At 44.8% G+C, this 72,089-nt stretch overlaps 4 protein-coding genes across 6 annotated transcripts in view; 2 read left to right on the forward strand and 2 right to left on the reverse strand.

Moving 5' to 3' along the window:
* Nucleotides 1-7,500: 7,500 nt before the first annotated feature.
* Nucleotides 7,501-42,517, forward strand: LOC142657542 (uncharacterized). The gene is made up of 5 exons (XM_075832600.1): nucleotides 7,501-7,878; nucleotides 30,865-31,383; nucleotides 37,325-37,597; nucleotides 40,079-40,242; nucleotides 41,313-42,517. The coding sequence occupies exons 1-5, from the start codon at nucleotides 7,809-7,811 to the stop codon at nucleotides 41,355-41,357; spliced, it is 1,071 nt and encodes a 356-aa protein (XP_075688715.1). The 5' UTR covers nucleotides 7,501-7,808; the 3' UTR covers nucleotides 41,358-42,517.
* A 2,549-nt stretch (nucleotides 42,518-45,066) lies between these two features.
* MMACHC (metabolism of cobalamin associated C) lies at nucleotides 45,067-49,355 on the reverse strand. The gene is made up of 4 exons (XM_075832604.1): nucleotides 49,054-49,355; nucleotides 48,332-48,526; nucleotides 47,464-47,616; nucleotides 45,067-46,269 (listed from the first exon to the last, which is right to left on the reverse strand). The coding sequence occupies exons 1-4, from the start codon at nucleotides 49,129-49,131 to the stop codon at nucleotides 45,958-45,960; spliced, it is 738 nt and encodes a 245-aa protein (XP_075688719.1). The 5' UTR covers nucleotides 49,132-49,355; the 3' UTR covers nucleotides 45,067-45,957.
* Nucleotides 49,180-57,302, forward strand: CCDC159 (coiled-coil domain containing 159). 3 transcript variants are annotated; one of them, XM_075832602.1, is made up of 12 exons: nucleotides 49,180-49,425; nucleotides 49,834-49,937; nucleotides 51,089-51,122; nucleotides 51,955-52,118; nucleotides 52,203-52,284; nucleotides 53,222-53,417; nucleotides 53,778-53,845; nucleotides 53,943-54,019; nucleotides 54,090-54,190; nucleotides 54,704-54,786; nucleotides 56,360-56,503; nucleotides 56,781-57,302. In XM_075832602.1, exons 2-12 carry the CDS (start codon nucleotides 49,872-49,874, stop codon nucleotides 56,915-56,917), a joined length of 1,152 nt encoding a protein of 383 aa, XP_075688717.1. In that variant the 5' UTR covers nucleotides 49,180-49,425; nucleotides 49,834-49,871; the 3' UTR covers nucleotides 56,918-57,302. The 3 variants fall into 3 exon arrangements, with proteins under 3 accessions (XP_075688717.1, XP_075688716.1, XP_075688718.1); XM_075832601.1 differs by having other exon boundaries at nucleotides 49,181-49,374; XM_075832603.1 differs by lacking the exon at nucleotides 49,180-49,425 and adding an exon at nucleotides 49,429-49,489.
* A 4,977-nt stretch (nucleotides 57,303-62,279) lies between these two features.
* PRDX1 (peroxiredoxin 1) overlaps nucleotides 62,280-72,089 on the reverse strand; it is a 10,418-nt gene continuing 608 nt past the window's right edge. The window contains exons 2-6 of the mRNA XM_075832606.1: nucleotides 68,064-68,180; nucleotides 67,378-67,531; nucleotides 67,092-67,214; nucleotides 66,645-66,775; nucleotides 62,280-62,563 (exon numbers count right to left, since the gene is read on the reverse strand). Coding sequence (XP_075688721.1) covers nucleotides 62,478-62,563; nucleotides 66,645-66,775; nucleotides 67,092-67,214; nucleotides 67,378-67,531; nucleotides 68,064-68,169 — 600 coding nt within the window. The 5' untranslated portion in view covers nucleotides 68,170-68,180 and the 3' untranslated portion in view covers nucleotides 62,280-62,477. The remainder of the gene's footprint in view (nucleotides 62,564-66,644; nucleotides 66,776-67,091; nucleotides 67,215-67,377; nucleotides 67,532-68,063; nucleotides 68,181-72,089) is intronic.

Below are 72,089 nucleotides of genomic sequence, written 5' to 3' on the forward strand. Positions count from 1 at the left end.
GTATGAGACATGGAGGAGTGATTCTGCTGACATGTATTATGTATGTCATGTGGAGGAGTGATTCTGCTGACATGTATTATGTATGGGATGTGGAGGAGTGATTCTGCTGACATGTGTGGGGATCACTGGGTCATGATTTTGATGGGAACGGGGAAATCTCATTACTCAGACAGGACATTGAGGGAAATATTCCCCCTACATTGTGGGCGATGATGACTGGACATCGCACAGCGCTCTGGGCATTAAGTTCACCATTGCGCTTGCTCTGGGGTTGAAACGCTGCGACAAATACGTTGAATAAGTTACAGTAACAAACTGAGCATCATCACAGATCAAACAACAAATCTATATAAGAGCACCGGGGACTATATATATATAGAGTAGAACTGACAATCTATATCATATATCTCCTTATATACATACGTCTTACACATAGGGGGGGCCAATGCGATCGCTGATGGTTTGGGTGGTCTCACCTACATAGATCATAACACAGGGATGGGGTAGACCACAAATTCGGAGCTGCATGTGAAAAAGTCACGGATGGGGGGAGCCTTTCCTGGGTCTGGGTGCGATTGTGTCCCCTGATGGTATATTGGAACATTGGGCACAGTGAGGGCAGGAGAATGGGCCGTTCCTGGGGGTATTGAGGGACCACTCCCGTATCCTTTGTCGGCTTTGACTAATCTCTGGACCACCATTGATTTGCACCGTGCATCATCATCATTGTATACGCGACATATGATGTATATACCACAACTACCTATTACCTGGATGTGGCCCTCCCCTATGTGTAAGGCCTTATTCACACGAACGTGTCCATTTTGCAAGCGTAAATAAAGTGCAGCGTTTTTGTTGCGTTGCAGTTCCGTGTGACATCCGTGTCTGCGTATTTTATGCGCATACGTCATCCGTATGTCTCACGTTTTTTACGTCCGCAAAATGAACTGAAGGAGGTGTTTTTTTCCCTCATCATTTCATGAGCAACTGTTGCGTGAATCACGGATGTGCGTCCGTGTGCTATCCGTGATTTTCACGCACCCATTGACTTCAATGGGTGCGTGATGTGCAAAAAACGCACAAGTATAGGACATGCAGCGAGTTTCATGCAGCGGACACACGGACACACTTTGCATGTAAAACACTGAATTTCTGGATGGCCCCATTGAATTGCATAGGTCCGTGTGCCGTCCGTTTTTTTGACGGACCCATTGACTTCTATGGGCTCCACGGTCACGGAATCAATGACATGCTCTACTTTTGACGGGACGGAACAACGGATCAGTCAAAATAACGGAATTGTGCATGGGCCCATTGAAATGAATGGGTTCAGGGTGCGATCAGTGACAAAAATGGATCTCACCCTGAAGGAAAATTGTGCTCTTATATAGATTTGTTAATTGATCTGTGATGATGTTCAGTTTCTTAAGGGCCTTTTACACCGGCTGACACTCGGCCGGTGCAGCGAGCGCTGATCAACGAGACATAAATGATCGGCGCTCCGATCACCCGTCCCCCATCCATTATCATCATGTCGGCGGCGCGTCTCCCTGTTTACACCAAGATGCGCTGCCGACAACCAGAATTCTTTACTGTTTTAAAACGATCCGACCATCAGATGATCCGGCGTTTGCTCGTTCATCTGCTGATCGCTGCGCTGGTTACACAGGGGAATTATCAGGAACGAGCGTTCTATGAACTAATGATCTGCCCGATAATCACCGCGTGTAAATCTCCCTTTATTTACCGTATTTTCTTGCGTGTTGTCGCAGTGTTTGATAAAGGTCGAAACGTTACACAATATCTTTTTCCCCCACTCTGAATAAGGGAATACCGCAGTTCATTACTATGGAGAGCTCTAGTCTGTCCTTTAACCCTTCCAGCAAAATCACTTACAATTACGTGATGGGAGCCAGTGTGTTAGTGCATCTCCACGTAACTGTAAGTGATGGGGCTCGCTCAGAGGCTGAGCCAGCGCCATCACCGCCGGGTGTCGGCTGTATATTAAAGCCGATTTCCCGCTGTAACGGCCAGGACCAGAGCTAGCCTTTGATCCGGCCGATTAACCCCTTAGATTCAGTGATCAAAAGCGATCGCTGCATCTAGGTGGTTTTTAGCCTATAGCACCCCTGAGACGTAGTCTCGGGGATGCCGATGGTTGCATGGAAACCAGAGGCCTAACAATGGCTACCAGTATGCCAAGTACGGAAGCCTTTTAGGGCACGCCCGGAGGTGGGGCCTAAAAAGGCCCACTATCAGGGCCAAGAAAATAGCGCAGGCTCAGAAGCTGAGCCTGCCCGTTAGCTGTGGGTGTCAGCTGTTTTGTCACAGCTGACATCCTGCTGTAACGGCCAGGACTGAAGCTAGGCTCCGATCCGGCTGATTAACCCCCTAGATGCAGCAATCAAAAGCGATTGCTGCATCTAGGTGGTTAGATCTCACCCGATGGTTGCTAATGGCAATGATCGGCACCCGCGGGGATGCTGTTGGTTGCTATGGCAATCGGAGGCCTAACAATGGCCTCCTAGTACAGAAGCCTCAAATATAATGGTGGTTTCTCTTGGCTCAAATACCCACAAAATCTCTCTCAGACCGGAGCAGGCAAAACTAAATTGGGTATGATCCAACAAATACCCTAAATAACAAATATAAAGTACAGTGAAGTTTACCGCTCAGACGGCACTGGTAACAGTCCAATATCATTCAGTATGGGCTCTCTCTCCCAGAAAAATGCAGCGGACAGTCCGCAATCCAATGAGGGTGTGGATGGTAATTCTTATCCTTGTAGTTCCACCAAGCTCCTTATCGATGCATCGATGCCCCAGAGGAAGCCGGAAGGGCGAAACCCATGGTCGGGCGAGAGTGTTTGGCGTGCCGCCTAGAAATTTTAAAGATTTTACTTACCTTGATGCTTTTATTTCTTGTTACTTCTGTGAGTATGGATTAAACTTGCCGTGGAGCAATCTTTTTGCAGAGGGTGTTGCACTAGGTGTCTTCCTTTTTCCATCTATTAGAGACATAAGATCCTTTTCCTACCAGGAGTTCTTTGAATGTGGAGAGAGACGATAAGGAGCTTGGTGGAACTACAAGGATAAGAATTACCATCCACACCCTCATTGGATTGCGGACCGTCCACTGCATTTTTCTGGGAGAGAGCCCATACTGAATGATATTGGACTGTTACCAGTGCCGTCTGAGCGGTAAACTTCACTGTACTTTATAGTACAGAAGCCTATTAGGCTCTTCTGTCAGTGAATAGCTGACATCTCTAATACACTGCACTATGTAGGTAGTGCAGTGTATTAGAATAGCGATCAGGGCTTCATGCCCTCAAGTCCCATAGTGGGACAAAAAAAAAGTAAAAGAAAAGTTAATAAAAATGTTGTCAAAAAATAAGTTTCAAGTTAAAAAACAATTACCGCCTTTTTTCTCGTAATAAGTCTGTTATTATAGGAAAAAAACGGAAAACATTAAAAAAGTACACATATTTGGTTTCACTGCGTCCGTAACGACCCGAACTATAAAAATATCACGCTATTTTACCCGCACGGTGAACACCGTGAAAAACTTAAATAAAAAACCATTCCAGAATCGCTGTTTGTTAGTCACTACCCGTCGCAAAACAGAATAAATAAAGTGATCTAAAAGTTGCATGCACCCCAAAATTATACCGTTAAAAACTACAACTCGTCCCACAAAACACAAGCCCCCCCCCACAGCATTTTTGACGGAAAAATAAAAAAGTTATGGTTCTTAGAATATGGCGACACAAAAAACTCAATTATTTGAAACAAAAGTGATCTTATTGTGCAGACGCTGCAAAACATATAAAAAACGATATACATATGATATCGCCGTAATCGGACCGACCCGCAGAATAAAGTAAAATTGTCATTTATAGCGCATGGTGAACGCTGTAAAAAAAAAAGAACAAAAAACATTGTCAGAATTCCTGGTTTTTGGTCACCTTGCCTGCCAAAAAAATGAAATAAAAAGTGATCAAAAAATCGCATGTACCCCAAAATGGTACCAATAAAAAGTACAGATTGTCCCGCAACAAATAATCCCTCACACGGCTCCGGAGGAGAAAAAATAAAAAAGTTCTGGCTCTCAGAATGCAAAATGTGCAGATTTCCAAAAGCGGATAGGATCGGGCGCCATTTATAAGTGCGACACTGGCCACATATCTATGAATTATTATTTATATACCCCATTATTATACACTCTTATTATGCCCTGATGTTCTCCGCACAGATAACATGTACCCCCACATTATAAACTGAAACACCAGTAAAACCCCAAACAGAAAAACTACCAAGCAAAATCTGCGCTCCAATAGCAAAATGGCGCTCCCTCCCTTCTGAGCCCCGCAGCGTGCCCAAACAGCAGTTCACATCCACCGATATGGCATCGTCATAACCGGGGACAACCCGATTAACAGCATGAGGTATTTGTATTCTGTGGCACGAACTGGGCACAACATATTGTGCACTAAAATGGCATATCAGTGGAAAATTGCAATTTTCACTTTCCACCATCCACTGAGCGTTCATTTCTAATAAAAACAAACAAACCTGTGGGGTCAAAATGCTCACTACACCCCTTAAATGTGTTGAGGGGTGCAGTTTCCAAAATGGGGGTCCATACTTGGTGGTTTATTTTACTATTTGACCGCAGAGTCCTGCCATTGTGGGTCAATGCTGCGAAAATCCCCAAAATAGGCCTCACATGCGCCTTTCACTCCTAAACCCCGTCATATATCCAGCCAAATGATAAATGCCTTGAGGGGTGTAGTTTACAAAATGGGGTCACTTCTCAGGGTTTTCCCCTCTACTCTGGTACCTAAGGGAGTTCTGCAAATGCGACATGGCGCCCGTACACCAATCCAGCAAAATCTGCACTCTAAAAGCCAAGTGGCGCTCCTTCCATTGTGAGTTCTGCCATGTGCCCAAACAGCAGTTTAGGGCCACACATGGGGTATTGCCGTACTCAGGAGAAATTGGGTAACAAATTGTGTGGTTTTTCTCCTATTACCCCTTGTGAAAATAACAAAATTTCAACGTTTTAGTGGAAAGAATGTAGATTTTCATTTTCACAGCCTAATTCCAATAAATTCAGCAAACAAACAGTGGGGTCAAAATGCCAACTATACCGCTAGATAAATTGTGTAGTTTCCAAAATGCGGTCACTTTTGAGGGGTTTCTACTGTTTTGGCCCCACAAGATCTCTTCAAACCTGACATGGTGCCTAAAATATATTCTAAAACAAAAAAGGAGGCCCCAAAATCCTCTAGGGGCTCCTTTGCTTCTGAGGCCGGTGCTTCAGTCCATTACCGCACTAGGGCCACATGTGGGATATTTCTAAAAACTACAGAATCTGGGCAATAAATATTGAGTTGCGTTTCTCGGGTAAAACCTTCTTTGTTACAGAAAAAAATGGATTAAAATGGATTTTCCGACAATTTTTTTTTATTACAAATGAATTTTGGCAAAAAAAATGAAAATTCTAAATTTCTCCTCTATTTTGCTTTAATTCCTGTGAAACACCTAAGGGGTTAAGAAACTTTCTGAATGCTGCTTTGAATACTTTGAGAGGTGCAGTTTTTAAAATGGGGTGATTTATGGGGACTTTCTAATGCATAGGCCCTCAAAGCCACTTCAGAACTGAATTGGTCCCTGAAAAAATAGCCTTTTGAAATTTTCTTGAAAATATCAGAAATTGCTGCTAAAGTTCTAAGCCTCGTAATGTCCTAAAAAATAAAAGGATGTTCAAAAAACGATGTAGACATATGGGAAATGTTAACTAGTGACTATTTTGTGTGGTATTACTATCTGTCTTACAAGCAAATACGTTTACATTTAGAAAAATGTGAATTTTTGCACATTTTCTCAGAATTAAACACTGAATATATTGACCAAATTTTACCACTAACATAAAGTACAATGTCACGAGAAAATTTCCGAATCGCTTGGATACATAAAAGCATTCCAAAGTTATTACCACATAAATTGACACATGTCAGATTTGAAAAAATTGGCTGTGCTGTGTCCTTAAGGGGTTAAGGAAGGACTTGTATTTAGTCTGTTGATGCTTCCATGGTAACCCCAGAGCAAGCGCAAAGTCTTCACGCAGAAGGAGAGGAAAACAAGACAAGGAAAAGATTACAAAGTGTCTCTATTTATTTATTTTTTCTTAGAGCCCCTTTGGCGATGTTCACACAGGGTATTCCAGGCCGAAATAAGCGTGGAGAAAGCCTAAAAAATACAACCCATTGATTTTTATGTGAAACCGCCCCATTGTTCATACGGGTCCGAATTCAAAACTGCATTGCTGATCCGCGACAACGTAAACTGCGGCAGAAAGCCGAGGGTCAGTGTTGGATTTACGTTTTGCGGATTCTCGGACAAAAAACCTCTTTGTCAGACTTTAGTTTTTTCCCTTCAGCACAAGAATAAGCTGCAGTACCCGGCACGGCCGCACAGGGAAGACCATGAATCTTATATTCCTGGAAAACCCCTTTAAATCGAGAAATGAAGGAAAAAACGAACAAAAGGGAAACCGCCGCTGATCACTCGAATGAAGGGGCTACAACACTCTGGATCGCGCTGAGATCTGCTGATGGAGCGTTAGGGTATGTTCACACGGCGGGGGTCCGTAACGGCTGAAATTACGGGGATGTTTCAGCCTGAAAACATCCCCGTAATTTCAGCCGTACCGGCATGTGCAGGCGCTTGAACGCCGCGTCAATTACGGCCGTAATTAGCGCTGCTATTCATTGGAGTCAATGAATAGCGGCTCCAATTACGGCCAAAGAAGTGACAGGTCACTTCTTCTACGCGGGCGTCAATTTACGCGCCGTCATTTGACAGCGGCGCGTAAATATACGCCTCGTGTGAACAGACAAACGTCTGCCCATTGCTTTCAATGGGCAGATGTTTGTCAGCGCTATTGAGGCGCTATTTTCGGGCGTAATTCGGGGCAAAAACGCCCGATTTACGTCCGTAAATAGGCCGTGTGAACATACCCTTACATTGTTTAAGCGGATCACCTTCCCAAGGCGGACAGGATCCAGAGAGAGGCGGCGTCTTTGTTCTGGAGATCAGTGGTGGTCGCTGCTCACGACCCCCCATGGATGACTTCTTGTCTCTATATACGGTATGGACCTCATGTATGGAATCTAGTGCAAATAAAAATAGTGACATTGCCCATAGCAACCAATGAATTGCCATTTAGTCCCTGTGGACTGTGGCTTCAAGGGCTGCTCCTCCTGTTTACGCTCATGGACTAGGAGTCTGTACACAGTGATACACGTCTCCAGTAATCCCGGTTTTGGGATTTTTACTAGAATAATCCCTCTCCTGGGACATTTCTGAGTTTCCTCTTAATCCCTAGAATAAACCCTCCAATCATAAAGCCCGAGGAAGCAGGGGGCGGGGATTGACGTCGCGCCTTCGCCTATCAGCACGCAGTGGGCGTGGCCGCGAAGCGCAGTCTTTTGTTGGCCGCTGATACAGTAACAAAGTAACAATAGTGTCGGAGCAGAGAGTGGCCGTGACGTCACACACGGGGGTCCTGCTTTATCGTGACGTCACACTCCGCTCTTCAGGTCAGGGGGAGGCTGCAGCGGCTCTGGGTGTCACTTCCATATTGTAAGACTGCGCTATAAACTGCGGGGACGCGGCGTGACATCATAATATAGGAGATTCCGTGACGTCACAGGAGGCTCCTCTACCCCTCACACCCCAGAGGGAGGACCTCGGCATCAATCACACGTGGCAGCTCCACTCCAGGACTCGGCTGCGGCTGGTATGGGAGGACGGAGTGTGAGCTCCCTGCTACTGGGGCTCCTGTGCCTGCTCTCAGGGGCTCTCCTGCCAGGTATGTGGCTTTCTATGGGACACAGGGGGTTAACTATGACTGACAGCTCTGCACGGATCTGGCATGCAGGGGTTAACTTTATGACGAGTCGGCAGAGTCCTGGGGCACAATGGGTTAAGTGCGAATCACATCTCTGCACACGATTGGAGTGTATGGGGTTAATTGTGGATGAGGAGGTCTACATACAACTGGGATATAGAGGGTTAATCAGTCACCCCCCCCCCCCCCCAGTTATACTGTGTGTGAACTGTGCGGCAGCTCTGCAGACAAGGGGTTAATAAGAAATGACAGATCTACTGGGGGGCAGTTATATGACAGCTCTGTACTCGGGGGCAGTTACATGACAGCTCTGTACTGGGGGCAGTTATATGACAGCTCTGTACTGGGGGGCAGTTATATGACAGCTCTGTACTGGGGGCAGTTATATGACAGCTCTGTACTGGGGGGCAGTTATATGACAGCTCTGTACTGGGGGGCAGTTATATGACAGCTCTGTACTGGGGGGCAGTTATATGACAGCTCTGTACTGGGGGGCAGTTATATGACAGCTCTGTACTGGGGGGCAGTTATATGACAGCTCTGTACTGGGGGGCAGTTATATGACAGCTCTGTACTGGGGGGCAGTTATATGACAGCTCTGTACTGGGGGGCAGTTATATGACAGCTCTGTACTGGGGGGCAGTTATATGACAGCTCTGTACTGGGGGGCAGTTACATGACAGCTCTGTACTGGGGGGCAGTTACATGACAGCTCTGTACTGGGGGGCAGTTATATGACAGCTCTGTACTGGGGGGCAGTTATATGACAGCTCTGTACTGGGGGGCAGTTATATGACAGCTCTGTACTGGGGGGCAGTTATATGACAGCTCTGTACTGGGGGGCAGTTATATGACAGCTCTGTACTGGGGGGCAGTTATATGACAGCTCTGTACTGGGGGGCAGTTATATGACAGCTCTGTACTGGGGGGCAGTTATATGACAGCTCTGTACTGGGGGGCAGTTATATGACAGCTCTGTACTGGGGGGCAGTTATATGACAGCTCTGTACTGGGGGGCAGTTATATGACAGCTCTGTACTGGGGGGCAGTTATATGACAGCTCTGTACTGGGGGGGCAGTTATATGACAGCTCTGTACTGGGGGCAGTTATATGACAGCTCTGTACTGGGGGGCAGTTATATGACAGCTCTGTACTGGGGGCAGTTATATGACAGCTCTGTACTGGGGGGCAGTTATATGACAGCTCTGTACTGGGGGCAGTTATATGACAGCTCTGTACTGGGGGCAGTTATATGACAGCTCTGTACTGGGGGCAGTTATATGACAGCTCTGTACTGGGGGCAGTTATATGACAGCTCTGTACTGGGGGCAGTTACATGACAGCTCTGTACTGGGGGCAGTTACATGACAGCTCTGTACTGGGGGGCAGTTACATGACAGCTCTGTACTGGGGGGCAGTTACATGACAGCTTTGTACTGGGGGGCAGTTATATGACAGCTCTGTACTGGGGGGCAGTTACATGACAGCTTTGTACTGGGGGGCAGTTATATGACAGCTCTGTACTGGGGGGCAGTTACATGACAGCTCTGTACTGGGGGGCAGTTACATGACAGCTCTGTACTGGGGGGCAGTTACATGACAGCTCTGTACTGGGGGGCAGTTACATGACAGCTCTGTACTGGGGGGCAGTTATATGACAGCTCTGTACTGGGGGGCAGTTACATGACAGCTTTGTACTGGGGGGCAGTTATATGACAGCTCTGTACTGGGGGGCAGTTACATGACAGCTTTGTACTGGGGGGCAGTTATATGACAGCTCTGTACTGGGACGCAGATGGTTAATTATCTGACAATTCTGTGGTTATGATGGGGTTAATTACCATATGGCAGGAAGGGGGGGGGGCAGAACTCATCGGGCTCATCTTGCTGAGAGTTTTATATTATGTAACCAAGTAGCAGGAACTACAACTCTCAGCATGGCCCTTCTAGTCTTGTAGTCACAGGACGTATGTTTGCTGACACCGCTGGGAAACTACAACCTCCATTCATGCTGGGAATGTTGGGAGTGATAGTTTCCTTAGTGCTGGAGGACACAGGTTGTAGACGGCCGGGTCATCCCTGGAGCTAATGATATGTGATATCAGACGGGTCGTGCTGGGTCTTGTAGTTCCACATCAGTTGGGCCTTTTGTGGTGATGTTCGCCCGCCTCGCCCATCATCACCAGGGTGACATCACCGTGTTATGGGTGTCTGATGTGATTAACCTCTTCAGCGCTGGGCCGGAGGGAAGGACCAGTCACGTGGCTTGGACACCAGCTGAGAATGACCCCCTCCCTGTCATTACAAGGGGGGAGACGTGACCGAGCGCTTTACCAGAATGTTAGCACCACCGCGATATTGGAACGTCACAGTATTTAATATCGCACGGACCGTCCACCTTCCTGCGACTTTGTGCAGATTGTCCAGCGTGCGCAGGGACCTCGTATGCAGCGATTCACCCCCAACTACGGCACCGCTGCTCAGGAGTCCTGGAAAGCTGGATGATACACAGAGTTTTTTGACGCGGAAACCGCGCCAAAAAACTCCTCAAAAACCGCCCGAAAATGCCTCCCATTGACTTCAATGGGAGTTGGACGAGTTTTTTTACCGTGAGTAAAAAAAACGCGTCGTGGTAAAAAGAAGCGTCATGACCCATCTTGAGGCGGTTTCCGCCTCCAAAACCCCATTTCAGTCAGTCAGAAAGAGGGAAAAAAATGCCTCGACGAGTGTTTTGACGAGTTTTTGTCAAACCAGTGTGCAAAAACCGTCTGGAGCAGTTTTTGCAGGAGGAATTTTCCTCCTGCAAAAAACTCTTGTGTGAACACGTCACTACGGGCAGGAATTCTGTGTGGAAATTACGCGGCATTTACAGGCGCAGCAAAGTGCAAGTCTCCGCTCTGTTCACATCTGCGTTACAGGCTCCGCCGGGGGCTCCTGCCACAGATTCCATTATTTTTGCCGGACAAAATAGCGCAGCAAAATGACGGAAACCGTGAGGAAGACCCAGATGAACCCATCAAAGCCAATGGGCGCCGTTGGTCTCCATCATACAACGGATTCGGAGCCGCTGTTATTCTTAGGGTATGTTCACACGCCCTATTTACGGACATAATTCAGGCATTTTACGCCTCGAATAATGCCCGAAATAACGGCTCAAAACCGTCTGCAAACATTGAACATTGAATTCAATGGGTCTAAAGACGGCCGCCTCAAAGAAGTGCAGGACACTTCTTGGGACGTAATTAGAGCCGTTTTTCATTTACTCCAATGAAGAACAGCTCCGATTACGTCAGTAAAAGACGCCGCGAGAAACGCGTGCACTTGTCAAAACGTCTGAAATTCAGGAGGTGTTTTCGCCTGAAAACAGCTCCATAATTTCAGACGTAATTGGCGTTGCCGTGTGAACATACACTTATTGTTCTGCTCCTCTGACAGAGAAGAAGATCCCGGAACGCAGATGTGAACGCTGCAAAAAAACGCCGAAAAGTCGTGCGGAAAGTGTTCTGCGGCGCAGCTTTGTGATCCTCATCGTGTCAGTTGTTGCTGCGTACTCTAAACGGAGATGCTGCAGGTTTAGACTTGAATGGGGAGCAAAAATTCCGCACTAAAATACGCAAGTTACGTTTTGTGGCGGTTCGTACAGCGGAAATGATGTACAAACCGCTGGAAATCCGCAGATGAACACAATGTTTTCTACTTTTAATGAGTCACTAATCATCTCCGAGCCGCGTTGCGTAGCGCAATTTGCTGCAGATTTTCCGTCTGCGTCGTGTCCGGCCTGTGGGAACTGATATGATGGGAGGATCGGTTGTCACCCAGCTTTCCCAGAAACAGAATTCAGAAATGCCGGGGGATGATTTTGATTTTAGTCTCCAGGGCAGATCCACCTTCAGAATGTCTTTCTTGGTACTTGCCCTGTTAACCCTTTATTTACCCTCTTTCCCGTATTTTATACGGATACACGCGTATTAGGCCTTATTCACACGAGCGTATATTTCACGTCCGTGCTACGCGCGGTAAAACAACGGACGTCACACGGACCTATGCAAGTCAATGGGGTCATTCCGACATTGTGTTTTTCACGTAACGTGTGTCCGCCGCGTGAAACTCACTGCATGTCTTATACTTGTGCGTTTTTTGCGCATCACGCACCCATTGAAGTCAATGGGTGCGTGAAAATCACGGACAGCACGCGGACGCACATCCGTGATTCACGCAACAGTTGGTAAAGAAATGATGAGAAAAAGAAAAACACCTCCTTCAGTTTATTTTGCTGACGTGAAAAACGCATGACATACGCGCGTAAAAAACGCAGACACGGATCTGCAATGCACGCAAAACGGACACGCTCGTGTGAATAAGGCCTTATAGTAGAAGTTTCACGAGGCCATTTAAAGGGCAATACAAATAAAGTTGTCTGCAGGTGGACGTCATTTTATCGTGAACTCGTCGCGTCATCTACCGTTGTCGTCCGACCCTTTGTCTTTGTCGGATGATGCAACAGATGAGACATTCTCCGGGGATATAGAGACATGTGGTGTAACGAGAGCTTCGATGTGAGACGGGCGGGGGTCTCCTGGGCTCTGGAGTGGCGGCTCTACTGGGAATAGTGTGATTGCGACCTGTCAGTAGTGAGAGGGTTAATGTGGCAGGGATTAGTCAGCGCAGAGACCGCCGGGCACTTTCCAGGAAGCATCCGGCGTGTGTGAACCTGCAGCAACGCATCCCGACAGAACTGCTACAATGTATCCATGTGATACTAAGCGTCACCACTCAGGACTCCGGCTCAGCCGCATTGTCTGAGGTAGTCTGTAACCCACCTCCTGTCTGATCAGAGGCTCAGGCTGCTGCTCTGTCACTCCACCATGCTTTACACTACAGCTCTGCTTGTTCAGATTGGCTGCTGTGTATAACCACAAGTTTAGCTGGAACATCGGTACATGAAGAGCTGAGGACAGAAGATTATAAATGTCAAGAAACTGAACCCCCCAATAGGTAAAGATGATTATCAGAAAACTGCCGCACATATACGGGGGGAGGAGCCTCAACAAGGGGGAGGAACTTTTAGTATAAACCCTGTAGATCCGGACCGGCCTGGTGCTCCAGAAGTGGTGACTACAAGTACCAGTGTATTGTGTGAAATGATAGGAGTTGTAGTTGCACAGGGGCTGGAGTCAGACTGTTACACGTATTGAAGCGCAGCTCTGCAGTCAGCAGATAGAAACGCTGCGGCTTCTGTGTTATCGTCATTATCCTTTTTTTCTTATATTTTCAGTTTGTCTTTTTAAACTATTTTTGGGATGTTGAACCAGCGGGGATTCCGGACCATCAGCTGGCGGATTATGGGATTTCTAGTGTCTATGGGTTGTATATATAATAGGATTTGTACTCTATATAGGCGCTGGGTGTGCAGGCTGTGGTGACGTCGCACACAAGTGACATCATCGCGCTTTGAAGTTCCCGGTTTCACATCTGTGACGAGCTGGACAATAATTCCCAGTTGATTAGTTTATCTAATAATGACATGGCCCGCGGCGTCTTCACCATCCCCCAAAATCAATCCGTCCCTGTAAATATGAAGCATTTTTTGGAGCTGTTTTTGTATTGACACAATGGGCAGATGTTTGGAGGCGTTCTGCTTCCGATTTTTCAGCCGTTTTTCGGGACGTTTACACGTGTACGTCCCACATGGTAAATCTGCCAGGTTATGTAGCTGTTTGATGTATCCCTGCACAGCCAGGTAGTTTTGACTATCAGGGGTCTGGGAAAGCTGGGTGACAACTCCTGAGGAAGCTTCTGTTCACATCTGCGTTGCGGTCCCGTTCTGACGTTCGTCTGTGGTTTCCATCAGAACGGGATCCTGAACAGACACAAACTGACACCGACGGAAACCAGAGCATTGATTTAGATGGTGACGGATCCGGTGTCCGTGGTTTCCGTTTGTCTCTTGTGCACCGGACCCGTCGTCTTGGCCAGAAGCCATAGCGTAGTCAACTACGGAACGTCAGAACGGGACCCCAACGCAGATGTGAACAGAGTCGAAGCCGTATTTTTCCCAGAGCCTTTATTCATAATAACGACAATTCAGCTTAGATACATTGTTGCCAGTTCATATCCACACGCAGGGCACGTCGCGCTCCTCCAAGCCCCGACCTGCCAGGATATTTGTGTCTTCCCGGCCGCTGGGCGTGAAATCAGCGTGTTCACACAAGACTCTGATCTACCATCATGGCGGCCGCGGCCCTGACAGATCCAGGGGGGCCGGGTGTGAAGGTTCAGCTCACACCTCCCTGCCAAAGCTGCAAGAAGCGTCAGGTCTCCAAAGACAAACTATTTACAGTCTTCCTGAGACCCGCGGGGCTTTTATTTAGTCTATTTTGGTTATTAGGATGAAACTTCATAAATGTGACACCGACGTGCGGCCGCCGAATGCTGGAAATGTCAGCAAGTAGCCCCCAAGATGGTCACTTTGATCTGTAGGTCATCTCTGAGCCATTGTATCTAATCCTATCATGTGTGATACTGTCTGCTGAGCTGTGTATCTAATCCTATCATGTGTGATACAGTCTGCTGAGCTGCTGTATCTAATCCTATCATGTGTGATACTGTCTGCTGAGCCGTGTATCTAATCCTATCATGTGTGATACTGTCTGCTGAGCCATTGTATCTAATCCTATCATGTGTGATACTGTCTGCTGAGCTGCTGTATCTAATCCTATCATGTGTGATACTGTCTGCTGAGCCGTGTATCTAATCCTGTCATGTGTGATACTGTCTGCTGAGCTGTATATCTAATCCTATCATGTGTGATACTGTCTGCTGAGCCGTGTATCTAATCTTATCATGTGTGATACTGTCTGCTGAGCTGCTGTATCTAATCCTATCATGTGTGATACTGTCTGCTGAGCCGTGTATCTAATCCTGTCATGTGTGATACTGGCTGCTGAGCTGTGTATCTAATCCTATCATGTGTGATACTGTCTGCTGAGCCGTGTATCTAATCCTATCATGTGTGATACTGTCTGCTGAGCTGATGAATCTAATCCTATCATGTGTGATACTGTCTGCTGAGCTGCTGTATCTAATCCTATCATGTGTGATACTGTCTGCTGAGCTGATGAATCTAATCCTATCATGTGTGATACTGTCTGCTGAGCTGTGTATCTAATCCTATCATGTGTGATACTGTCTGCTGAGCTGTGTATCTAATCCTATCATGTGTGATACTGTCTGCTGAGCTGTGTATCTAATCCTATCATGCCAAAATGTCTGCTCTTGCCCCTGAACTGCAGCCATTTCTCCTTCTGGACAGGGAAAAAGGATCCCATAGATACAAATACAATTGCTCACTGCTGCCTGCAGTCACCGCTAGAGGGAGCTCACTACATACAGATATATACAGATCCCATAGAGTTACATAATAACATTCTGCTGCCTGCAGTCACCGCTAGAGGGAGCTCACTACATACAGATATATACAGATCCCATAGAGTTACATAATAACATTCTGCTGCCTGCAGTCACCGCTAGAGGGAGCTCACTACATACAGATATACAGTATACAGCTTCCATTGAGCTCAGTAATGAATCCACAGACAATAAGCGCCCTCTAGTGGTGACTGCAGGCCTCTAGAATGTAATCATGTAATTCTGGATGAGATCGTTGCGTATGCAGGAAATTTGGCGCTCTGACCACCGCCATTAAGGGAAAGATGAAATATATGTAATAAAACTTTCTTCTGGGTAAAACTTCGATTTCTTTGTTCTACATATTCGTCCTGTAAAATTACATAAAGTGTAATGAAGACTCCTCATCCGCTGTGTATTAATAGGAGTATTGAATGCTAGTTTTAGTATTATTTGACCACTAGATGGCGTCGCTTTATTTTTACATAGAATACAGGTAAAACGCACTCCCCATATAAATGACCTGGGAATGTAAGACCCTAAATCATTTCAATATTCTGTTACTGATGGCCACAACTGCAGTTTGTACCGGGCTTGTCATTCAGATTTTTACAGACCCAGAATGGCCTCTAAATCTGCATTATTATGTAGAGTTACATTCTCCGTACTCGCTCTATCCTTCTACTGTATGTCAGTCTTTACTGTAGTTTTGACATTTTATTCATGAGCCAGGAATCTCAGGATGAACAGAGTCCCACTTTTAGATGGGGGGATGACATGGAATTGTGGGAGGACGTAGTGACTATGATGATCTGTGGACGTCCTGGACATGCCTGTCCTTATATATCTTCTGTCCTCGGAATATTCCATGTTACGATGCACTCTTCCCCTTTAAGTGCGTTCTATGAGCAGCCGCTGCGGCTCTGCAGAGATTTGCGCGGTTTTTGGAGTGATCTATTATTTATTAGTTGATGTGAGACGGACATTGGAAGTGACAGTGTTTGTAGGAGGAGAGCAGCGTTCACTTCACGCGTGTCCCTGAGGACGGTGGCGTTCCGGTGACACGGTGCACCTACCAGCAATGACATCACTTTCCAGCCTGGAGACGCTGATCCCCGTCCATGGAGGTGAGATTTCTCACAATTGCCCTACTAGTCCGCAATGTGCCTCCCTGCCCCCGCCCTCAAGAACTGGGTCACGGCACAAAGGATCCGTGTAAAATCCAGGTCATCAGACTCTATCGGAAAGCGTCGCATATGAGACCTGGACTAATTCTCCGAGATTTTTCTCCAAAATAAACTCATTTAAAGGGCCAGCCTTCGTTTTTTGCTGGTTGATGTTCCCCAGGCCCCGCTCCGTTATTCTGCGGTCTGGACACTGCAGTATTTTATATTCGAGTCTGTGCTGGTCGGTGCGTCCAGTGCGACATGGTGTTCTTATTGCCTGTCCAGAGTGATTCGGACGGTGACCATAAACGCAATGTGCGTCGCAGCCCTGGCCATGATCTACTGACCACACTCTTAATATTATCCACAATATAGAGGATGACCCCAAATTGTAGAAACTCTGAAATAGCGGACCTGGAGGGTGACATTCGAGCGCTGCTGCAAACTCCACACATGACACTGAGAGGTTGTCACAGCCCCGCCCCCTGTTACTGACATCACTGATATATAATATAATTACATGTGATCAGACATGAGATCCACACATCTTATATACAGTAACAGCTATTCATCTATTACTACTGACAACCAGCCTGTATATCATGTGTGAGAGGTTGTCACAGCCCCGCCCCCTGTTACTGACATCACTGATATATAATATAATTACATTGTGATCAGACATGAGATCCACACATCTTATATACAGTAACAGCTATTCATCTATTACTACTGACAACCAGCCTGTATATCATGTGTGAGAGGTTGTCACAGCCCCGCCCCCTGTTACTGACATCACTGATATATAATATAATTACATTGTGATCAGACATGAGATCCACACACCTTATATACAGTAACAGCTATTCATCTATTACTACTGACAACCAGCCTGTATATCATGTGTGAGAGGTTGTCACAGCTCCGCCCCCTGTTACTGACATCACTGATATATAATATAATTACACTGTGATCAGACATGAGATCCACACATCTTATATACAGTAACAGCTATTCATCTATTACTACTGACAACCAGCCTGTATATCAAGTGTGAGAGGTTGTCACAGCCCCGCCCCCTGTTACTGACATCTCTGATATATAATATAATTACACTGTGATCAGACATGAGATCCAAACATCTTATATACAGTAACAGCTATTCATCTATTACTACTGACAACCAGCCTGTATACCATGTGTGAGAGGTTGTCACAGCTCCGCCCCCTGTTACTGACATCACTGATATATAATATAATTACATTGTGATCAGACATGAGATCCACACATCTTATATACAGTAACAGCTATTCATCTATTACTACTGACAACCAGCCTGTATATCATGTGTGAGAGGTTGTCACAGCCCCGCCCCCTGTTACTGACATCACTGATATATAATATAATTACATGTGATCAGACATGAGATCCACACATCTTATATACAGTAACAGCTATTCATCTATTACTACTGACAACCAGCCTGTATATCATGTGTGAGAGGTTGTCACAGCCCCGCCCCCTGTTACTGACATCACTGATATATAATATAATTACATTGTGATCAGACATGAGATCCACACATCTTATATACAGTAACAGCTATTCATCTATTACTACTGACAACCAGCCTGTATATCATGTGTGAGAGGTTGTCACAGCCCCACCCCCTGTTACTGACATCACTGATATATAATATAATTACATTGTGATCAGATATGAGATCCACACATCTTATATATAGTAACAGCTATTCATCTATTACTACTGACAACCAGCCTGCATATCATGTGTGAGAGGTTGTCACAGCCCCGCCCCCTGTTACTGACATCACTGATATATAATATAATTATATTGTGATCAGACATGAGACCACACATCTTATATACAGTAACAGCTATTCATCTATTATACTGACAACCTGCCTGTATATCATGTGTGAGACGTTGTCACAGCTCCGCCCCCTGTTACTGACATCACTGATATATAATATAATTACATTGTGATCAGACATGAGATCCACACATCTTATATTCAGTCACCGCTATTCATCTATTACTACTGACAACCAGCCTGTATATCATGTGTGAGAGGTTGTCACAGCCCCGCCCCCTGTTACTGACATCACTGATATATAATATAATTACATTGTGATCAGACATGAGATCCACACATCTTATATACAGTAACAGCTATTCATCTATTACTACTGACAACCAGCCTGTATATCATGTGTGAGAGGTTGTCACAGCCCCGCCTCCTGTTACTGACATCACTGATATATAATATAATTACATTGTGATCAGACATGAGATCCACACATCTTATATACAGTAACAGCTATTCATCTATTACTACTGACAACCAGCCTGTATATCATGTGTGAGAGGTTGTCACAGCTCCGCCCCCTGTTACTGACATCACTGATATATAATATAATTACATTGTGATCAGACATGAGATCCAAACATCTTATATACAGTAACAGCTATTCATCTATTACTACTGACAACCAGCCTGTATACCATGTGTGAGAGGTTGTCACAGCCCCGCCCCGTTACTGACATCACTGATACATAATATAATTACACTGTGATCAGACATGAGATCCACACATCTTATATACAGTCACAGCTATTCATCTATTACTACTGACAACCAGCCTGTATATCATGTGTGAGAGGTTGTCACAGCCCCGCCCCCTGTTACTGACATCACTGATATATAATATAATAACACTGTGATCAGACATGAGATCCACACATCTTATATACAGTCACAGCTATTCATCTATTACTACTGACAACCAGTCTGTATATCATGTGTGAGAGGTTGTCACAGCCCCGCCCCCTGTTACTGACATCACTGATATATAATATAATTACACTGTGATCAGACATGAGATCCACACATCTTATATACAGTCACAGCTATTCATCTATTACTACTGACAACCAGCCTGTATATCATGTGTGAGAGGTTGTCACAGCCCCGCCCCCTGTTACTGACATCACTGATATATAATATAATTACACTGTGATCAGACATGAGATCCACACATCTTATATACAGTAACAGCTATTCATCTATTACTACTGACAACCAGCCTGTATATCATGTGTGAGAGGTTGTCACAGCCCCGCCCCCTGTTACTGACATCACTGATATATAATATAATTACATGTGATCAGACATGAGATCCACACATCTTATATACAGTAACAGCTATTCATCTATTACTACTGACAACCAGCCTGTATACCATGTGTGAGAGGTTGTCACAGCCCCGCCCCTGACATCACTGATATATAATATAATTACATTGTGATCAGACATGAGATCCACACATCTTATATACAGTAACAGCTATTCATCTATTACTACTGACAACCAGCCTGTGTATCATGTGTGAGAGGTTGTCACAGCCCCGCCCCCTGTTACTGACATCACTGATATATAATATAATTACATTGTGATCAGACATGAGATCCACACATCTTATATACAGTAACAGCTATTCATCTATTACTACTGACAACCAGCCTGTATATCATGTGTGAGAGGTTGTCACAGCCCCGCCCCCTGCTACTGACATCAGTGATATATAATATAATTACATTGTGATCAGACATGAGATCCACACATCTTATATACAGTAACAGCTATTCATCTATTACTACTGACAACCAGCCTGTATATCATGTGTGAGAGGTTGTCACAGCCCCGCCCCCTGTTACTAGTATCACATATTTAAAAAATGTAACTCCACCCAAACATCCCTGTAATCGTTGCTAATTTCCTGGATAGCTGTAACAGATCACACGGAGGAGCTCCATGCACTGCGCTACTTTTAGTTCCCGGTTTGGGACTTTAGGTGCCATTTATAGGAAGTTACGGTTCGACTTTGTCGGGTGATTTGTTGCAGACGCCGCCTCATGCAGTTGACTGGAGATGAGTTTTAGTCGCATAAATTTCTGCAACAAATATGCCACATCTGAATATACCCCTAGGGCATCTCCTAATCTAAAAGGGCCCTGTCCCATTTGTAGATCATTGTCACTGTTCTGCAGCCGGATATTGCGGGGCGGGGGGGGGGGGGACGTTAGTCTCAGGATCGCTCTGTTTTGTCTGGATCCTGGGGGAGGGGTGAGATTTGAGATGTGACTCATCTCTCTGAAAATATTTATAATGTCCTGTCCCCGTGCGTCAGTGCAGAAGCGCCGAGCTCTTCCTAATAGGGTCTGGAGCAGCGTCTGCAGCCCGGCCCCGTCCTGGGTATCTGCTTCCGTCTATGACTCAGCGCTCGCCGGAGCTTCCTCGCCTCAGTCACACGGCAAACGAGGTGTAAATTATAGAACGATGAATGTGAAAATCGCGACTCCGGGCGTTTTATCCCACGTCAATTCTGCCGCTGAATCCTTTTCGCACTTCAGATTTTTATAGGCAACGATACATTTATGGCGCACACTCCACTCTGCTACATGAGCTCAGCTTCTTAACGTCACTGCAACCTAGCAGGACACTCCTCTCCTGAAATACTCTGTTCTGCTGAGGATCCTGCTCCTACCACTATGTAACTTCCAGTCTGTGATCTCTTTCCATTATGTAACATTTAGTCTGTGAGCTCCGACAAGATCATCACGCTCCTCTTCTGAAATACTCTGCGCTGCTAAAAACCCTTCTTTTACAAGTTTGCTTTGTCCTGGGAAAATAATGCTATAATTTAGACTTATGTATTCAGAAATGCTTCCAGCTGGTTATATTTTGAGTCCTCGATCCCCTGTCCAAGTGCGTGCCCCATTTTTTTAGGGGACAGTTTAGTAGGGTTCTGAGCTGGCGTGGATCCCGCACTTTCGCAGGGCAGGGCTGAAACGGTGCAGTGTCTTGTGGTCGGGGGCAGGATATTCCTGTGTGTTTACCCGGCCTCTTATGAATGGAGCAGTGTGTCTATTATTAACACGTTCCCATCGAGTGACCCCAGAGCAGAGCATCATGGGACTTTCCTGCAGCGACCGACCGCTCACAATCTGCTTTTCATAAAGAAGAGGGGGTGAAATTAGGGTACAATACCGTGAGTGTCCAGGATACATCCATACAACTCATCATATCTTATCCACACTATATTCCCCGCAGCAGAAATCCAGTCCACGAGGGCCGGCGATGGGCCAAATTTGGGGTCAAAGAGGGTGACAGCGTTCTATAGGGAGATTCAGACATCAGTTGTGACCCTCTCCTGTCCCAGGAACTGCTTTTTGTTACGAAGGTATGGTCCCTGATGATCCCGCCTGAACCAGACATATAGGAAAAGCCTTCTGTAATGGCGAATGTCGTGTCATTTATTTAAGCATATAACTACTATAGTACTGCCCCTATATACAGGAATATACTATAATACTGCCTCCTATATACAAGAATATAACTACTATAATACTGCTCCCTATATACAAGAATATAACTACTATAATACTGCTATATACAAGAATATAACTACTATAATACTGCCCCCTATATACAAGAATATAACTACTATAATACTGCTCCTATATACAAGAATATAACTACTATAATACTGTCCCTATATACAAGAATATAACTACTATAATACTGCTCCCTATATACAAGAATATAACTACTATAATACTGCCCCTATATACAAGAATATAACTACTATAATACTGCCCCCTATATACAAGAATATAACTACTATAATACTGCCCCCTATATACAAGAATATAACTACTATAATACTGCCCCTATATACAAGAATATAACTACTATAATACTGCCCCCTATATACAAGAATATAACTACTATAATACTGCCTCCTATATACAAGAATATAACTACTATAATACTGCTCCCTATATACAAGAATATAACTACTATAATACTGCCACTATATACAAGAATATAACAACTATAATACTGCCCCTATATACAAGAATATAACTACTATAATACTGCCCCTATATACAAGAATATAACTACTATAATACTGCCCCTACATACAAGAATATATCTACTATAATACTGCCCCCTATATACAAGAATATAACTACTATAATACTGCTCCTATATACAAGAATATAACTACTATAATACTGCCCCTATATACAAGAATATAACTACTATAATACTGCTCCTATATACAGGAATATACTATAAGGGCATGACCACACATGGCGGAATTCCTCCGCAACTGTCCGCATCAATGCCGCACAGAATCTGCGTTGCAGATTCTGCAGCGGATCTGCACAAAATGTGCAGAAAATTGATGCGGACTGGCCGCTGCGGACTGCAGGAAAAGTGCTTCTCTTCTCCCTATTCAGTGCAGGATAGAGAGAAGGGACAGCACTTTCCCTAGTGAAAGTCAAAGAATTTCATACTTACCGCCCGTTGTCTTGATGACGCGTCCCTCTTTCGGCATCCGGCCCGACCTCCCTGGATGACGCTCCAGTCCATGTGACCGCTGCAGCCTGTGCTTGGCCTGTGATTGGCTGCAGCCGTCACTTACACTGAAACGTCATCCTGGGAGGCCGGACTGGAGACAGACGCAGGGAGTTCTCGGTAAGTATGAACTTATATTTTTTTTTACAGATACATGTATATTGAGATCGGTAGTCACTGTCCCGGGTGCAGAAACAGTTACTGCCGATCGCGTAACTCTTTCAGCACCCTGGACAGTGACTATTTACAGACGTCTCCTAGCAACGCTCCCGTCATTACGGGAGCCCCATTGACTTCCTCAGTCTGGCTGTAGACCTAGAAATACATAGGTCCAGCCAGAATGAAGAAATGTCATGGTAGTAAAAACAATACGCTCCGCAGCACACATAAGATCTGCGGACTTCATTGCGGAATTTTGACTCTCCATTGAAGTCAATGGAGAAATTCCGCCATGAGTCCGCAACCAGTCCGCCACTGCTCCGCAACAGACAGAGCATGCTGCGGACACCAAATTCCGCTCCGCAGCCTATGCTCCGCAGCGGAATTGTACGCATCGTGTAAACGAACACTGCTAAATTAAAGTGAAAGTCAATGGAGAAACGGCTCCGCTGCGGATTAACGCTGCGGAGTGTCCGCAGCGGAATTTAAGTGAAATTCCGCTATGTGTGAACCCGCCCTAATACTGCCTCCTATATACAAGAATATAACTACTATAATACTGCTCCTATATACAAGAATATAACTACTATAATACTGCCCCCTATATACAAGAATATAACTACTATAATACTGCCCCCTATACACAAGAATATAACTACTATAATACTGCCCGAATATAACTACTATAATACTGCTATATACAAGAATATAACTACTATAATACTGCCCCCTATATACAAGAATATAACTACTATAATACTGCTCCTATATACAAGAATATAACTACTATAATACTGCCCCCTATATACAAGAATATAACCACTATAATACTGCTCCTATATACAAGACTATAACTACTATAATACTGCCTCTATATACAAGAATATAACTACTATAATACTGCCCCTATATACAAGAATATAACTACTATAATACTGCTCCTATATACAAGACTATAACTACTATAATACTGCTCCTATATACAAGACTATAACTACTATAATACTGCCCCTATATACAAGAATATAACTACTATAATACTGCCCCCTATATACAAGAATATAACTACTATTATACTGCCCCTATATACAAGAATATAACTATTATAATACTGCCCCTATATACAAGAATATAACTACTATAATACTGCCTCCTATATACAAGAATATAACTACTATAATACTGCACCTATATACAAGAATATAACTACTATAATACTGCCCCCTATATACAAGAATATAACTACTATTATACTGCCCCTATATACAAGAATATAACTACTATAATACTGCCCCTATATACAAGAATATAACTACTATAATACTGCCTCCTATATACAAGAATATAACTACTATAATACTGCACCTATATACAAGAATATAACTACTATAATACTGCCCCCTATATACAAGAATATAACTACTATAATACTGCCCCCTATATACAAGAATATAACTACTATTATACTGCCCCTATATACAAGAATATAACTACTATAATACTGCTTCCTATATACAAGAATATAACTACTATAATACTGCCCCTATATACAAGAATATAACTACTATAATACTGCCCCTATATACAAGAATATAACTACTATAATACTGCCCCTATATACAAGAATATAACTACTATAATACCGCTCCCTATATACAAGAATATAACTACTATAATACTGCTCCCTATATACAAGAATATAACTACTATAATACTGCCCCTATATACAAGAATATAACTACTATAATACTGCTCGTATATACGAGAATATAACTACTATAATACTGCTCCTATATACAAGAATATAACTACTATAATACTGCTCCTATATACAAGAATATAACTACTATAATACTGCCCCATATATACAAGAATATAACTACTATAATACTGCCCCCTATATACAAGAATATAACTACTATAATACTGCCCCTATATACAAGACTATAACTACTATAATACTGCCCCTATATACAAGAATATAATTACTATAATACTGCTCCTATATACAAGAATATAACTACTATAATACTGCTCCTATATACAAGACTATAACTACTATAATACTGCCCCTATATACAAGACTATAACTACTATAATACTGCCCCTATATACAAGAATATAATTACTATAATACTGCTCCTATATACAAGAATACAACTACTATAATACTGCTCCTATATACAAGAATATAACTACTATAATACTGCCCCTATATACAAGAATATAACTACTATAATACTGCTCCCTATATACAAGAATATAACTACTATAATACTGCCCCCCTATATACAAGAATATAACTACTATAATACTGCTCCTATATACAAGAATAGAACTACTATAATACTGCTTCCTATATACAAGAATATAACTACTATAATACTACCTCCTATATACAAGAATATAACTACTATAATACTGCTCCTATATACAAGAATATAACTACTATAATACTGCTCCCTATATACAAGAATATAACTACTATAATACTGCCCCCCTATATACAAGAATATAACTACTATAATACTGCTCCTATATACAAGAATATAACTACTATAATACTGCTCCTATATACAAGAATATAACTACTATAATACTACCTCCTATATACAAGAATATAACTACTATAATACTGCTCCTATATACAAGAATATAACTACTATAATACTGCTCCTATATACAAGAATATAACTACTATAATACTGCTCCTATATACAAGAATATAACTACTATAATGCTGCCCCCTATATACAAGAATATAACTACTATAATACTGCCCCTATATACAAGAATATAAACTACTATAATACTGCCCTATATACAAGAATATAACTACTATAATACTGCCCCCTATATACAAGAATATAACTACTATAATACTGCCTCCTATATACAAGAATATAACTACTATAATACTGCCTCCTATATACAAGAATATAACTACTATAATACTGCCCCCTATATACAAGAATATAAGTACTATAATACTTCCCCCTATATACAAGAATATAACTACTATAATACTGCCCCTATATACAAGACTATAACTACTATAATACTGCCCCTATATACAAGAATATAACTACTATAATACTGCTCCTATATACAAGAATATAACTACTATAATACTGCCCCTATATACAAGAATATAACTACTATAATACTGCCCCCTATATATAAGAATATAACTACTATAATACTGCCCCCTATATACAAGAATATAACTACTATAATACTGCCCCTATATACAAGAATATAACTACTATAATACTGCTCCCTATATACAAGAATATAACTACTATAATACTGCCCCCCTATATACAAGAATATAACTACTATAATACTGCTCCTATATACAAGAATATAACTACTATAATACTGCTTCCTATATACAAGAATATAACTACTATAATACTGCCGCTATATACAAGAATATAACTACTATAATACCGCCCCCTATATATAAGAATATAACTACTATAATACTGCTCCTATATACAAGAATATAACTACTATAATACTGCTTCCTATATACAAGAATATAACTACTATAATACTGCCCCTATATACAAGAATATAACTACTATAATACTGCCCCTATATACAAGAATATAACCACTATAATACTGCTCCCTATATACCAGAATATAATTACTATAATACTATTCCTATATACAAGAATATAACTACTATAATACTGCCCCAATATACAAGAATATAACTACTATAATACTGCCGCCTATATAGAAGAATATAACTACTATAATAGTGCCCCCTATATACAAGAATATAACTCCTATAATACTGCTCCTATATATAAGAATATAACTACTATAATACTGCCCCCTATATACAAGAATATAACTACTGTAATACTGCTCCTATATACAAGAATATAAATACTATAATACTGCCCCTATATACAAGAATATAACTACTATAATACTGCCCCTATATACAAGAATATAACTACTATAATACTACCTCCTATATACAAGAATATAACTACTATAATACTGCTCCTATATACAAGAATATAAATACTATAATACTACCTCCTATATACAAGAATATAACTACTATAATACTGCTCCTATATACAAGAATATAACTACTATAATACTGCTCCTATATACAAGAATATAACTACTATAATACTGCTCCTATATACAAGAATATAACTACTATAATACTACCTCCTATATACAAGAATATAACTACTATAATACTGCTCCTATATACAAGAATATAACTACTATAATACTGCTCCTATATACAAGAATATAACTACTATAATACTGCCCCTATATACAAGAATATAACTACTATAATACTGCCCCCTATATATAAGAATATAACTACTATAATACTGCCCCCTATATATAAGAATATAACTACTATAATACTGCTCCCTATATATAAGAATATAACTACTATAATACTGCCCCCTATATACAAGAATATAACTACTATAATACTGCACCCTATATACAAGAATATAACTACTATAATACTGCCCCCTATATACAAGAATATAACTACGATAATACTACCTCCTATATACAAGAATATAACTACTATAATACTGCTCCTATATACAAGAATATAACTACTGTAATACTGCTCCTATATACAAGAATATAACTACTATAATACTGCCCCCTATATACAAGAATATAACTACGATAATACTACCTCCTATATACAAGAATATAACTACTATAATACTGCTCCTATATACAAGAATATAACTACTATAATACTACCTCCTATATACAAGAATATAACTACTATAATACTGCTCCTATATACAAGAATATAACTACTATAATACTGCTCCTATATACAAGAATATAACTACTATAATACTGCTCCTATATACAAGAATATAACTACTATAATGCTGCCCCCTATATACAAGAATATAACTACTATAATACTGCCCCTATATACAAGAATATAAACTACTATAATACTGCCCTATATACAAGAATATAACTACTATAATACTGCCCCCTATATACAAGAATATAACTACTATAATACTGCCTCCTATATACAAGAATATAACTACTATAATACTGCCTCCTATATACAAGAATATAACTACTATAATACTGCCTCCTATGTACAAGAATATAACTACTATAATACTGCCCCCTATATACAAGAATATAACTACTATAATACTGCCTCCTATATACAAGAATATAAGTACTATAATACTGCCCCCTATATACAAGAATATAACTACTATAATACTGCCTCCTATATACAAGAATATAACTACTATAATACTGCCTCCTATATACAAGAATATAACTACTATAATACTGCCTCCTATATACAAGAATATAACTACTATAATACTGACCCCATATACAAGAATATAACTACTATAATACTGCCCCTATATACAAGAATATAACTACTATAATACTGCCGCCTTTATAGAAGAATATAACTACTATAATACTGCTCCCTATATACAAGAATATAACTACTATAATACTGCCTCCTATATACACGAATATAACTACTATAATACTGCCCTATATACAAGAATATAACTACTGTAATACTGCCCCCTATATACAAGAATATAACTACTATAATACTGCCGCCTTTATAGAAGAATATAACTACTATAATACTGCTCCCTATATACAAGAATATAACTACTATAATACTGCCCCCTATATACAAGAATATAACTACTATAATACTACACCTATATACAAGAATATAACTATTATAATACTGCCCCTATATACAAGAATATAACTACTATAATACTGCCCCCTATATACAAGAATATAACTACTATAATACTGCTCCTATATACAAGAATATAACTACTATAATACTGCCCCTATATACAAGAATATCACTACTATAATACTGCCCTATATACAAGAATATAACTACTATAATACTGCTCTTATATACAAGAATATAACTACTATAATACTGCCCCCTATATACAAGAATATAACTACTATAATACTGCTCCTATATACAAGAATATAACTACTATAATACTGCCCCTATATACAAGAATATCACTACTATAATACTGCCCTATATACAAGAATATAACTACTATAATACTGCTCCTATATACAAGAATATAACTACTATAATACTGCTCTTATATACAAGAATATAACTACTATAATACTGCTCCTATATACAAGAATATAACTACTATAATACTGCCCCCTATATACAAGAATATAACTACTATAATACTGCTCCTATATACAAGAATATAACTGCTATAATACTGCTCCCTATATACAAGAATATAACTACTATAATACTGCCCCTATATACAAGAATATAACTACTATAATACTGCCCCCTATATACAAGAATATAACTACTATAATACTGCTCCCTATATACAAGAATATAACTACTATAATATTGTCCCTATATACAAGAATATAACTACTATAATACTGCTCTCTATATACAAGAATATAACTACTATAATACTGCCCCCTATATACAAGAATATAACTACTATAATACTGCTCCTATATACAAGAATATAACTACTATAATACTGCTCCTATATACAAGAATATAACTACTATAATACTGCTCCTATATACAAGAATATAACTACTATAATACTGCTCCTATATACAAGAATATATCTACTATAATACTGCCCCTATATACAAGAATATAACTACTATAATACTGCCCCCTATATACAAGAATATAACTACTATAATACTGCTCCTATATACAAGAATATAACTACTATAATACTGCTCCTATATACAAGAATATAACTACTATAATACTGCTCCTATATACAAGAATATATCTACTATAATACTGCCCCTATATACAAGAATATAACTACTATAATACTGCCCCCTATATACAAGAATATAACTACTATAATACTGCTCCTATATACAAGAATATAACTACTATAATACTGCTCTCTATATACAAGAATATAACTACTATAATACTGCTCCTATATACAAGAATATAACTACTATAATACTGCCCCCTATGGATATATTTCTAGTTCTTATCAGGGTGGAGATACTTTATATCTGAGTGGCGTTGCTGTGGATTTCGGAGGTGACTGCTGCCTGTAGAGATGCCCGGTTCTGAGGTTGGCATCGTTGCTGGAGTGTTGTGGTATTGATTACGTTTTTTTGCTGTAATGTAGTGTCTGATAGTTTGGCGCTCAGTTCTCGCGTCTGTTCTCAAGACCGGTGATCTCGCTTCGTCAACCTCTTATAAGGTCCAGTAAAGGGGGGTGGGGGTTTCTGGGGGCCAGAATCATTGAATAATCACATTTTATGTTTGATTTTTCCAGACACACAGATATTATTATTATTATTGGTTTTTGCCTGTTGTGTGGATTTCTCTGTCTTGCACCCGGGGTCATTCATCGCCCTCTAGTGAGCATACAAGGAATGTCTTGGACCAGTAGATCACCGCTGACTGTGGGGTCTGTAGTTCGGCGGTTTCAGGGGAATTTATTATCTAAAAAATTTTGAATCCCTTAAAATTGAGATCCATATAAAGCCCTAAAACTGCCGGTATTTTCTGACAAGAATAGTAGTGATGATGGGGAGGGGAGTTTTCTGTGTTTCCTGTCAGACTCGCCTGAAATGGCTGATAACATCGAGCAGTAGATTGTAAATATTCATGACATAAGATGAGATGATAGATTTGGAGTTTATGTTCATCCCTTAGTTTCACCCTCCGCTCTTCTGTGTTTTCTTCTAGGAGACGCTCAGGAAGAGACGAGCCCCCTCCCCAGTGACAGTCGTGGGGTCACCACTCGCCCGCTCCCCCTCCCCAGTGACAGTCGTGGGGTCACCACTCGCCCGCTCCCCCTCCCCAGTGACAGTCGTGGGGTCACCACTCGCCCGCTCCCCCTCCCCAGTGACAGTCCTGGGGTCACCACTCGCCCACTCTTTGTCAGTTCTGCAGATTTACCTGATTTGAGTGTCCGCTCCAGTGTCTCAGAACCTCCAGACGCTTCCCCTGAGCCCCCCGGTAATGAGATGATCACTGAGCAGCCGTCTCCTCCGCTCTCGTCCACGCTCAGTGTGCCAGATTCCCATGATGCAGGAAGCCACGTTACCGCAACGCCAGGAAATGTCACCGGAGCGAGCGATGAGACGGCGTCTGATCGCAGCAGAATATTCCCTCCGACAGATAGCAACGGGGCAACCAGTGCGGAGACCACCCAGCCCCTTCCTCCCACCCAGGAGCCATCTGCAGCAAACGACGTGACGGTCGGTGAGTGACATTTCAGATTGGGGGGGTCCCTCTTTGGTCCTGTCGCCCTCTGGTCGGCAGTAAGGACAGTGGGGTCAGAGCTCAGTCTCTGTAGTGATTGTGTCCAGCAACCAGTGTCAGACTGGAGTACCTTGGGCCCACCAGAGGAAATAATTCTTGGGGCCCACCTGTCAGATATATAGAAATAATGCGACCACTCTTAATTGTGTAGTAAACCAAAGACCAATATTACACCACGTAGTGACCATATAATGATAGACACCAGTCCTACACCAGCTCTACAGACCATGTAATATTACACCACATAGTGACCATATAATAATAGACACCAGCTCTACAGACCATATAATATTACACCACATAGTGACCATATAATAATAGACACCAGTCCTACACCAGCTCTACAGACCATATAATATTACACCACATAGTGACCATATAATGATAGACACCAGTCCTACAGCAGCTCTACAGACCATGTAATATTACACCACATAGTGACCATATAATGATAGACACCAGTCCTACACCAGCTCTACAGACCATATAATATTACACCACATAGTGACCATATAATAATAGACACCAGTCCTACACCAGCTCTACAGACCATATAATATTACACCACATAGTGACCATATAATGATAGACACCAGTCCTACACCAGCTCTACAGACCATATAATATTACACCACATAGTGACCATATAATGATAGACACCAGTCCTACAGCAGCTCTACAGACCATGTAATATTACACCACATAGTGACCATATAATGATAGACACCAGTCCTACACCAGCTCTACAGACCATATAATATTACACCACATAGTGACCATATAATGATAGACACCAGTCCTACACCAGCTCTACAGACCATGTAATATTACACCACATAATGACCATATAATGATAGACACCAGTCCTACACCAGCTCTACAGACCATATAATATTACACCACATAGTGACCATATAATGATAGACACCAGTCCTACACCAGCTCTACAGACCATATAATATTACACCACATTGTGACCATATAATGATAGACACCAGTCCTACACCAGCTCTACAGACCATATAATATTACACCACATAGTGACCATATAATGATAGACACCAGTCCTACACCAGCTCTACAGACCATATAATATTACACCACATAGTGACCATATAATGATAGACACCAGTCCTACACCAGCTCTACAGACCATATAATATTACACCAATAGTGACCATATAATAATAGACACCAGTCCTACACCAGCTCTGCAGACCATATAATATTACACCACATAGTGACCATATAATGATAGACACCAGTCCTACACCAGCTCTACAGACCATATAATATTACACCAATAGTGACCATATAATAATAGACACCAGTCCTACACCAGCTCTACAGACCATATAATATTACACCACATAGTGACCATATAATAATAGACACCAGTCCTACACCAGCTCTGCAGACCATATAATATTACACCACATAGTGACCATATAATAATAGACACCAGTCCTACACCAGCTCTACAGACCATATAATATTACACCAATAGTGACCATATAATAATAGACACCAGTCCTACACCAGCTCTACAGACCATATAATATTACACCACATAGTGACCATATAATGATACACACCAGTCCTACACCAGCTCTGCAGACCATGTAATATTACACCACATAGTGACCATATAATGATAGACACCAGTCCTACACCAGCTCTACAGACCATATAATATTACACCACATAGTGACCATATAATGATACACACCAGTCCTACACCAGCTCTGCAGACCATGTAATATTACACCACATAGTGACCATATAATGATAGACACCAGTCCTACACCAGCTCTACAGACCATGTAATATTACACCACATAGTGACCATATAATAATAGACACCAGTCCTACACCAGCTCTACAGACCATGTAATATTACACCACATTGTGACTATATAATGATAGACACCAGTCCTACACCAGCTCTGCAGACCATATAATATTACACCATACAGTGACCATATAATGATAGACACCAGTCCTACACCAGCTCTACAGACCATATAATATTACACCACATAGTGACCATATAATAATAGACACCAGTCCTACACCAGCTCTGCAGACCATATAATATTACACCACATAGTGACCATATAATAATAGACACCAGTCCTACACCAGCTCTACAGACCATATAATATTACACCACATAGTGACCATATAATAATACACACCAGTCCTACACCAGCTCTACAGACCATATAATATTACACCACATAGTGACCATATAATAATAGACACCAGTCCTACACCAGCTCTACAGACCATGTAATATTACACCACATTGTGACTATATAATAATAGACACCAGTCCTACACCAGCTCTACAGACCATATAATATTACACCACATAGTGACCATATAATAATAGACACCAGTCCTACACCAGCTCTACAGACCATGTAATATTACACCACATAGTGACCATATAATATTACACCACATTGTGACTATATAATAATAGACACCAGTCCTACACCAGCTCTGCAGACCATATAATATTACACCACATTGTGACTATATAATAATAGACACCAGTCCTACACCAGCTCTACAGACCATGTAATATTACACCACATTGTGACTATATAATGATAGACACCAGTCCTACACCAGCTCTGCAGACCATATAATATTACACCACATAGTGACCATATAATAATAGACACCAGCTCTACAGACCATGTAATATTACACCACATAGTGACCATATAATGATAGACACCAGTCCTACAGCAGCTCTACAGACCATATAATATTACACCACATAGTGACCATATAATAATAGACACCAGTCCTACACCAGCTCTACAGACCATATAATATTACACCACATAGTGACCATATAATAATACACACCAGTCCTACACCAGCTCTACAGACCATATAATATTACACCACATAGTGACCATATAATAATAGACACCAGCTCTACAGACCATATAATATTACACCACATAGTGACCATATAATAATAGACACCAGTCCTACACCAGCTCTACAGACCATATAATATTACACCACATAGTGACCATATAATAATACACACCAGTCCTACACCAGCTCTACAGACCATATAATATTACACCACATAGTGACCATATAATAATAGACACCAGTCCTACACCAGCTCTACAGACCATATAATATTACACCACATAGTGACCATATAATAATAGACACCAGTCCTACACCAGCTCTACAGACCATATAATATTACACCACATAGTGACCATATAATAATAGACACCAGCTCTACAGACCATATAATATTACACCACATTGTGACCATATAATAATAGACACCAGTCCTACACCAGCTCTGCAGACCATATAATATTACACCACATAGTGACCATATAATAATAGACCCCAGTCCTACACCAGCTCTACAGACCATATAATATTACACCACATAGTGACCATATAATGATAGACACCAGTCCTACACCAGCTCTACAGACCATATAATATTACACCACATAGTGACCATATAATGATAGACACCAGTCCTACACCAGCTCTACAGACCATATAATATTACACCACATAGTGACCATATAATATTACACCACATAGTGACCATATAATATTACACCACATAGTGACCATATAATATTACACCACATAGTGACCATATAATATTACACCACATAGTGACCATATAATATTACACCACATAGTGACCATATAATAATAGACACCAGTCCTACACAAGCTCTACAGACCATGTAATATTACACCACATAGTGACCATATAATGATAGACACCAGTCCTACACCAGCTCTACAGACCATATAATATTACACCACATAGTGACCATATAATAATAGACACCAGTCCTACACCAGCTCTACAGACCATATAATATTACACCACATAGTGACCATATAATAATAGACACCAGTCCTACACCAGCTCTGCAGACCATATAATATTACACCACATAGTGACCATATAATAATAGACACCAGTCCTACACCAGCTCTACAGACCATATAATATTACACCATACAGTGACCATATAATGATAGACACCAGTCCTACACCAGCTCTACAGACCATATAATATTACACCACATAGTGACCATATAATAATAGACACCAGTCCTACACCAGCTCTACAGACCATATAATATTACACCACATAGTGACCATATAATAATACACACCAGTCCTACACCAGCTCTACAGACCATATAATATTACACCACATAGTGACCATATAATAATAGACACCAGTCCTACACCAGCTCTACAGACCATATAATATTACACCACATAGTGACCATATAATAATAGACACCAGTCCTACACCAGCTCTACAGACCATATAATATTACACCACATAGTGACCATATAATAATAGACACCAGTCCTACACCAGCTCTGCAGACCATATAATATTACACCACATAGTGACCATATAATAATAGACACCAGTCCTACAGCAGCTCTACAGACCATGTAATATTACACCACATAGTGACCATATAATGATAGACACCAGTCCTACACCAGCTCTACAGACCATGTAATATTACACCACATAGTGACCATATAATAATACACACCAGTCCTACACCAGCTCTACAGACCATATAATATTACACCACATAGTGACCATATAATGACAGACCCCAGTCCTACACCAGCTCTACAGACCATATAATATTACACCACATAGTGACCATATAATAATACACACCAGTCCTACAGCAGCTCTACAGACCATATAATATTACACCACATAGTGACCATATAATGATAGAACCAGTCCTACACCAGCTCTGCAGACCATATAATATTACACCACATTGTGACCATATAATGATAGACACCAGTCCTACACCAGCTCTACAGACCATGTAATATTACACCACATAGTGACCATATAATGATAGACACCAGTCCTACAGCAGCTCTACAGACCATATAATATTACACCACATAGTGACCATATAATAATACACACCAGTCCTACAGCAGCTCTACAGACCATATAATATTACACCACATAGTGACCATATAATAATACACACCAGTCTTACACCAGCTCTACAGACCATAGAACTTACAGGAGTTTTCCCATCTTAGACATTTATGGCAAATCCACAGGAAATGCCATAACTGTCTGATAGATGCCGATCCCTCTGGGACCTGCACCTATATCTAGAACTGGCCGCAGAAAGCAGACAGAGACTAATGAAAAGAGGGTCACACGAGTTCGCAGTTCCCTCTATTCTGTTCAATGGGAGTTACGGAAACAGCCGAGCAACAGCTGCTCGGCTGTTTCCATAACAACCATACAACAGAATAGAGAGAGTTGCGCGCTCGTCTGACCCTCTTTTCATTAGTCTCCGTCCCAGTGTCTTATAGGCTGCAGCCTATACTATTCAAATGTATCTGCGTCCTGACGATGCAAGCAATGCCATGGGGCATGAGGGGACCCGTGACGCCCGGCCTATAAATGTTATGTGCCGGGCGGCCCTGCCTAGAAGAGTAAGCAGCGGGGCAGGGAGACCATGTTCTCTGCTCTACTGCTGGATAAAAGCATCCCGCTGCCTGACCCCACCGGAGGGTCCTCTGGTGGGCCTGTCCGACGCTGCCGGCAGCCATTACTCTGCCGCACAGTGGACATCAGAGGCATCTTCATGAGTTAGGGGGTGACCCTTCTGGTCTCCACAGCTGGATACCACCAGTAAGTTGGAGCTGCCGGAGAGGGTGACATTTTTGGTGTCCTTTACTAATGGAAATAGTCCTCGGTATATTGCAGTCATTTTACCATCCTACTCTCGCAGTTATCAGCCCGGCGTGCCATGTTCTGTACACATTACCCCTTCTCATCCACGGCAGATACTGCGAGAGAGATTTCCTCGCTCGTCGCCACCCTGAGAACGACAGCGGCAGCCAAGACGCAGCCCAGCGATGACTCCACCCCACTCAGTACGACCTCCATGTCTTTCCATTCCACCTGGATGACGGCAATCACCACCAGCCTCTTCATCACCACCACAGTGACCGCCGCAGAACCAAGCCGCCCGCGCACACAGAGCACCGCCGCGCCACACACAACCCGGGCAGAGGTGCAGAGGGGCCCGTCTGTGCTGGAAGTAGGGGATGAGAAAGGTGAGTGTGGGGTTACACTAAAGGCTTCATCGCTGTAAACACGAATCGCAAGATCTTAAAGGGGATGTCCAGTTCTGACATAGTCCTGGTCACACAGCTGATGGGCTTGTTACAATGTATCAGTGTAGGTAGGAGCTATCAACTTAAAGTCCAGGATTGGATTAATTGTTTATACGAATACATTGTAATATACAGTGAATATGATCGTCCAGAGCTGCAGCCACAATTTTGCTAATCTTTATTGGAGATTGGAAACGTCCGGCAATTCTGTAAATATACATCCTCCTATAATGGGTGGGGGGGGGGGGGTGAATCATCAGATTAGTGTACATAGCCTTGTGTAAAGACAACACTTCCCAGAATGCAAATCACAACAGCAAGCTCTGTGCAGTCACGAGTAAGCAGAGCATGCTGGGAGATTTCAGCTCTGAAGTTGCAAAATAGTGAGTGCAGCTGTGGAGTATAATACAGGATGTAACTCCGGATCACAACAGGATAAGTAATGTCATGTATGTACACAGTGACTCCACCAGCAGAATAGTGAGTGCAGCTCTGGAGTATAATACAGGATGTAACTCAGGATCAGTACAGGATAAGTAATGTTATGTATGTACACAGTGACTCCACCAGCAGAATAGTGAGTGCAGCTCTGGAGTATAATACAGGATGTAACTCAGTATCAGTACAGGATAAGTAATGTAATGTATGTACATAGTGACTCCACCAGCAGAATAGTGAGTGCAGCTCTGGAGTATAATACAGGATGTAACTCAGGATCAGTACAGGATAAGTAATGTAATGTATGTACACAGTGACTCCACCAGCAGAATAGTGAGTGCAGCTCTGGAGTATAATACAGGATGTAACTCAGGATCAGTACAGGATAAGTAATGTATGTACACAGTGACTCCACCAGCAGAATAGTGAGTACAGCTCTGGAGTATAATACAGGATGTAACTCAGGATCAGTACAGGATAAGTAATGTAATGTATGTACACAGTGACTCCACCAGCAGAATAGTGAGTGCAGCTCTGGAGTATAATACAGGATATAACTCTGGATCAGTACAGGTGAAATAATGTAATGTATGTACACAGTGATGTCAACAGCAGAATAGTGAGTGCAGCTCTGGAGTATAATACAGGATATAACTCAGGATAAGTACAGGATAAGTAATGTAATGTATGTACACAGTGACTCCACCAGCAGAATAGTGAGTGCAGCTCTGGAGTAGAATACAGGATGTAACTCAGGATCAGTACAGGATCAGTAATGTATGTACACAGTGACTCCACCAGCAGAATAGTGAGTACAGCTCTGGAGTATAATACAGGATGTAACTCAGGATCAGTACAGGATAAGTAATGTCACGTATGTACACAGTGACTCCACCAGCAGAATAGTGAGTGCAGCTCTGGAGTATAATACAGGATGTAACTCAGGATCAGTACAGGATAAGTAATGTAATGTATGTACATAGTGACTCCACCAGCAGAATAGTGAGCACAGCTCTGGAGTATAATACAGGATGTAACTCAGTATCAGTACAGGATAAGTAATGTAATGTATGTACATAGTGACTCCACCATCAGAATAGTGAGTGCAGCTCTGGAGTATAATACAGGATATAACTCAGGATCAGTACAGGATAAGTAATGTCATGTATGTACACAGTGATTCCACCAGCAGAATAGTGAGTGCAGCTCTGGAGTATAATACAGGATATAACTCAGGATCAGTACAGGATAAGTAATGTCATGTATGTACTCAGTGACTCCACCAGCAGAACAGTGAGTGCGGCTCTGGAGTATAATACAGGATGTAACTCAGGATCAGTACAGGATAAGTAATGTATGTACACAGTGACTCCACCAGCAGAATAGTGAGTGCAGCTCTGGAGTATAATATAAGATGTAACTCTGGATCAGTACAGGTGAAATAATGTAATGTATGTACACAGTGATGTCAACAGCAGAATAGTGAGTGCAGCTCTGGAGTATAATACAGGATATAACTCAGGATAAGTACAGGATAAGTAATGTAATGTATGTACACAGTGACTCCACCAGCAGAATAGTGAGTGCAGCTCTGGAGTAGAATACAGGATGTAACTCAGGATCAGTACAGGATCAGTAATGTATGTACACAGTGACTCCACCAGCAGAATAGTGATTGCAGCTCTGGAGTATAATGCAGGATGTAACTCAGGATCAGCACAGGATAAGTGATGTAATGTATGTACACAGTGACTCCACCAGCAGAATAGTGAGTGCAGCTCTGGAGTATAATACAGGATAAGTAATGTATATATATCATGACTTTGCTGTTTATGGAGATTCTATATGTGACTGGTAAGATGGTAATCTACTTGGGCTCCAGTTCTTGAGTGTCGTTTGCCTCTTTCTGATCACGGACGGATCCCTCAGGTTGCATTGACTTTTGACAGATCTATTGATCTGTTGCTATTTTCCCTCTTGTAGATCTGACGAGTTACCACCCCAGGAATAGCTCCAACCCCCTGTTCGTCATGATCGTCTCAGTCTTCACTATAATGGTGGTCATGGTGGTTGTTGTGGTGGGATTCCATCGATACAAGAAAAGAAATAGTCGCACCGAGTTCAGACGCCTGCAGGACCTTCCAATGGTGAGTCACCAAAGAGCGCTTCTCGTCAGGACCGGAGTATCATCCATAAATTTCCCAGCATGCAACATTTTCCTTTGTTGGAGAGACAAGAAATCCATCGTCTGTTATCGGCAGATGTAACATCCAGCGTCTGATTGATCAGCAGCATTTTGTTGGAGCTTTTACTTATTTTTGCCATCTGGAAACAATCAACAAGCAGTTTAGCTGCTGATGACAGATCTTAATATGAATTTTCCTTAATAATTATCATTTTCTGTGAACACCTAGGACAGCCGAGCTCTGTCTGATTAACATATAAACTTCTAATTATTATGTCAATCAAACCCACAGACCATTCACAGCAGGTGTCGTTATATAAAAAACACAACAGAAGTTCACATCCGTTCACAGCAGCTTGTTGACAGTTTCCAGGTACAAAAAATTAGAAAACACAAAACAGATGATGAAGATTTATTACACGCAGGATTTTGTGTCACTCAGGAATGGGGTCACTTTGCTGGTCGTGTTGAGCATAGATACGATCTGTTGGCATCGTCACCCTGATTCTGTTATCCCGTGTTCTGTGATTTACCGGACTAAACAGATTCAAAACTTCCATTCTTTACACTGCAACCAATTGCTAGAACTGTCCCCGTTAAAAGAAGTCCCAGAATCCCCCATCACCTCTTAAAACTTTGAGTGAAAAGTTCTGCAACTTTTTAATAGACTTTGGTTTCAATTCTTTACCATTTTCATGATTTATGCTTGCTGTCAGTGAGTTGAAACATGCTCGTTTATATCCATAAACCTAAATCCCACCCTGTCCTAGTCCTGCTCACACAGCTGCAGGTTGTTACAATATGACCATCCTCTGTGAGCTAAACACAGCAGCAGCACAAAACTCTCCTGTGCTGAACTCCAGTTATAATAGCTCTTACCTACCCTGATGCATTGTAACGAGCCTAACAGCTGTGTGAGCAGGACTAGATCAGGAAGCCTTTTCAGAGGTTTCTATTCATTGAGAGCAAGCAGAGCTGAACAGCTTAATGTGAAATACCATTTGACGTTTTTGAGATTTATTTTTTTTGCAGGACGACATGATGGAGGACACCCCGTTATCTTTGTACAGCTACTAGAGCAGCGAGCCTTATGTGGCCCACAACCTCCTCCTCCGTAGCGTAAGCAGCGGGCGCGGCCGGGCGGAGCGACGTTCCTTCTGTCCCCCGCGCTCTCTTTGTGCCTTCAGTCAGCGCGGGGCGCACATGCAGTTTTGGGGGGCTTTGGCTGTTATTATGTGAACGCAGACACTACAACTGCTGACGACCCGGCCGCGCCAAAGTGCCCCCCTCCCCTGCACGTCCTGCTCTGGTTACAATCTCGTTGCGTTATTTTAGTGGTTGTCTTTAATTACGTCCAGGGACACGATCGCCGCCAGGTGACAATGTGAACTTATAAAATGACCTCCTGAACTCCCGTCCTCTGTTGTCCCCCCGATGTTGAGGGGTCTTCAGGACGTCATTACGATGACCGCCACGCTGACCGCCACAGCACCGATAACATTAGTGTTTGTATTTATGTTGCCCTTAGATAGTTGTGGTCAAAAGGCGCCATGGAAAACAGCCGTCCCCCAATAAAACTAGCGGTGGCTTCGTTCCGCCATACATTGGGGGTGGGGCTCTTAAAGCGGCTGATTTAAAAAAAAAAATTTGGGTTACGCCTCATTTTGAAGGATTCGCATTTTCTGACATATCCGGCGCCTTCGTGTCCTGGGAAACGAGAATCTCGAGGACGACAATCAAATCCCAAATCTCTCGTTTCTGTGACTGAGATTTTCGGTTGTGAGTTGCGCAAGAACACGAGATGGCCTCTGATTGGTTGGTTCTTTTTTTGGGCCGATGATATCATGTCGGGGGGGGGGGTGACTCGTTTTTGTTGTTTTGTATCAGTGACAGGAGAAATGAAATAAATGATCGCGGGGTGTGTAATATCGACCTCTTCACGCGGTCGTTTCGTAGGCGCCGCACTTATTGTAAGTTGTTAACCCATCGTGGGCGCTGCCTTATTAAATACACATGGCCCCGCCCTACAGGACAGGGTATCGCCCTACAGGACACAGCTGGGGGTCACAGAGGGGGCGCCGCCATATTGCGCCATTGCTGAGTGGAGTAGAAGCAGCAGGATTTGTTGCCGTGTTTCCATCGCGCTGAACGCTTCACCGGGAGTGCGATGGAAGTTGTACTGAAATTTTTTTCTTGTTCGTTTATTAATTGATTAAATAAAGTTTTATTTTCCCCAATTTGATGTTTCCCTTTTTGTTTGCACCCTTCCCGTCGTTTCTTGGGATCGGGCCGCTGCGCCAATTTACCACAACCGTCGCGTTCTTTCCCTTGGATAAGACGTTCTAAATATGGATCACGGGTCGTGACATATAAAGTTGAGTCCTTGTGCAAATAAGTTGCTGTACTGTTTATGAGTCATGCGGAGTTACTCCAATCACATCCAAAGCTGCATTTAAAGTTCTGCTGGTTACCAGAGAACAATGCATTATGGGAACTCAGATAAGATGTCCACAGTTTTGCTGTTCGGTCACATGTCACATATAAGGGTGGAGAGAAACCGTGGTCTTGTTTCAAGGGTGAACCGTGGATATTTGGAAGCAGCTCTGGATGTGAATGCAGAAAATTATATGAAATAACTTCTAAAAGTTTCTCAACTTTAGATGTCAATGAAATGTTTGTAAAATGGGACTTTATTTGCAGGCACAATCCCCCTGTGGTCACATCTTTGTGTATGTCCAGGTCAGACCCCCCCCCCCCCCCCCGTGGTGGACCCGGTCTATCTAGCGCTCAATGAGGCGCCGAGTAACATCCCCAGCGGTGGCTCTGAGCCGTGGGGCCCCTTTAAAGCGGCTCCGTCACCATAACGTCCCTAATCTATTAGGTTCTTTGCTGCTGATGTTTGTATTTTTTTTGTCATGTTTATTATTGACCAAGTTATGAACATTTTTCGATTTATGCAAATTTTTTCTAAATGTCCAACTGGGCGTTTTTTTTTTCCTATTCACCAGGTGGGCGTTGTATAGAGAAGTGTATGACCAATCAGCATCATGCATTTCTCTTCATTCCAGTCCAGCTTGATCCACAGCACAGCGCGATCTCGCGAGATTACACTATGACGTCACTTCACCCCGCGAGTCCTTCACCGGAGCGACGGAAGAACAGACATCGTCTCCAGCCGTGCCAGGACGTTTATCCGAATCTACAGCGGCTGGAGCTGATGTCTGTTCTTCCGTCGCTCCGGTGAAGGACTCGCGGGGTGAAGTGACGTCATAGTGTAATCTCGCGAGATCGCGCTGTGCTGTGGATCAAGCCGGGCGGGAATAAAGAGAAATGCATGATGCTGATTGGTCATACACTTCTCTATACAACGCCCACCTGGTGAATAGGAAAAAAAAAAACGCCCAGTTGGACATTTAGAAAAAATTTGCATAAATCGAAAAATGTTCATAACTTGGTCAATAATAAACATGACAAAAAAAATACAGACATCAGCAGCAAAGAACCTAATAGATTAGGGACGTTATGGTGACGGAGCCGCTTTAAAGGGGCCCCACGGCTCAGAGCCACCGCTGGGGATGTTACTCGGCGCCTCATTGAGCGCTAGATAGACCGGGTCCACCACGGGGGGGGGGGGGGGGGGGGGGGGTCTGACCTGGACATACACAAAGATGTGACCACAGGGGGATTGTGCCTGCAAATAAAGTCCCATTTTACAAACATTTCATTGACATCTAAAGTTGAGAAACTTTTAGAAGTTATTTCATATAATTTTCTGCATTCACATCCAGAGCTGCTTCCAAATATCCACGGTTCACCCTTGAAACAAGACCACGGTTTCTCTCCACCCTTATATGTGACATGTGACCGAACAGCAAAACTGTGGACATCTTATCTGAGTTCCCATAATGCATTGTTCTCTGGTAACCAGCAGAACTTTAAATGCAGCTTTGGATGTGATTGGAGTAACTCCGCATGACTCATAAACAGTACAGCAACTTATTTGCACAAGGACTCAACTTTATATGTCACGACCCGTGATCCATATTTAGAACGTCTTATCCAAAATACGTTCATAACCCGGTCAATAATAAACGTTTAGAAAAAAACACAACCATAGTGATCGGCATTAGATCAGGAGTAGATCGGGACGTCATGGTGACGGAGCCGCTGCGAGGGTCGTGGTCCTGGAGTTTTCAGGTATTTTTCTTCCCAGTCATCGTCATATATTTTTGCTTTCTCGCCTGTTTATAAGTTTGTACCCCCCCCTCCTGCATCATAGCCCCTCCCCCACATTAGATAGAACTTTGCACGCACCGTAGAACGCAGATATTGTCTTTTTTATTACAATCTCATTAAAAAAAATAATAGTTTACATAATTGAATACAATATTTTCTGACATTTCTAAGTAACCAAAAAATAATCAAAAACCCAAAAAGTTAAATTAAAATCCTGGAAGTTTTATAGATCACAAAATCGACAAATAACGCCGGGTTCCCACGGGTCGGATAAAAACTGCGCAGCGTATCCGACCTGGAAACCGTAGCGCATTCCATCCAAAAAACCACGCGGTTTTTCGGCCGCAATTTCCGCTGCAGATGCCGCAGCGTAGAAAAAAAACAAACCCAAAAAACATTCATACATACCACGACCGTTGTCATGGTGATGCGTCGCTCCTTTGCCATCCGGTCCGGTCTCCCTGGATGAAGCTGCAGCGGTCACATGGGATAAAACGTCATCCCAGGAGGTCGGACCGGAGGAAGAAGCAGGGACTTCTGGGTAAGTGTGAAATATTGTTTTTTTTTCTGAGTTGCGATTCCGCTGCAAAAGTCGCAACACTTGGATTTTTGTCGCAGGTTTTGCATTCCCATCGAAAGGGGAAAAGCAACGAAAACGCAGCATAAATTGACATGCATGGCTTTAAAGGCCGCACCGCAGGTCAACTTGTTAACGTTTTCGCTGCATTTTTTTCCGCAGCGTGGGCTGGAGATTTTCTAAATCTCATCCACTTTGCTGCTACTGCAAATGCTGCGGAATTTCCATACAGAATTCCATTGCGGAAATTCCACGGCGCTTATACTATGTGGGAACCCGGCCTAAAAACGAAACCCCAGGAGAGAAGCCCAACCCCCGCCCCATCTACATACATAATAAATACCCACAGACCTAGTGTTATGGTTCCCACATTCCGCCGGTACTGGCAGCGCGGTCATGTGACTTATACGGATCCTGCGCGGTTTTAACTGCTCGGCTGTAATTAAAAAAGCTTTAAAATATACGTTAAAATAAAACGTGTTTATATAGAACGTTCCCAGGTCGTCGCTCCTCTGACTGCGCGTGGCGATTGTAAAAACGGAATTACAGAAAATCGCCCCATGAAGTGCCGGCTCTAAACTGCGGGGCGGTGACCCCGGCAGCAGAACTGACGGTCCCTCTCAGATCAATGAGCAGCTGCCGTAAGACTATAATAGGTAATAAGATTCGCCATGACGTCATGATGCAGATGTCAGAAGCCGCACCTTCACGTTTCTTGGCCCCCAATGACCTGGTACCTGGGGCCACAGAAAAGACTGAGGTATAACAGAGGGGGACATAGCGGGTCATGAGCCAAAGTGGAAGATGGAGCAGCCCAAAGGATCCAGCAGTGATAAAATGATGCGCAGAGAAGTCGTCACAGTTTCAGCAGGGAAGGATGGGTTGTATCTGACCCCAGAGTTCAAGCAACTTCAGTCTCTCCGCAGGTGGAGTAGCAAAGTAAAGAGTCTGCTCCGGTGAATACTTCTCCTCTGCCGGCAGCACGTCCCGGTACTTCCCGTCCTTCCAGTTAAAGTTGAAGTTCTCCAGGAGGCTTATCCGGTCCTCCCTGCAGGGCACACAGTCTAGAGGGAGGGTCTGCTCCAACCCCGGAGCATGGACATCGGAGAACACCAGCACAGCGCGGATGGCGAACCAACCCCCGAACCGAGGATGAACGCAGACGCCGAACATCTTCTGGGGGAACAAAAGACACGAAGGACTCAATGATGGACAATGATACAATACTGACACCTAGTGGACATGTCGGGGCACTGCAAGATTCAGGAGGAAAAAAAAAAAAAAGGGATGACAACCACTACGCAGTCCCCATTACGCAGTCCCCATTACTGAACCTCTAGGACTGGTCACCCAGCTTTCCATAAACACGAGGACGACGCGTGTATCTAAAAAAAAAATTTGATTGGTTTCCTCTTTTTTACCGCTTTGGTTTTGTTAAAGGGGTTTTCCAATAATCAATATTTATCACTTATCGACAGGATTGGTGATAAATATCTGATCGGTGGGGGTCCGACCGCTGGGACCCCACCGATCACGAGCTTACACTGCCGTTCCTGGGAGCCTCATAGGAATGGAGCGGTGGCCGAACATGTGCAGTACCGCTCAATGGGGATCCCAGGAACGGCAGTGTAAGCCCGTTCTCGTGATCGGTGGGGGTCCCAGCGGTCGGACCCCCACCGATTAGATATTTATCACAAAGCCTGTCGATAAGTGATAAATATTGATTATGGGAAAACCTCTTTAAGTATCCAGTGTAGTTCTAGCATTCTATTCATGAAGCAGGTGGCTCAGGATGAACGCAGGTCCTGTCCAGCGCTCAGATAAATCTTATGGGGGACTTTTATTTTGGACAAACTGTTTTTGATTTTTTTTGGGCGGGGGACGGGTGTATTAACGCTCCTGACTTTACCGGTTGGTTTTTGGTCAGGGATAAGAAGCAGAAAGACTCCAGATCAGTTCTGAGACTCCGGAGAAAGTTTCCAGTGGACTTTGCCCCCATTAATCTTGAGGACAGAGATCCGGGGGCGAGTAATCCGATAATCCTGCACGAGACGTCCACCGCATCACTGACGCACAGCGGACCCTCCCCCACCAAATGTTCTGGAGTCTTCTCCTCAGTCAGGCCCAGCCTGCACATAGTCATTGACAGGAACTTCCAAAAGAGGTTCTGCATCAGCCAGGGCAACATAACTTAAAACACATACGTCAGCTGCTGCAGAACCTCTCTGATAGACGTGAAGTTCCCTCTTCCTGTCATGTACACACTCTCCCTTTTCAAGAGATTTTGCAGCAGTTGGAAATTATGTCTCTCCCCCCCCCGAGTCACCATCCCCCTTGGCGGCCATGAACACCGCTCCGGCAGCCACTTACCCTCCCCCCCCAGGGGTCCTGCTCCACGTCTTTCCTCTGGTAATAGTGCGCTGCTCCGGACACGTGCGCCGCCGTCTGCATGAGAACCTTCGGACGTCGGTTGGGATGAAGCTCGTAGTCGTAGATGACGTCAATTCTGTGCGAGGAAAATCTCTGCGGGAAGAAGACGCGGTCACGATGAACAATGGACGACTGAGCGAAGCGTCTTATATCCGACGACAGAAACGGGTCATGGAATAAATACAGATCCCTGTGCCGTCCTGTCACCTCCGGCCCTGCCCCCGCCCAACCACCCGCATCCCGGCCCCCGCAACCACCCGCATCCCGGCCCCGCCCAACCACCCGCATCCCGGCCCCGCCCAACCACCCGCATCCCGGCCCCGCAATCACCCGCATCCCGGCCCCCGCCAAACCATCCGAACCCCGGCCCCCGCAACCACCCGCATCCCGGCCCCCGCCAAACCACCCGCATCCCGGCCCGCGCAACCACCCGCATCCCGGCCCCCGCAACCACCCGCATCCCGGCCCCCGCCAAACCACCCGCATCCCTGCCCACGCCCAACCACCCGCATCCCGGCTCCGCCCAACCACCCGCATCCCGGCTCCGCCCAACCACCCGCATCGCGGCTCCGCCCAACCACCCGCATCCCGGCTCCGCCCAACCACCCGCATCCCGGCTCCGCCCAACCACCAGCATCCCGGCTCCGCCCAACCACCTGCATCCCTGCCCTGTCCACGCCCAACCACCTGCATCTTGTCTGCACCCAACAGCACACAAATGACTCCATCCAAGCCCCACCCCCTTCCACTGCCTTCATTTTCACCTCCCCCCTCAGGCAGCATCGCGTTCCCCGGTCACTGCACCCACCTCCTTGGTCAGCGCCATGTGGTGGGCCACGCACTGGTCGATGGGGTCCCGGAGACTCTGCAGCTTGTGCTGAGCGAGGAAAGGCTGAAACGACTTCTCAAACATGGAAGGAGAACTCAGCACGACGAACGCCAGCGTGTCAGGAGGGTAAGAGAGATGGAAGACGGGCTCCAGGACGCCATTGTACCAACCGACCTGCAAAGTGAGGGGTCACAACTTCTCGTACAGAAACTCAGAATGTGGTAACGGCGGCTGGAGGACGGGAATATCCCAACGTCTCCTACCGGACGCTCCTCCGCCACACGCGGAGAAGTCTGTTACTCACTGAGCCACGTCCTCTGTGCTTTACACTGCCCAGTCTCTTCCTCTACCGAGCCTCTTGTCAGGCTGGTTTTAGTCTCTTACTCACTGACCCTACACCTCAGACTTACACCTCTCCTTACTGGTTACTCCAGGTCTCTTACTCGCTGCTCCACCTGTCACGCGTGTTCCCCGGCCTCTTGATCACTTGGTCCCCTTCAATTTCCTTGGTCAGTGATATCCAACAGGTGGCTCTTTAGCTGTCACAAAACTTCAACTCACAGGATACCCTGTCAGAGCCCCCTGGGAGTTGTAGTTTTACACCAGCTGGAGCTCATTTTTCTAGGTCATGTCTGCGGTCTCTTACTCACTGAGCCTCCTCCTTCATTCTCAGCAGCCGGGGATCACACATGACTGGTTACCTGGAAGGGGTGCACCTCGAACCCCTGCGGCTGTAGCGCCCCCTGCAGCTTCTCCTGGATCTCCACGTGTGAGCCCATTATCCCGGCTGCCTGTCACCTCCAGCCGCGGTGCCTCATGGGACTTGTAGTACGGGGGCGCGGCTGATGTGACGTCTACAATAACACGGCGCAGCGACCCATGGGACTTGTAGTTTCCTTTTACTCAGCCCACTGTTCCGTAAACTGCCGGGAGAACTACACATCCCGGCGTCCTCCGCGGCAACTGCCGTTACGGAGAGCTGGGCGCTGCTGACGCCAGGGAGACGGTTTGAATGATCAGAGGTGAGAGGAGCCGGGACCCCGAGGACAGCCCCCCACTATATATACACCTGTGTACGTTATATACCTCGCAGGGCGGGGGAGGGGCAGCTGGCAATTACTGGGGTTCCGGTTTTATGTAAATAAATCATAAACTTTATTCAGTGAAAAGTTCTGCAACCTTTCTGCTAGACTTTGCTTCAATTTCTCACCATTTTCAAGATCTAGGCTTGCTGTCAGTGAATACAAACGTGCCTAGAGACCTAACACTTCTTCTCACAGCTGAAGGGTTGTTACAATTGTATCAGACTAGACCATCATCTCCTGTCCTTTAGTTTGTTACAATGTATCGGTCTGGATTCCAGGCTGTTTACCTTCTATATCGTCTGGCCTGGATACAATTGTAACAAACCTCCAGCTGTGATTGGCGATGTTTGTTTTCAGTGATATATTCCATCATTTCTTCTGTTTTTTCTTTCTCAGGGATTTCCACTGTTCTATAGCGAAGATCTGACGACGCCATGAACTGGGACTCTAAGCTGGACGCCGTCCTCACGGCCGCGGACGACAGCGTGGCGAAGATCAAGGTGAGAAGTGGCGACCATTTCCCTCATTTATTAGCCGTGTGTCCCTCCAGCTGCGGGTAAAGCCCAGGACTCAGAGACGTGGCCCCTGACGTTACCGCCGATATGTAGCTGTCGACCTCTTCTGGCGTCCTGTGGGTGCGGGTCGTTCGCTTTGAGTCATTACCGCGGCCGTCCAGTCCGCTGTATATAAAGCTGAATCGTTGTGGGAGGAAAAGTTCTGGCGCTTTCTAAGAGACTGTTTTATTTGTTTACCCTCTTTAAGATCTCTGCTTGCTGTCAATGAATTGGACCATTGTTGTTGTTTACATCCAGAGGCTACTCCCATTCATCCAGTCTAGACAATCCTCTGTGAGCGAAACGCATTGGACCCCAGACCGATACATGTTACCTGCACTGATACATTGTAACAAACTAGGACAGGAGAGAGATTTGTGCTGCTGCTGTTGTTTAGCTGGTAGTGCGTTGTCTAGATTGGATACAATGGTAACAAACGCTCAGCTGTGAGAAATATTAGGTCGGGATGTGTTTACAACCTCAGAATGTAAACCAGAATATTTATATTCATTGGAAGCAAGCAGAGATTTTGAAAATGAGGAGGAATTGAAACACCAATGGGGAACTTATAAACTTTTCTACACCAGTTTTCTGCCGTAGAAAAGTCGCAAACGCCACAACAGTTGCAATTTGTAAGAAAAATGAGACCTTTGTGTCGTTTCCACCGCTCACGACACTTCGCTGAATAGTGGACGGGTCGCAGCGGTAGGAGGGGGGGGGGGGGCACCCGCAATTTACAACAGAAGTTGGGGGGAAAATTCTAGCGCAAATCTACTCCTGTCGTAGATTTGACTCTGGCGCACAGACGGGGGAGGGGTGCGCATCTTACTCCAGCGCCCCCGACTTCTCAGGGATTCACATTGTGGAAGAAAGTAAAAAAACAACGTGGCGCTCTCTTGTTGCGGCACTACCACCGCTACATGTCATTGTGTCCTGCGGTTATACATGTGTCTGATATTATAGAGAGCGGTAACGTCAGGGGGTCCCGTGCTCTGCCCGCAGTTGGAGCAGCAGATCCTGCCCCCCATAGGGCTGCTGCGGTGCGGCCGTCGTTATATTGTTTTGTGCACGTCTGACGCTCGCTCTTTTCTCTGCAGGAGAGGCTGTATACCCGGGGAGACGTCACCACAGGTAAGATCACCCCCCCCCCCGCCCTGGTGTCCCCAGGAATAGTCCCGCACTCTGTCATCATCAGCATTTGCCTCCAGGATACGCAGAATCCGAACCTCCGTTACTTGGTTTTCATGGAACGCCGTCCGGAAAGTCTCAGTAATCCGGCATCACACGGGTCCTATGGATACGGGACAGAATTTTACTGTATCTGGAACCTGAGGGTCCTTTATGTGTATCGTATTCCTGAAAGTTAGATACATTGCCATTAGGAGTGTATCCAACTCTGACCCGCGCTGCTCCCGCTAGCGGCCTGTGAGTATTTAAAGGGGAAATTCCATCCTGCTGCAGAAACGAGGCAGAAGGTTAGAGAACTGGGACCCCGACCGCCCCCACAGAGACGCTTCACCGAATGATGAAATGTCCATCAGCTTTCGAATATGCTAATTTCCTCACATATTCAAGATCTCTGCTTGCAGATAGTGAATGGGAACATTCTTCTTTTACATACAGATCTGGTCTAGCTGATGGGTTTGTTACAATGTATCAGTGTAGTGAGTGAATCACATCAGCATCTCTCCTGTCCTGGACGGTGTGAGCAGAACCAGGTCAGCGCAGGATTTCAACCTCTAGATTTATACCAGACTGTTTCCATGTATTTAAAGCAAGCGGGTGTCTTGAAAATGTCGAGGAATTGGAACTCTTCATTGCACAATGGTTCAGAATTATTATAAATTGTTACCATTCCTTTAAGTGCTCATTCTGCTGCGTTGTCTTCCTCTTGGCGTCTGTTCACACGTTGCGGTTTTTGGCGCAGATTCCTGATATGTGAATTTAATTAAATTTTTTTCAGATTATCGCTTAGATTTACCTCCCATCAGAAGAGGAGTCCTTTATGACGACATGCCACCCCCTAAACCCGCCTCACCGTACACGCCGTACGCCTACCCCCACACTGCGGCGGCGTCCTCTGAAGACATGGTTAATCTGAGCAGTCAGCTGCTCTCACAGGCCAAGGTACGGCGCGTCCTCCGCCGCCGCGTGTACCGAGGTCAGAAGTGTCACGTCTTGTCTGATCCTTTGTTTCCTCCTCGCCGTCAGATGATCACCTCCCTGCACCAGGCCATCGGGCGTCTAGAGCGAGACCGCGAACTTCATCTCCAGTGGATACAGAGCCTGGAAGGTAAGAGGCGAGGATCACAGCGGGCTGCCCGCCATGTAATATCTTATCACAGCGCAATGGCGGCCGTACACGTAACTGTCCGATCAAAAAACACGCTAGTTGATCTTTTCCCGCAGCCTCTTTCCCACCGAGCGTCCCAATAACAAGAAACGGGACACGTGTCGGATCGGTATTAATGATCGATCCTTGTCATTATAGTCCGCCTGCGTCTTCCCTGGAAATGAATGGAGACCCTAAGGCGACAGGCACACGACCGTATTTTCCATTCGTAATTACGGACCTATTAGTTTCTATTGGCCACAGACACCTTTCCGTATTTTTACGGATGGGCGTCCGTGCCGTAGAAATGATAGAACGTGTCCTTTATTTTTAAATCCGGAATTACGGTACGGACTCCACATAGTAGTCTATGGGCGCTTCCGTAATTATGGACGGCTACAGATGTGTCGCTGTCTGTAATTACGGAAGCGTTGCTAGGCGACGCCAGGTTTGCAGATATTGCATATCATTTGTGGTTTTCTTTTTGCGGATCCGTAAATACGGCTGCGATATGGGCCGTATTTACGGACACCGTTCTGTATATATGCGGATGATTTACGGATACAGTATTTCCGAATGGCTGAAAAATCTGGTCGCGTGCACGGCCTCCAGGGTGATGTGGCTGTCGTGTACAATCCTGCCCGAGGGTACAACTGCATTGTCTTATGGGCATATTCGGCGCGGGGGGAGGGGGAGAGTAACATACTCAGGACTAGCAGACAGAGCTCCGTGACCAAACGCTGCTGCCATGACCGCCAAGATGGCTGACAATGATCGCGACTTCCGGCTGGGAAACCCTTTAGCGCTGGTCTGGCGAGCTGTGCGCCTCAGATGTCCTGTGTCTTGTATGAGTTCAGACTCCAGCAGGTATTACATTAACGTTTCCCGCGTTGTACAGATGAGGTGCGGCGGCTCGGAGCCTCGCGTGGACTGGACGTGTCCGAGTCTCTGCTGGAGAGGAAGATGGACGGACTGCGACAGGAACTGTCCAGCGAACTGCGCCACCTGGAGGAAAGAGTGAGAGATTCCTCCACCCGTGCGTCCAGCCCCTCGCTGCGCTCCGCCACCAGCATCCTACAGGAAGTGAATGAAACGTAAGTCATGGCGCAGCCTCCTCGCTGCCCGTCTGTGTCCATACAGGGGAGCGCTGCTGATTGTGTCGTAGCCGGAGACTGAAGAAATGCATTTCCCACAATTCAGCTCCGCTGTTAGGGGGCCCATCCCAAGTAGGAGACAGCAGAATTGTGAATGCAGCTCTGGATGTGACTGGTGTAGGAGAAATAATTTAACTAAGATCATTCCCTAAAGCCCACTGACTACATTCAGCCTCCCCTGGCCTGAAATTGCTGATAACAGTGAGTAATAGAGAGCCGTCAGCTGCACAGGTTGAGTGTCCCGGTGCCCCCCTCCTGTTATAAATATGATAACGTTCCAATTTTCACATTTCTTTGCAGGAAGAGGCTGATTTGGAAAGAATATGAAAGTCTCCGGCGAGACTCCGACTACATGCACCAAAGATTACGTGAGTGTCCGTGGGGGAGGGGAGCGCTCGCACTGACGGGTCTGCGTTTATTATAACGTGTAGTAAACGTCCTGCCACCGTGTTATTTCTCCTGTAGGACGACAGGAGGACGAGTTGCTGCGGCAAGTCTCAGACGGGCAGGAGATTAAGCGGGCACAAGAGAAAAATGCCACGGTAAGTGGGGGGTGGGATGCGGTGGCGCTGGTCGCTGTCAGTCCTATGTAAACTCTGTTCTCTCCCCCAGGTGCTGCAGAGGATACTGAGCAGCCATCAGACGCAGAGCCAGGAGCTGGACCGGGCACGGACGGACGCGCAGGGAGTGCAGCGAGATCTACTGCACATCAGGTACCGCCTGGATCCCAAATATCTGCCTCCGCCTCCACAAACCATTGCCGTCAGCGCTCGGCTGTTTCACGTTTCCCCTTGATGCCACCATTGAGCGTTACCTTCATCCATAACCTCCTCTACTTCATTCTGGTAAAATTCTGATAATCCGGCATGTCTGGCCCATCAAGGTTTGAGTGCGTGTATATACTTACACCAGGGGTCTGCCACCTTGGCACTCCAGCTTTTGTAAAACTACAACTCCCAGCATGCCCTGATGCCTTTTGCTGGAATAATAAAGCCTTTCATTGTCAAGGCATGCTGGGAGTTGGAGTGCCGAAGGTTGCAGCATCGCCACTGATCGTGTGTTGGCCCCAGTCCCGGGATATTAGAACAGCCCCCGAGGGCCACACCGCTCCCACTATCCCCAGCGCCAGACCATCCGGTAATATCCGGACAGATTGATGGTCTCGCACCCCTGATTATTTGTGGGGATTTCTTTGCTGAGTATTTATTTTGTATCCTTCTCCACAGATCGTCAATTGGAGACCTGAAGGAAGATGTGAGGATTCTGGAGGGGAAGGTTTCTGCCCACAGAGTGAAGAGTGACCAGCCCGGTCCGTACAATCCCAGACATGACTGCTTATAAAAGTCCTTATCAAATACTCCCTATATCTGGAGAGCGGTGATGTCACTGCTGTATAATATAACTTATATCTGGAGAGCGGTGATGTCACTGCTGTATAATATAACTGATATCTTGAGAGAGGTGATGTCACTGCTGTATAATATAACTGATATCTGGAGAGCGGTGATGTCACTGCTGTATAATATAACTGATATCTGGAGAGAGGTGATGTCACTGCTGTATAATATAACTGATATCTGGAGAGCGGTGATGTCACTGCTGTATAATATAACTGATATCTGGAGAGCGGTGATGTCACTGCTGTATAATATAACTGATATCTGGAGAGAGGTGATGTCACTGCTGTATAATATAATATATCTGGAGATCGGTGATGTCACTGCTGTATAATATAACTGATATCTGGAGAGAGGTGATGTCACTGCTGTATAATATAACTTATATCTGGAGAGCGGTGATGTCACTGCTGTATAATATAACTGATATCTGGAGAGCGGTGATGTCACTGCTGTATAATATAACTGATATCTGGAGAGAGGTGATGTCACTGCTGTATAATATAATATATCTGGAGAGCGGTGATGTCACTGCTGTATAATATAACTGATATCTGGAGAGCGGTGATGTCACTGCTGTATAATATAACTGATATCTGGAGAGAGGTGATGTCACTGCTGTATAATATAATATATCTGGAGAGCGGTGATGTCACTGCTGTATAATATAACTGATAGCTGGAGAGCGGTGATGTCACTGCTGTATAATATAACTGATATCTGGAGAGCGGTGATGTCACTACTGTATAATATAACTGATATCTGGAGAGCGGTGATGTCACTGCTGTATAATATATCTTATATCTGGAGAGCGGTGATGTCACTGCTGTATAATATAACTGATATTTGGAGGGTGGTGATGTCACTGCTGTATAATATAACCTATATCTGGAGAGCGGTGATGTCACTGCTGTATAATATACCTGATATCTGCAGAGAGGTGATGTCACTGCTGTATAATATAACTGATGGCTGGAGAGCGGTGATGTCACTGCTGTATAATATAATATATATCTGGAGTGGTGATGTCACTGCTGTATAATATAACTGATGTCTGGAGAGTGGTGATGTCACTGCTGTATAATATAACTGATATCTGGAGAGCGGTGATGTCACTGCTGTATAATATAACTGATATCTGGAGAGCGGTGATGTCACTGCTGTATAATATAACTGATGTCTGGAGAGCGGTGATGTCACTGCTGTATAATATAACTGATGTCTGGAGAGCGGTGATGTCACTGCTGTATAATATAACTGATATCTGGAGAGCGGTGATGTCACTGTTGTATAATATATCTTATATCTGGAGAGCGGTGATGTCACTGCTGTATAATATCTTATATCTGGAGAGCGGTGATGTCACTGCTGTATAATATATCTTATATATGGAGAGCGGTGATGTCACTGTTGTATAATATATCTGGAGAGTGGTGATGTCACTGCTGTATAATATAACTTGTTACTGTACATAATGCTATATAGACCCCGGACGTTCTGGGCAGAGACAGCTCAGCAGGTCGGCGTCCTCTTCTTCCTTGGATGACGTGCGCTCACGGATCAGCCTGGCCGACATCAGCTCTGAGGACACATCATACAGCCTGAGCGCTGCTACGGAGCGCTCCAGAGGTATCAGCAGAACTTCTCATTATAAACTGATTAAAAGTGCACCACTAGGGGGAGCTGAGGAGCCAGTACTATCTGTATGCAGTGAGCGCCCCCTTGTGGAGGCTGCAGTATTACCGCACTATTAGTGGCAGATTCCATTATGTGACGTCGTGTGATTAATTCTGTCACACGTGAGAGACGAGTCCGAGGCGCAGTTGACGCCATTGTTGCGGACTATTTGTGTCACGAATTGCATAGAGCAGATTTTTGTCACATTTTCATTGTTTTGCTGCTGCAGGGTCCAGAGAAAAATCCAGCACCAGCAGAGACCGGAAGAGCCGGAGCGAGCGCGACCTGAGTGACCACGACCTCAGCGATCGCGATCTGGATGACTTTTCAGACAGCGCCCCCGAACTCAATTTCAGTGACCTCTGAATGGTGGATGAATCACAGAACAATAAATCAGACCCTGCAGTGTCGCCCGGACCCCTAAAAATGATCGTCTGCCATGGGAGGGTTCATATGTCGCAGGTTGTTAACACTTCAGCTGCTGCTCAGGTCACCCATTCTTCGTGCATTTGTGAGTCCCTGGGAAGCGCCAAAGAATGCGGACAATGATCGCGGCAGTAATACCGGTGATCGGAACTATTCATGGCCGCTTGGGGGAGGGGCAGCCACTTTCTACCGTCTATAACAATCTAGACCCCAAAGAACTTCATACAATCCGCAGGACAGATGCTGAAATACTCTGTGCGGCTTTGTAATTTGCTGCTATATAAGTTTTATATCCAGGACTTTTTACTTTGATTTTATAGTAGTGTCATTTTTTTTTTCATTGCTGGGAATTTATAGAACAAAGGGACAATTTGCAGCATTTCCATGTAACGATGGGAATGATTGGGGGGGGGGGGGGGGGGCGCGCGCACACGCACGTAGATTGCACAGATCATCTCAAGAGAAGCCGTAATCTAAACCTTGTTTTTGTTTTGCAATATTTTCCATACAACCTGTAGTGTAAAGTATGGAGGTTTTCATTCTGGTAACAACGGCTACGTTCAGTGACTCATAGATCTCTACTGTAATTATGTTTCTTGTAATTCTATTTTTATATGGGGGGGGGGCGGGGCGGGGCGGGGCGGGGCGGGCTTTGTTGCTGCTGAGACCGCACACCTGTAATATATTATATCTATAGGCGAAAGTGGATTTAAAGGGGCAGTCCGGGCATTATTAATTGATGGTGTATCCTTATAGGTCAATATCAGATCGGTGGCGGTGTGACTTCTGGCACCCTCCACCGGTTTACTTGCATGGGACCGGAACGGCAATCCCAGGCACAGCCGCTACGAAAATGTACGGCACTGCCTGTAAACTAGGAAAGCCATGACCCATTTAGCCTGCTGATTGTGGGGGTACCGGGAGTTGAACCTCCAACAATCTGATATTGATGACTGATCCTAAGGATAGGCCATCAATAAATAATTCCTGGACATCGCCTTTCAGGCCTCGTTCACACTATTTGACATCTGCCTAAAAAAGTTTTTATTATTATTGCAGCGCGGTTTTTCATCACAGGTCTGTAATTAAATTATTATTTGTGTAATACAAAAAAGCCTCATGACAATTCTCCACATCGTGTTCTATTCAATTTAAAGGCAAAAAACGCCGAAAACAAAACACGAATCCTATGAAACACAAAGAAACGAAGTGTGCAGCTGTGATGTGTTTTACAAGTCATTTCCGGTTTTGTTTTTTTCTCTTTTTCATCATCCAAATCACAATGTGAACAAAGCCAAACATGGAGGCAGGTCCTAGATGTCACCGAACCGCCATCCGAGACGCCGGCAGCTTTGGAGATCTGTGTGCCGGCTGTGGCTCGGGTACTAGTTATTAATGTCTGAGATAGTATAATATAAATCTATCGTTTATTATAACGTGGGTTGAGCAGAGCTGATCCGGCGTGATTTATACTGTACAGCTATGGAGGAGAATGGCGTGTAGCGACCACATGGATGAAAGCAATAAATGGACTCTGATAATCGCACTTGTCTAGAATATATTCACCCCATTAAGGAGGCCGTGGATTATTATTAACCAGGTGTAAAGCTCTATATCATGTCATATACTCCAGTCACATCCAGAGCTGCATTCATAAATCTCATGGTTCCGTTACATCTTAGGCCCACGTTTCACTGCCCCCTGCTGGTTCAGGGTCTGCTCTGGTACAAAGTACAGTGCATTGTGGGATCGGGGAATGATAAATACTGCTTTGGATGTGACCAGAGTAGAAGATCTGGTGTAATTTGTGACGAAGGGAAAGTCGATACTAAAGTTATTCAGCTTTTATGGAGATTTAAGCAGTGAACAGATAAAGGTGTAAGGTGAGGGCTGCATCGGAGACCACCATTTATTTTAATGGAGGGGGGGGCTCCAGGTCCTAACAGGGTGTGTACCTCTTTAAAAGGGGTTGCGTTCTTTGTAACGCAGCTCGATAGAATATTATGACCCCTGTGGAGTCTTCACCTTTAAGCCACTTCCGCACGGCAAATTCCTCCGCCATGAATCCTCTTGTTTTGCTACAGATTCACCTCAGATTTCACCCGTTATATTGGAAGGGGCGAGATGTGCCGTGTAATGCGACAGACATTGACGCACATGAGACGTGTACAATCTGCAGTCGTTCCTGTGCCGACGCGCCTAAGTCTATAGTCACATGACGGTTAAAAGCAGCCGTGTGACACTGACAGCCATGTTCAGTACAACATAGTTCTCGGTGTAGTCACACGGCCGGTTTATAGCTCGCCAATATTGGCTGACAAAAGAAACGCCCGTCAAAACAGACGGCCAGGAATTGAATGAAACTGGAAACGCCGATGCAAAACGTTTCAGTCCTTGGAACGTGCCAAAGAATGTGGACAATGATTGCGGCAGGAATACCGGTAGACATGGATGCAAAACGGCCAGTTGATTTCTTCCAGACCTTCCCATAGATGGCGGTAGTGACATTTTTCCTACTTTTTTGTAGAGCTTTGATGACTGCCTCCGACAATCTTTTGGCTTTCAGTATCAGGCCCTCAGTAGCCAGGCTGCTAAGTGGCCCCTGATAGAGAAGATCCGGGAGTGATGGTAGTATCAAAGGATCTGTTATTTTCACTGTTTAGGAGACCAAACCAGGGCCCTTTTTGGCCATAGAGGAGCGATCAAAATAAGACTGGTTTTTCTCTAGTCGGAGTCTCTGTAAAACCCGAGGAATCAGGGGATAGGAGGGAAGGCATACGCTGGACTGAACGACCATTTGTGATCTAGCGCGTCTACTCCTATGGAATTTTCTTTGGGGTTCAGAGAAAATAAATTTGAGTTTTGGCGTTTCCCTGGTTGACAAATAGATCTACTTCTGGGACACCCCACCACAAATCCGTTCAACGGTTTTAGATTTAGGATAATCCAGTCTTTCCCGTTGGGTTTCCTGACCAAGAAAAGACGTGAGTAGTGGCCGAGACCTCTTTCCCTGATGGGCACGAGATATCACCATGTATAAATTTTTTTTTAGGCCTTCTGACAGACGACTATAGAGTAAGAGATGGGTTATGACCCTTTTGTTCAGGGGGGTAGGAGGAGAACTCCGTTTTGAGCCCTTCTAATATAGAATTCAGGATCCATTTGGGGGAAGAGGTTTTTCCATTGTGGACAAAAAAAAAGTGCCGTTCTGCCTCCCACTTCCCTGGCGTCGTTGTCTATCTTGGTTAGGTCTGTTCGGGTTCCTTCCTCTTGCCCCTCTGGGGTCGCTCCACCTGCCAGATTTACCTTTTCCCCTATAGGATTATGGTTGATTACAAGAAGGGCAAAAAACCTGTTTCTTTTTGGACCTCGAGGTTCGGGAAGGGTTTTCTTTTTATCGGATGCCTTCTCTAAAATGGTATCTAGATCTGGACCGAACACTCTCCTTGAAGGGGCATAGCGCCGTTTGAGTCGATCCCCAGACCCCCATTTTTAGCCACAGGGCTCTTCTTGTGGTGTCGGCGTACACTCGCTCTAGAGGATATTTTTTATGGCTTCTGCGGCGGCATCCGCCAAAACACTGGTGGCTTTGGCATGAAGGGGGACTGACGATAACATCTTCCCCAGGAGTGCCCTCTGAGGAGAACCTCACGTTGATCGAGACATCTAAACATAGATCGGACTACACCGGTGGCCCCGACATTCATCTGTACTAGCGCTGCGGACACTTCCCAGGATTTTTGGAGGAGACATCAGCCTTCCTGTCTAATGGCTCTTTTAGTTGGGCAGAGTCCTCATATGGGAGAATAGTCCCTTTTCCCATCTGAATATCAATTTTTGGCATTTCAGACCAGGATTTACTTTCCTCCTCATCCTGGGGGAATCTCTCCAAGTCCATGAGATATATTGAGATTTGTTTCTCTGGAAACTTCAATTCATCCCCAATAAGTCCTGAGGTTTTTGTGTATTGGAAACCCTTGGTTTCTCTGGGTTGTTAGGCCGGCAGACATCTCATCCTGGACAGAGCGTGATCCTTGGACTTCTTCCACCCCATTGTACTTCACTGCCCCTGGGAATTCAACCATAAATTCAGATGAGAAAAAAAATATTTCTCTTCTTTCTGTGGTGTGGAGACGGATGAATCTCTCCGTCCTCTAGCACAGCCGATACCGAGGAACTAAGGCTGGGTTCACACACCCTATTTACAGACGTAATTCGGGTGTTTTAGCCTCGAATTACATCCAAAAATACGGCTCCAAAGCGTCAAACATCTGCCCATTCATTAGAATGGGGTTACAATGTTCTGTGCCGACGGTCATTTTTTTTTTTTTTGCCGCGCCGCTGTCAAAAGACAGCACGTAAAAAAAGACGCCCGCATCAAAGTAGGGACTGTCACTTCTTGGGACGTATTTTCAGCAGTTTTCCATAGAAAAACCGCTCCGTAATTTCAGGCGTATCGGACGTGTACACATACATTTACCGCCACCTCCAGAACCTGAATTCTCTCCCACCATGATTTCTCATTTTTTGGTGTGGGAGGAATGCTTGAGAAAAGCGTGTCAGGGGATTGTATCTCCGGTTTAACCATCCCTTTAGTTCCCTCCAGTAAAGATGGCCGCTCACCCGGATAACTTTCTATACACATTTGACAAATTTCTTATTCGAAGATAATTTTGAGTGCATAAAGCACATCTACAGAACAGGGTTTTTTGGCCTTTGAAGGGGGCTCTTTTTCCTCCTATACACAAACCGGATTAAGCCGGCGCGTTGTAAGCAAAACCGGTCTCACCCCCTTCCCTGGAACAAACTTACAGATCCAGAGGCCACGCAAGGCTCAGAAGAACCAGATGTAAGGGTCGGAATATCCATCCCAAGGAAAGACTTAACAATCCCCAAAACAGTGGTCAGTAGCAGAGATCCCACCTGAAAAAACAGGGAGTCAGGAGGAAATTCTCTGAAACCAGCTCCATAATTTTCAGTGGTTTTGACTGTGTGTGAACATACCCTTACTCTTCCCATGGCTTCAGGCCTATAAATATTGTGCGCTCTGGGGGTTGCCATGGTCGCATTAGACTACCTGCATTGACTTCCTGTCACATGACCTCCACACGTGTTCTATGAGAAGTCACATGACAGGAAGTCCCCACACAGCTGCTTTTTTACCGGCTTTCCTTACAGTCCCAGGAAATGATCACACCAGCGTGTGAAGAGATCTGTGGGAAATGACTGCCGCAGGACGAGGGGATGTAGCCTCACCGACTCAGCGCAGGACGCGACCGTCTAAGGAGCCACAGACACCGGGTCATTCCCAGAAGAACTTTAATTGGTCTTTACAAAAATTGCCAGTCACAAGGAATGTTACAACAGACGTAACGCCATCCCGCAGACGGCGGCGGCCGCCATATTCTACATCACTGCATTATAAAACGTTCCTGAAATACATTAAACTTTCTATAGAGGGCCGAGACCCCCCAACTACGACGGGCAGCAGCGCCTGCCTTTACTTTTGCTTGGAGAAATACTCCTTGCTCTTCTGGACGTCGGGCTTGATGGTGTCACTTCCGGGTTTCCATCCGGCCGGGCAGACTGCAACAGACAAGAGCGGCAGCCGTTACAACAGAAGCGTCAGCGCTACGAAATCCACCCAAATTAAAGGGCCAGTCCAGAATTATGTAAGTAAAGCACAATCATTGTATCATGTATGAAGAAAATTCTGCAATATTGTATCAGCGGTGGGAGGGGGGGATTTATTAAGTCCTTTAACCCCTTCGTGACCAGCCCATTTTAGGCCCTAATGACCAAGCTATTTTATTCGTTTTTCTATAGTCGCATTCTAAGAGCTATAACGTTTTTATTTTTTCGTCTACATAGCTGTATGAGGACTTGTTTTTTGCGGGATTAGTTGTGCTTTTTAATGGCACCATTTTTGGGTACATATAATTTTTATATTAACTTTTATTAACCTTTTTGGGGGGGGGGGGGATAAAAAAAAACTGAAATTCCGCCATTGTTCTATGCGTTTTTAAATTGACGCCGTTCACTATGCGACGTAAATAACATGTTACCTTTATTCTCTGGGTCGGTACGATTACGGCGATACCACATATGTGGAGGTTTTTATGTTTTACGACTTTTGCACAATAAAAACACTTTTGAACTAAAATTATTTGTTTTTGCCTCGTCGCTTTCCAAGAGCCGTAATTTTTTTATTTTTCCATCAATGTAGTGATTTTTTTGGGCTTGTTTTCTGCGGGACAAGACGTAGTTTTGAATGGTACTGTTTTGGGGTGCATGGGACTTATTGATTCATTTTTATTATGACTTTTTTGGGGGGCAATGGAAAAAAATTGCAATTTCGCCATGGTTTTTTGCGTTTTTTTTTACGGTGTTCACTTTGCGGTTTAAATTACCTATTAACTTTATTAATGGAGTCATTACGGTCGCAGCGATACCACATATGTGTACTTTTATTTATTTTTTTTACACTTACTAAATAAAACCACTTTTTATGGGAAAAAATTGATTTTTTTACTGTACTTTTTATTAATAATCTTTATTTCACTTTGATGACTGATTTTATTAGTCCCACTCGGGGACTTTACTGTGCGATATTCCGATCGCTGCTATAATGCTCTGGTATACTTCGTATACCAGAGCATTATTGCCTGTCAGTGTAAATCTGACAGGCAATCTGTTAGGACGTGCCTCCGGCGCGTCCTAACAGGAATATGTCCAGGGCAGACCTGGGGGCTTTTATCAGTCCCCCGGCTGCCATGACACCCCATCGGAGACCCGCGATTTCATTCGCGGGCCGCCGATGGGTGACAGAGGGAGCGCACGCCCTCTGTAAACAAAGTTAAATGCCGCGGTCGCTATTGACGGCGGCATTTAACGGGTTAAAACGGCCGCGATCGAAGTAAACTTCGATCGCGGGCGTTGGAGCAGGAGCTCAGCTGTCATCAGACAGCAGAGCCCCGGCTCCTGCCTGTACGGGAGACCCGTGCAGGACTTAGACTAGGCTGACGTGAAAAGGCGTCAGCCTAGCCTAAAGCCCATTAGTGAATCACGTGAAAAGGCGTATTGGTGGTCACTAAGGGGTTAAGAATTGGCGTAAATTATGGCACAAATCTACGGCTGCTGAATGTGCACCAAATTACAGTGACATTCTATGGCAGCGCAGTTTAGTTGCAGATTAGGGTGTGAAACAGTCTTCATTAATTCCCCTTGGTCTTAATTCCTGACCATTTTCAACATGTGTTTGCTGTCAGTGACTGGAAACTATTAGATCAGTGTTGGGAAAACAAAACCTCTGAACCCAACGCGTATCACACATCTGTCTCCTGTCCTGAGGATTGTCTAGACCGGATACAATTGTAATTTATCATTTTTAGCCTCTGGAGATAAATAAAAAAGGTTTCCATTCATTGACAGCAAAAAGATATTTAAAATAGTGAGGAAATGAGAAAAAGAATAAAATATATATATATTAGGAGTCTATCAGAAAGTTGCAGAACTTTTCCATTATGATAAAGCTTCATTTACATAGGACTGACCGGCGAGCTCCGTATCTCACATGCTGGGAAGGAGTCCGCTACAAATCAATGCGGATCAGACGGATTATTAGATCCTGTAGTCCAGTCCTCAGGTCTCCCCGGACGGTCAGGTTTTATGGGCGATATAAATGGCCGGCACACGAGGAACGGCCGCTGGTGTTTTCTGGATATCCTGACATGTCGGGGGAGGGGGGACCCGAGGACTGGAGGGCAGACGAGACCATAGACTGATATTTATGGTTTTATATGAAGGGTCATTGTGCAGAGAATTGTTCTACGTTCTTCCCGTCCCAGTCCTCCAGACAAAGACCCCACAACTTTATACATTTGGTGGCCGCAGCAGATCGTTATTGTATGTTTTACAAAGGAAAAAAAAAAAAAAAAAAAAAAAAAAGTTAGAACATGGTGACAATTTGAGCCAACTTGTCTACTGAGCAGGGGAGGGGGGGGTGCTTCTTTTTTGCAGGACGAGCTGTAGTTTATTGGTACTATTTTGGGGTACAGGCATTTTTGATCACTTAACTCCATTTTTTGGGGAGCGAGGTGACCAAAAAACAGCAGTCGAGTCTTTTACGGCAGTCACCAAGCTGGTTAAACATTATATTCTAATCGATTGGACGCGGTGATACCAGTTATCCGAACTACTAGGGGGGGGGGGGAATATAAAACAAATGGGTAAAGAGTTTATTTATTTTTTACGTACATTAAAAAACAACTTTAATGCACTGGTTTTATCCTGGGGGACTTAAAGCGGCGATCGTTGGATCACTGGCACTATATACTGCAGTACTAACGTATTGCAGTATATAGTGATTAGGACAGGTTTTATAGATGGCAGAGCTGATGGCATTGATCGATTAGGACCCCAGACTGCCATGACGAACATTGGCACCCGCCATAGCATTGCAGGGGTCCTACAGCATGTCCGAGGGGGATGCAACCCTCATTTTAACGCCTTAGTCGCGATTGACCGTGGCATCTAATTGACTTAACAGGCGGAATCAGTGATCCTGGATGGCGCTGGTTGCAGTGAGGTGTCCTGCTGAGTATGGAGTGCGCTCAGCCCATGAGCCCGCTCCATACTTCCCCTTCACAGCTGCCATGTACCATGTCGCTAAGGGGTTAAATGAATAAAATCCAAATATTGAAGACCTGCCGCTGCTGCCTCCATGCGCTATAACCCCCCACCCCCAAGGACTGAGACGGTCAGAGTGCGACACAGGATTGGTAATTAGGATTTATGGTCGGCCTCTGATCAGCGGCTGTTACCCCATCACAATGTCTGTCCAGGGCACCACACACCGCGGCATCTGGAAAATTAGAGAGAAATTCTGACGAATCCGAGATCTGTTGTGTCTTGACGGGACTCTGTACTGTGCCCTAATTACCAAGTCACGCCCGTCACACCCAAGAGGGAAGGAATTAACACCTACAGGGGATTTCCCCAGACGAGCGCCCGCACAGCGACACGCTGGATATATCAGGGGGGGCCAGCAAAAGGGCCCCAGTAATCTCACCTGATCTATTCTGTGGACAGGGGTGATTAACAGTATTCGTAAAAAACATCAGTTAAGATCTCTGCTTGCCGGCAATAAACGGGAAGAGTTTTGCCAACATCCTGAATATCTGTCCTGTTGACATCCAACTGACACAGGAACATGACGACTTGTTACAAGAGCGCTGATGCATTGTAACAATCTGCAGCAGTTTAACGCACATAGTCAAGATGGGTTTTCAGTCTGTTTGCTGTCAGTGAATAGGCACATTCTTATTTACATGCCAGGATCTTGGGGGGGGGGGGCGCTTCCCTATAAGACCACCACCCAATGCAGAGGTTTCACTGTATATTCTAAAGCAGCAGAATGTTAGAAAGTTATTGAACCCCTGTAGTATCCTGGGAATGGGGGTCCTGGCGGTATTGGGGGGGGGGGGGGGGGTAATCGCTCATGGGACCTTCAGTCTGATCTGGAATATCACAGCAGAATTATATGACCTGAAAACCCATAAGAGAATGAGGTACACTGGACCTCAAACCTCAGTGGATTCATAGTGAAGTCCCCCCAGACCCCCTGCAGTTGCACCGGCTTCATACAATGTCCTCACGGGCCACTCACCTTCACCATACTTGTCCGTGTGCTGGAAAGCCTGAACCAGCCGCAGGGTCTCATCCACCGAGCGGCCGACGGGCAGGTCATTAATGGTGATCTGACGCAGGATTCCTTTATCATCCACAATGAAGAGGCCTCTGAACCGAGAAAAGAGGGAGAGGTCAGCATCATGAGGAAACCCCTAACCCAGAGATTAGAAGTGGTCGGAGCAGCCCTTTATAAGAGCTCTTATCTGAAAGGGTTAACTTAAAGGAGTCTCAGACAAACTCTAAAATCCCTGTAGGTCTGGCAGAGCGAGATTTCTAGAAGTTACTGAGCCGGATTTGCAGTTTGCCAACACAACTGGGGCCCTGCGCCCCCGAGGCCCATAGCTCCCCCTGCAGCACATTAGAGTAATGGCAGCTCACTCCACCATGGCCTCAGCTGCTGCAGAACACCAAACATTCTTCTCACCTGAATGAGATCCCCTCGTCCTCCTTGAGAACACCGTAGTCCTGTGAGATTGTGCGCAGAGTGTCGGCTACCAGGGGGATCTTCATGGGGCCCAAACCGCCATCTTTCCGGGAAGTGTTGGTCCTGAGCAGCAGATACAGGAGGTTAAGGGCAGAACCCACATAACGAGAAATTAACAGAACTTTTAAACTGAGCTTAAATTTGTATAAGACCGGGCAGCGGCCCTTTCAGGTTACTGCGGGCACATGACCGGTTATCACCACACAGACCACGACAAGGAACGTACCAGGCCAAGTGGCAGAAGTGAGAGTCCACGGACGCACCGATGACCTCGCAGTTTATCTTCTTGAACTCCTCCACGCGGTCGCTGAAGGCGATGATCTCCGTGGGGCAGACGAATGTGAAGTCCAAGGGGTAGAAGAAAAACACGATGTACTTTCCTGCAGGGGGATGAAAATCCAATCACCACGTCATAATACGATCATGTGACTCCTGACTCCACCCCCTCGCCATCCACAAACCCATTTTTAAAACGTTGCTCGGCACTTCATAAGATTTTCCTTTGACAGTCATGCCCTGCACGGAGTGTCCCTTTAAGATTTACACAAACCTAGAAAACCCCTCTAAGTACCCGCATGACCGATACTGGAGGGCGGCAGAGTTTTCATTGCTAATTAATGAACTTTCTGTATTTGTGACTTTTCGGTGCATTGGAATTTAAAGGGATCCGTTCCTGTTTTCAGTAAACCATTGTGGGGGAGGGGGGTGACAACTTCTGCAAACATTACTTTATATAAACACTTACTGGGTGCTGCATACCGCCAACCCCCCCCCCCCCCCCGGTGATAGCAGCCGATCATGGGGGTCCAGCTTACATTAGTGGACAATCCCTTTAAGTCACTGATGCTACAAGTGATCACTTCACAGCGCCAGGTTTTACAAGGGGAGACGGACGACACTTAAGCCACAAACCTCTATAGCTCGAGAACTTCAGGTCTTGGAATTGTCCATCGGGCATCACGGCCTTTGCAGTAAAGTCCGGAGCAAGTTTACCAATTTTAGCGTTTCCGGCAGACATGTTGATTTAGTCTAAAAGGGGAAAAAAAATAAGTCAATTAATGCCAACGCACCGCGCAGCTAAACATAAGATTCATCCTCCGTCACAAATTAAAAGCCACTGGATTAAAAAGGATCATGTGACTCGGGCGAACGGTGCAAGAACTCGAGGAATCGGCGGCAGAGTTGGAATTTCTAGAGCGACGATCACAAGGACGACCGGAATCTGGACCCTGAGACTAGATCTAAAGGGGCACTCCACCCCGGCCATACAAAGATGGAGGACCCTTCTAAGGAGACCACACACCTCGCTGGCACCCACACCCCAGTGCTAGGGACGGACCACCTACACTTTTGCCCCTTGGCATCAGTATGGGCTCACCAGTCCTCTATAATAAGAGTCACTGCGCCCTCTGATCAGGTCACTCTAGGTGATCTACATCTACTAAAATAGTTTAAACTTTTTTCCTTTAAAATGGACATGTCATACTCTAGTTACATCCAAAGCTGCATCCAGTAACATCTAGATAAATAACCTTCCTAGACCTGTGAGAATTCCCTGGAAAAAAAAAAAAAAAAAAAAAGAAGACGGCAGAGGTGTGGGCTTGGCATGGACTTCCTGAATACACTATTGGGCCACTAATTAGAGGCACTTTTACACTGGCCAATAAATCGGACAAATGGGGGTTGTGGGGAGCGCTCGTTCCAGACCATTGCTCGGTGTGAACGCTCGTTAATCTACTGATCGGATCATTTTAAAAAGTAAATTGTGGTGGTCGGCAGAACATCTTGGTGTAAACAGGAGACGCGCTGCCGACATAACGGATGGGGGGGGGAGATGAGCAATCGGAGTAACGAGCGCTCGTCCCCATCCATAGCTCCGTGTGACAGGAGCAAACCAGCGCCGGTAAACGAGCCGTCTCGTTGACACAGAGGACCCTTAATTACAGAAGTCTGTCCAGCAATGATGGGGGTATTACTGAGCGCTGCACCCACTTCATTATGGGGCTCGGGGGGGGGGGGGGGGGGTGTTCGGAGAGGAGTTACAAAAACAGAACCAACTACGAAAAATCCCTTGAAACAAGCAGACCCCATAATAGAGGAGCGCAGGTCTCAGGGGTGTCTTAAAGGTACAGAGCGCTGATCTATAAAATAGAGAGAACGGTGGAGAACGCAGCGATCAATGTAATAACCAGGTGTCTCCGGCGCAGAATATCCTTCACTCCTCTTCTCGCAGTATCTGCTGACGGAAAGTGGTGTAAATGTATAAATATGTGACCCCCTTCCCAGCTCTACGCCCTGTATACATAGGATGCCGGATACGCCCGCGGCCTCCAGTCTTCTGCCCGGGGAAAAACAAGTCACACCAAGAATATCCCAGCGCAGACAGTTCATCATCCTACAGGAGGCGGAAGCTGCGGAGACCGGAGTGACGGACGGGCTGCAAGAATTGGTCACCCTGGATCCTGGTGTCTGTGATAAATGTGAAGCGTCAGCAGCCGCGGTTTCTGCCGTCCACGCAATTTACTCCGCACTTTAAGTCATTCATTAACTTGCACTTGCGGTCGAGGTTCACGTCTTCCACCGCCACAGATCCAAGCATCAATAACCGCTTTCTGGATTCCAAAGGGCAACAAACAGCGATCCTGCCCTGGACATACCAGCGAGCGCGGTCACCCCGCAGCACAGAGGAATTTACAGAGTTTAACGTAAAGTCACGAACCTATCGACCCGCAACACGATAATGTTTACAGGCAGTTTCCGCTTTTATGTAATCACTGACATAACAGTCCACAACTTTCTAATGACAAGTTTCAATGCCTGACCATTTAAAAGCTCTGTGCTTGCAGTCAGTGAATGGAAACATTTGGCCTAGTCCTACTGGCACTGCTGCAAGTCTACGCGTATCAGTTTGTAAGGGGGCATGCTGACCAATAGATGGTATATCCACAGGATACATCAAGGTCTCATAGGTGGGGGTTCCGCCTCTAGGCCTGTGACCCCCTTCAACAATCCAACTTATCCGCGAGCGAGAGAAGAAAGCAGTGCAAGCATCTTATGGAAACGCCAGAACCGTCCGAACACTCCATGAGGAATGCAGCTGTGTGAGCAGGACTAGGCCAGGGCAAAGTTTGCCTCAGCGAATGGGAAAACAGTTTGAATTCCAGCAGCAAGCAGAGTTATTGAAAAGAGGTGAGGAAATGAAAGCCTATTAGAAAGCTGCAAGAGTTCATTATACAACGATTCAGTGTCATTTACATAAAACCTTGTAAAGGACTCGGCCGAAGTTATAAACCGTTAGTTATACCGGAGCAGCTACCGAGTATCCACTGAGCAGGACGTATCCAAGCCAAGTCCTGAGATACACTGGAGGTTTCCACATGGAACAATATCACCCACATAACATTACATAGAGTGACTGCCAATAAGTGAAGGGCCTTCAAAGAAAAACCGCCAGTAACTCTCCACAGAAACCGCCGGTAACTCTCCACAGAAACCACCGGTCACTCCCCACAGAAACCGCCGGTCACTCTCCACAGAAACCGCCGGTCACTCTCCACAGAAACCGCCGGTCACTCTCCACAGAAACCGCCGGTCACTCTCCACAGAAACCGCCGGTCACTCTCCACAGAAACCGCCGGTCACTCTCCACAGAAACCGCCGGTCACTCTCCACAGAAACCGCCGGTCACTCTCCACAGAAACCGCCGGTCACTCTCCACAGAAACCGCCGGTCACTCTCCACAGAAACCGCCGGTCACTCTCCACAGAAACCGCCGGTCACTCTCCACAGAAACCGCCGGTCACTCTCCACAGAAACCGCCGGTCACTCTCCACAGAAACAGAAAAAAAAATTTGAAAATCTGAAATAATCCTCAAGAAATACGGAGCTAGACTCCAGTTACCGATAGTGAAAGACGACTTGTGCTTTATTAGGAGGAAAATAATCCAGACATGGCGGACAGTGCTAGATATCCGATACCAAGTACAGCGCAACACACGGCGGACAGCGCTATTCTAGATAAGACTGATACAATGTAACACGTGGCGCGCGCTCCAGACATGAAACATTGTATCAGGACGGATATAGTAACAGGAGCCGTACAATACTGGATACAATGTAACACCCGGCGACTCCTGGTCCAAACGCTCCGACGCTGCCAGTAAAGAGGATTCCGCAACCTCCGTCTCCTGCCAAATTCTCTGTCATCAGCATCACAACAACGAACTATTGTATTCATAGCGGCTGGGTCCTCCGCGTCCAGGACGGGCCCCTGTCGCAACACAATCCCGGGGCCCTGTCGCAGCACGTCCCGGGGGCCCCAGAGTCAGGATCAGTTTTGAGCCAAAAGGCAGGAACAGTTTACAGAAAAGACTGTTCCCCTCCTGTGACCCCGTCTACAGGCAGATATTGGGGGCCGCACGTTACTGATGTGAGGAGGCGCCGGCCATGTCCGCCGATATCGTTATTAGTTATGGACGGTGCGTGGACTTTGAGGACCCATCCCCCGCCTGGAATTCTCGTGTTTATAAGACAAATATCCGGCTGCACATTGTTCCTGGTTAGAACATCTCCCAGGGCCCTCCAGACACTACCACCCCCAACATGCTCTGACACACACTGGGAGTTGTAGTATCCCCAACATGAGGACAGTCTAAGGGCTTATTCACATGAACAGGATAATCGGCCGGCAGTTTTCTTTAACATCCATCACACGGCTGCGTTCAAATTAATAACTTACGGGGCTGTTCACACGGGCGGTTTTTTGGGACCATGTGAATGGCCTGTGAGAGAAAACCAATAATTTGTGCCCCTTCTCAGATCCCTCAATAGACGCAACGTGATCGTCAAGTTTGATCTCTTCGGCTGACACTACACGAGCGAGCAGTAGAACCTAGTTTTAGGCCGCCCCCCTGATCGGACAGTTTAGTCTGGCGCGTT

Source organism: Rhinoderma darwinii, chromosome 7 (genome assembly GCF_050947455.1).
Source record: "Rhinoderma darwinii isolate aRhiDar2 chromosome 7, aRhiDar2.hap1, whole genome shotgun sequence".
Taxonomy (NCBI): Eukaryota; Metazoa; Chordata; class Amphibia; order Anura; family Rhinodermatidae; genus Rhinoderma; species Rhinoderma darwinii.

Excerpts from the sequence above, each read along its gene's own strand:
- LOC142657542 (XM_075832600.1), top strand. The coding sequence starts at position 7,809 with ATGGGAGGACGGAGTGTGAGCTCCCTGCTACTGGGGCTCCTGTGCCTG. Across the intron at positions 7,879-30,864 it reads CTCAGGGGCTCTCCTGCCAG|GAGACGCTCAGGAAGAGACG; the intron begins GTATGTGGCTTT and ends GTTTTCTTCTAG. Across the intron at positions 37,598-40,078 it reads GGAAGTAGGGGATGAGAAAG|ATCTGACGAGTTACCACCCC; the intron begins GTGAGTGTGGGG and ends TCCCTCTTGTAG.
- MMACHC (XM_075832604.1), bottom strand. The coding sequence starts at position 49,131 with ATGGGCTCACACGTGGAGATCCAGGAGAAGCTGCAGGGGGCGCTACAG. Across the intron at positions 48,527-49,053 it reads TCGAGGTGCACCCCTTCCAG|GTCGGTTGGTACAATGGCGT; the intron begins GTAACCAGTCAT and ends CTCACTTTGCAG. Across the intron at positions 47,617-48,331 it reads ACATGGCGCTGACCAAGGAG|AGATTTTCCTCGCACAGAAT; the intron begins GTGGGTGCAGTG and ends TTCTTCCCGCAG.
- CCDC159 (XM_075832602.1), top strand. The coding sequence starts at position 49,872 with ATGAACTGGGACTCTAAGCTGGACGCCGTCCTCACGGCCGCGGACGAC. Across the intron at positions 49,938-51,088 it reads ACAGCGTGGCGAAGATCAAG|GAGAGGCTGTATACCCGGGG; the intron begins GTGAGAAGTGGC and ends TTTTCTCTGCAG. Across the intron at positions 53,418-53,777 it reads CTACAGGAAGTGAATGAAAC|GAAGAGGCTGATTTGGAAAG; the intron begins GTAAGTCATGGC and ends ATTTCTTTGCAG.